The 72,089-nt window shown below is 34.7% G+C and overlaps 6 protein-coding genes across 7 annotated transcripts; 2 read left to right on the top strand and 4 right to left on the bottom strand.

Moving 5' to 3' along the window:
• Positions 1-12,940: 12,940 nt before the first annotated feature.
• Positions 12,941-15,396, top strand: LOC111390745 (protein FAR-RED IMPAIRED RESPONSE 1-like). Its single transcript, XM_023015844.1, has 2 exons — positions 12,941-13,173; positions 14,496-15,396. The coding sequence occupies exons 1-2, from the start codon at positions 13,167-13,169 to the stop codon at positions 15,080-15,082; spliced, it is 594 nt and encodes a 197-aa protein (XP_022871612.1). The 5' UTR covers positions 12,941-13,166; the 3' UTR covers positions 15,083-15,396.
• Positions 15,397-23,452: 8,056 nt separating this feature from the next.
• LOC111390743 lies at positions 23,453-29,678 on the top strand. 2 transcript variants are annotated; one of them, XM_023015841.1, is made up of 8 exons: positions 23,453-24,193; positions 25,445-25,612; positions 25,838-25,936; positions 26,039-26,140; positions 26,305-26,373; positions 28,214-28,354; positions 28,443-28,769; positions 29,384-29,678. In XM_023015841.1, the coding sequence occupies exons 1-8, from the start codon at positions 23,666-23,668 to the stop codon at positions 29,645-29,647; spliced, it is 1,698 nt and encodes a 565-aa protein (XP_022871609.1). In that variant the 5' UTR covers positions 23,453-23,665; the 3' UTR covers positions 29,648-29,678. The 2 variants fall into 2 exon arrangements, with proteins under 2 accessions (XP_022871609.1, XP_022871608.1); XM_023015840.1 differs by having other exon boundaries at positions 23,454-24,193; positions 26,257-26,373.
• Positions 29,679-37,373: 7,695 nt separating this feature from the next.
• Positions 37,374-38,906, bottom strand: LOC111390728 (polyubiquitin-like). The gene is made up of 4 exons (XM_023015819.1): positions 38,845-38,906; positions 38,207-38,288; positions 38,064-38,075; positions 37,374-37,751 (listed from the first exon to the last, which is right to left on the bottom strand). Exons 1-4 carry the CDS (start codon positions 38,904-38,906, stop codon positions 37,374-37,376), a joined length of 534 nt encoding a protein of 177 aa, XP_022871587.1.
• A 1,146-nt stretch (positions 38,907-40,052) lies between these two features.
• On the bottom strand, positions 40,053-40,427 carry LOC111390729. Its single transcript, XM_023015820.1, has one exon. It carries the CDS (start codon positions 40,425-40,427, stop codon positions 40,053-40,055), a length of 375 nt encoding a protein of 124 aa, XP_022871588.1.
• A 228-nt stretch (positions 40,428-40,655) lies between these two features.
• LOC111390730 lies at positions 40,656-41,502 on the bottom strand. Its single transcript, XM_023015821.1, has 2 exons — positions 41,223-41,502; positions 40,656-41,107 (listed from the first exon to the last, which is right to left on the bottom strand). Exons 1-2 carry the CDS (start codon positions 41,500-41,502, stop codon positions 40,656-40,658), a joined length of 732 nt encoding a protein of 243 aa, XP_022871589.1.
• Positions 41,503-59,180: 17,678 nt separating this feature from the next.
• Positions 59,181-60,293, bottom strand: LOC111390744. Its single transcript, XM_023015842.1, has one exon. The coding sequence runs from the start codon at positions 60,223-60,225 to the stop codon at positions 59,398-59,400; it is 828 nt and encodes a 275-aa protein (XP_022871610.1). The 5' UTR covers positions 60,226-60,293; the 3' UTR covers positions 59,181-59,397.
• Positions 60,294-72,089: the final 11,796 nt, after the last annotated feature.

The following is a 72,089-nucleotide window of genomic DNA, read 5'->3' on the forward strand; positions in this document are numbered from 1 at the left end:
ATAACAAGACTTTTTTAGAGTTATAAAAGATTTTAATCGAATACACTTGAACTTTTTAAAATTTATATCGATACACCCTCACATCCGGCCCTGAAATCAACCCAAAAAACATGGACTGGAAAAATGTGAATAAGACTGAATCACATTGCAAGCCAAGCCAATCCGGTTCAGTCAACCTGCCGTTGTTATTATTTCACATATTATTTTAAAATGACATTTTGTATCTATTTCATTTTAGTTTGAATATATTCATGGTAGTATTTTTATTACTTAATTAGTATTCAAAAGATTTTTAAAGTTAAATATTAAATTTATAAAAAGAAAGTTGTCACTTTTTCCATTAAATAATGTTTTTCATAGTGCGGACTACCGATAGCTGTTCTACGATGCATATATGTTGTAGGGTGATTATCGATTTATCGGTAGTTCTCACTATAAATAATATTACTCTTTTCATATAACGCTATCCATTGACCACATTTAATGTCTCACGTTTTTTAAATAATCAGGGTCGGTGATATGGGCAGCGCGAGGCTGGCCGAGTCTTTTTCTTTTCTTCTTCTTCTTCCTTCTCTCTCTCTCTCTCTCTCTCTATTAACCCGGCCAGTGGAAATAAAAAATATCCTCCATTGACTCTGCCTCTAAAAATAATGTTTCCTCGTATCTCATTTACATCCAACCATTACAGGAAAAATGATATTTACAACTAATATGTCAACGATCCAATTAATCTAATCGTTATAAACTGTTTTTAACAAGTAAATGATAAGTTTTGGTCATAGGTAATGGATGGAGAACAATCGAATTTTGAATGAGTTCGAAATATGTTATAACAATCAACAAATTAGTTGTTAACCATATATTTTCTACAACCAAATTGATATTGATCATTGTGAATGAGCACCAAATTGAGAAATCCCAACAACATAATTGGTTGTTCAAAAAATAAATATATAGTACATTTTCAAAGATCATAGTTTTTGGTCATTAATATCGTAAAATAACAACAAAATTGTATCTCATTGTTGGAAGTAGAGGAAAATTTGACGTTCAAAGATTAGTAATATTTAATCGTGGAAAGTTACGTTCAACGACCGGATATTTTTAGTTGTTGAAAGTTAGCAAGAACTGGTTATCGACTCAATTTGGAGCCAAAATAGTGTTCGACATTCAACGAGTATCCTATTAGTCATTGAGAACGACTATGCAATGAACAATATCGCATATTGTAGTAGAAGAAGGAAATATTTCAATAATACCTATAATGTGAATAGAAAAGTATTTATAGGAAAATATGAACCTTTGTCATTTAAGAATCAAAGAGACATAAAGTATAATCCTTCTGGCTTTATTTCTGGTCATCGAAGTCAAGCTCATGTGTACTAACAGGTAAGGAAGGGGATAGGGGCTGGGAGGTGCGAGGAATTAAAATACCATTCCCCATCGAGGATTTTTGTGAGTCGGAACAAGTATTAAAAAACTCCTCGTTTACCATCTTACTAATTGGTTATTTTTATTATCGTCGAGGATTTTGTGAATCGGGATGGAGAGGGGAATTTTTCTTGCTCCGGAGGCTAGCTAGTAAACTCGATCTCACTTTCACAAATAGACTTCTAAAAGTATTTACTAGTTGCAAAATAAACATAGGTAGCTAAAAAATATATACTCGAATATACATCTACAAGCGTTTGAGTTTTAGACTGAATTTTCTGATCTACAAACCTTTTATTTGGAAAAGAATGAAAATGCACTAACTGATCTTGTTCGTTTTTGCTTCCCCCTTCCTACTTTCTGCACGTCCATTTCTTTTGCCGAACGTGAAGAATGTCTCAACCGAATGGGAAAATTTAACAAGTAATTGGACTGTTTCCTGCAATGTCATGGGCAGTAACTTATCTAAGTTGCAAGAACAGAGCTTTGTTACTAATTTGCAGGCTTTAAATGTGTGTTTTTAGAGTGCATTTCCTAATCTTTTCCTCTCTTTTTTCCGATGCATATGATTTGTTGATTTGATTGAAATTGTGATACATATGTATTGCAGAAAAAGTCTGAAGTAAGCAAATTAAACTGTGCAAAAAATAAATTGTTAACTCTTGAAGAATCAAAATCTTATGTTGTACATGCACGTGAAATGATAAGTCAAAACTAATTATACATACTATATTTCATGAATTTTATACATCAATGCTATTTTTTTATTTTTTATTTTAAATAGAAGGGTCCACTTACAATAGAGCAATTGGGTCATGTCAAATTTTTCTATGAGATGCACTGTAGCAATGAACGTGAATAGGCAACTAAAAAAATGGTATAATATATATTTTAAAATTTTAATCTTTGCATCTGTGTAGAGAATGTTGCTTCACAAAATGAGGTTCAAAATCTTCGTTCTCAATTGAAATCTGCGCAGACATTCTTAAGTCCATTCATAAAGAGTATCTTCTTCAGCTATTCAGTCAAATGCGTCTCATCCAATTGTTTAAATGGTGATAATTACTATGTTTTCTATTTCAATTTAAGTGACATGGTAATAGTTATATATTTTTCTCAAATTGGGGCAATTTTCTCTAACTTTACGTTTGCTTGTCTTTATGTCGTAACACCAATGGTTGAACTGGGTGTAATCTTTTGTTTAAATCATAATATTTTTTATATAATTAACATGTAGTTAATGATGATATTATGATATTTTATTTGATTAAAGGTCCAATTTTTTTTTTTTTAGCTCTTGTTAATATTATTTATAATTGCTTATCTTCTCTTTCATTGTTTATGGTTGTTTGCTTGTAGTGTGGGATGTGAACGTGTGAAAGTTATGAAGTGATGAATATTACTATTGACAATCATATTTCTCGTTATTCTATTATTTCCGTTGTAAATATATTTCATTGTTGAAAAGAAAGGCAACTAAATTTTAGTTGTTTCAATATATTTTATCGAAAAAAATAATTAATACAGCTACAAATAAAGTAGTTGTTGAAATAAAATTAATTGGTTGTCAATATTAATTTTTAATGATCATTTCTTTTGTCATTGGCAACTAAAATTTGATTACTTTTATCGTATTTTAACGACAAAAATAGTCGATATAACAACTAAACAAATGGTTGTTGAAAAAAGAATTGGTTGTCAATACAAACCTTTTATGAAAAATTATTTAATAGCTAAAATAATACATTTAACGACCAAATGTATTTATTTCTTGAATATATTCGTCAACACCTCTTTGCCAACCAAGGGATGATCAATTGATTTTGGTTGTTGAATGTGATCAACAAACAAAAATGAATACTCTACAATTATTTATATGATTGTTGAAGTTTATATTTCCTGTAATGAACTAGGCCAAAAACATAAATCTTGGTCCAAAAGATATTTAATTCTCATATTTAGATGAAGGCATGTACTTGTACGTTCATGCATTTGGTAATTTTTTGATAATGTGTGAATTTTAAGATTTCAAGAATTTAAGATAGGTTCTATGCACCAAATTAATGGGGTCATGGATTGCAGATATAAAGGCAGGACACCCATGTGAGCCAACAGGATCTATCATGTGCATAATACACCATGCAGAGTGATAGATACATTGTACCCCCTGTATGTACATATTTGACATTTGGTTTGGAATTTAGGAAATTGTTACGTCTTCTTTGTACTTATGCAACATGATTTATTTTGTCTACATTGATGGATGATGTCTATATTCATGAGCTCAAGTCTTCCCATGCGAGGACCAAAGAAAACATATAAACTTTAGGGATGTTTTTCGAAATGCAATTGTAGACAAAATTAGACGTAACTATTCCGAATGAGATTCTAGCTTAATTTTTGCTAGCAGTATTGAGTTTTGAAGTAGTCCAAAACCCTTATACGTTGGTTATTATTGTAATATTTAAATGGCATTATATTATTCTCTCAGTCCACGTTTGGTGTAGTCATATCAGATTTTTAGTAGATTTTGATAAAAGTTAAAAAATGTGAAATTAAAAAGTTGTGGGTTTCATGAAATGTATGATGAAAATTAATTATTGAATGTGACTTAATTTTTTATCAAAATTTTAAGTAGGAGCTTAATATGTCATTGAAAGAAGGTTGCTTTGAAAATTCCAATTTTGAAATTCGATTTATGATTTGATTTGAACTTCAAAAACATTAAATTACTCGTGTGAACTTTTTAGAACTCCGACAACACATATTAAGTCTTAGGTTTCATCTAAAAGGATTAAATTTGTTAGAAGGAGAAGAGTGCTACGAAGGCCCTTAGCACGGCCTGCCTACACATGTGTGCAGGAACACCTCGGAAAGGTGAACGAGTGCTCGGCTTATCCTTGGAAGTGAGGTTGTATGAAGATCGAGCAGTTTGGTTTCGCCTCTAAAAATTCAATCAACTGCTCTAGTCGTGTGTTTTTGCAGTAATACAAGGGAAACAAACTTCTCAAATCAGATTCAAAGGCACAGATTGATAGAAACTAAACATATAATCACAAAGAATGAATTTTACATGGCAAAGAAGAACTATAAGAACAATTACATATATATAATTAAGCTACACATATAAAAACAAACTTATAATTTCAACCAACTGAATACAAATTTAACTCAAACAAACAAGATAATGGATTATATTAATTAATTTTCAGAATCCAGCTAGCTAGCTAGGTACTTGAAACTAAATTAAAATCAAATTGAAACATAGGAGGTAGAGTTTGCAATGCAAGCAAGGAAGAAAATAGCAGAAGAAGCACCATCTTCTTGAAGATTATAAATGCTTCTTTTGAACTTGCTGGTTTTCCCTTTGTTGCATTGAACTATCTGCTTTTGCAGATGTTGCTGATAAGTTTCTTTGGCCTTGTTCACTTCCTGCTGCTGCTGTTTCTTTTTCATGGCTTCATCAACTCGAGACACCATTTTACTTAGATTAGATATAGATAGAAAGGGTATTTTGAGAGAGAGAATATTGTTCATGAGAATATCGTACATTAATCAATGTGTATATATAGCCTCTGTGAGTGAGTAAAAATGAGTTCTTTCTTCAATTTTTATTTTATTTTATTTGTTTTATAGGATTGGGGGGTCACTATTGAGCCTAAATCCTTATTTCATCCACATGGATTCTCCTATTTTATCGTTACGGTAAGGTGGACTAAGTAGTTTATTACAATATAAGGACAAAGAAAAATAAGTCAAAAGTTTATTTTATTGTACTATTCTATCTTATTGAAAATTATGTTTTAAGACACTATTTGGTGGGATTAACTTTTCGATTTTAATATAAGAAAATTCAACAATTAATTTTAATCATATATTTTATGAGATTCATAATTTTTTAATCACACATTTCATCAACTTTTATCAAAATCTACTAAAAATTTAATTTTCAGTTACACTAAACAAGGTCTAAATATGCGATCTCCATCATGCATATATGTTTTTATAAATAAGTAAGAATTTTAAGGAGTTGAGATTCATTGATTCCAAACGATTGTCCCCGTTCACCGGATTTTAATACACCACCATATCTTCATCTTGAAACAATAAATAGAAACATGTCGCTACAAGTGATGTCATATTTAAAATGTCGAGTTGCAATAATTGGTAAGTTCCATCACTTGGGTGATTTTATTTTTTAAAAAATTGTTAAAACATTAAACATATATATTGGGGCAAAATATTACTTATCGTTGGAAAAGTTTATTTAAAGCTATAACTCAAATCTTCTCCCACCGAAAATATATAGCTAACATGCACAAATAGTACAAGTAGAAAATATCATTTTGTTGCTTTTAGAAATAGCCAAGCTTCTTTACTTTTTTCTTAATTAATGTTATATATAGTCCACCCTCCTCAACATGAATTCCATAATTATGGAGCGAATAATAAAAAATGGATAATTCATAAGCATCCATTTCAAGATAATATTAGAGTGCGTTTAATTGCAAGCATGAAAGAAAATAAATTCTAAATAATTTAATTGTCTAGAATTTATTTACATGGAAATTGTCAATTAAATGTGTTTAACCGATTTAATTTTCAACATAAAAAATATTATACTTATCCGTTTTATATTGGTGGGTAGATGAGAGAGAATGAATAAATAAGAGAGAGAAAGAATAAGTGAATTTCCTAAAAAATAAAATCCTACTCTCTAAAAAAATATTTTTCATGAAAAAATGGCAATCTGCAAATAGCGCAAAAGTAAAAATTTGGATAGAAAAAACACATTTTTCATAAAAAAAAATATTGACAATCAAACGCACTCTTAATTAAAAGTTATGTTTCAAAATTCACACATATTTGATAGATTATTTGCACAAAAAAATAGTGTTCTCATCTGACTCCTAATTTCTGGTAATCCGTCGCAAATATTAGGCCGAGACAGTTTTATAAAAAAATCGGTTGCTAATGATATGTTAATTAATTTCATAACCAATCACATGGTACTTGCTAATTGATTGCTCATTTTCAAGGTCGTTGACCTAAGAATAAACAACAATTGCTATCTCATGGATCAAGTCATAGTTTGAACATGGCTAGCACCTATAGGTTAAGATTTAGAAACACACATATTTAACCTCCGTTTGATATCCATTTTTACCATATTTTAAGAAGGCCTTTACCTATTGGAACGTTAAGTGGACCCATATACAGTCATTTTTTTTTTACTCACCAGCATGGAAATTCTCGGAAATGCCCCCTCCTTAACTTTAAAATAATTGTGAAAAAGGGTAAAAAGGTACTTCCAACCTGATGGACAATAAGCCCTGTTTGGCTCCCATTCTTGGTAATGAGAATGTCAGGAATAGTGTTTTGTTGAAAAAATGAGTGGTTGAAAATAAAGGAAAAATTTTCGATATACGTGTAATATTATTTAATAGAAAATTGTGTGCTTGAAAATAGAAGAGAGAAAAATAGAATGTAATGAAATGTAATTTAATGGGGATCAAACAGGGGCTAAATGCATTTGCATCTTTACTGTGTAACAGTTGGAATTATTCTAAAATTAAAAACCAAAATGGCAAACAAACACAAGCTTAGTAGAATTTAAAATCAATAATTAATTTTAATCACACATTTTATAATATTCACAATTTTTTAAACTACACATTTCATCAATTTTTATCAGAATCCCATAAAAATATAATTATAATACCCACCAAGGAGGCCCTATGTTTGAATGTTAGGCCTTGTTTGTGGCCCTTTAATTTAAAAAAAAATTGGAGTATGGAATAGTGATTGATGTTGAAATATGTGATTAAAAAAGAAAGAAATTTTTTTGATATATGTGTAATATTATTATAATGAAAAATGTGTGGTTGAAAATGAGTATTGTAGAAAAAATAATGTGGTAAAATGTGGGAGAATTGTTGACAAACAAGGACTTATTGTTATTGTAGATATCTTATTAATTTTATATTTGCCCTAGGCATGCATGATCACATCAATCATGCATGGTGTACAATCCATGCATTATCACATCAATCATAATTTGTGTACAATCTATTTTAAAACATTGTTGACTACGTACTGTTGCATGTTGTCATTGGGCAATTTAAAAAATAATTAATCTTTTCAATCAACACTTTTTTTACCCACACAACATTGTCAACAATGTTCAAAATACATTATTCAAATGACATTATCCTTTTTTTTTTTTTTTTTTTTTTTTTTTTTTAATCTATATGCACGTCATATTGCCGTATGTGTAGTCAAGAGGCTTGTATATATAGGAATATTCGCCTATTTTTTTTTATTTTTTTTTGATAACCCAAAGGTGTCCTAGCTTAGCCGGACTAAATCCTGGACCTCTAGCCCCCGGCCCCTCAGTGACTAGTGGAGGTAAATAGCAGGTTGTGCCCTTGTTGGTTCCCAGGTTCCCACATGACTTTTACTCCTCCCCCAAAGGGACCCTCCTCCATGATTATTACATCACCAAGCTGCTCCAACCCTTCCTCTGGTTATTACATCACTTGGCTGCTCCAATCAGGAATCGAAGAAGCATTTCATTGGTTTCATATGCGTTTTGTCTAATACGTATTATGCATGTTTTGTACGAATCATTAGACAACACTGAATTGTCACATCTATCTTCTTTAATCATATATTCAGACAACTTCTAGTTATTTTGTGTACAAAAATATTTACACAACTGCGCTCAAGTGTTCAAACACCTAAGAAAAAGTATATTTTACCCCATCATGAGTGCAAAATTTCTTGCCTATTTAAGGCCCTGTTTGAACCCCATTTTTACCTCATTAAAATGAAAAATATGATCGTTATCCATCACATCAAATCACTATTTTTGAATTTCTATCTCTTGTGTGGATCTCATAACTACTCTATTTTTCATTTTCATTCTACAAATAATGTGGCTCAAACGGGCTCTAAATCTCTATATACATTTTTTTTTAATTTGAATTATATATCTACAAATCCCTTTTGAAAACTTAATCTCGAAGGTATAATAAGTTTCATGAACCTTTCATATTGAAGGAAATTTACTCGTTGTCAAGGTGTTTCTACTTTTACGTATTTTGCCTCATGGTAGAAGATTAGTTGGGAAGCCTACGAGTATCTACTATAGCATTGTTTGAATACGATCTTATACTAAAATTTTAAATTCGTTACCATTGAAATAATAATCCTCATTTATGTAGCAATTATATGCAATAAGAAGTGAGACAATATGTATAAAAATTGAAGGTATTAAATTATACACTAACACATAATTCCCGGTTAATTTGATATAATTTCATTGTCCAAAGTGAAGAAATATGCATGTGCTGACTGCTTAGCCATGTGAAGATGTTCCATGGTTTTATGCATATACACATGCAGTTCCATGCAAATAAATGCCATATTACTATTTTTCTCTATATGAGGAACTCTTATTTTGTATTGTAGTTGAATCAGCAATTATTTCAATAGAGCGAGAAGAAAAATGATTTATATAGATAATACTCAAATTTCGTCAACAAATTCTAATCAATACTCATTTATCTATTTCTTATAACAATTGCCAAAATCATCAATGAAAAGATTTACTAACGAACTTTTTTCGCTACAAAATATTATTGTCAAACCTATAAAGAATATAGTTTTTCATATGAAGCATTAATCTAAGTAGTGGAGGATTATAAACGGATTGATTTTTTATTTTTATTTTTTTTAAGGTTTTTGATTTTCACACCCTTTTCAATATAATGTACTTGTACTACTAAAAAAAAACCCAAATACACACACACACACACACGAAATTGATCTTCTAAGTATCGGTGTTTAGCTTATAGTAAGCACTAAGTTATATGATACATTACAATAGGTAGCGTAATCAGTTTTTGAATGTGTGTGTGTTCGATATATGTAATACTAAATAAAAATATAAAATGAACAAAATTTTAACATATTTCTTTATTAGTCACCTTCACTATTGTCAGGTCGAACATGCAAATATGGTGATCATAGAGCAGGAAACATGGGGTGGCCCGTATTTATTGCAAATGTTAGTTCAATCGAAATAGACAAGGAATGGAGTTGTATATGAGCCCATTATTCTAAGCATTCTAAGCGCCGTGGAAAATAGTTGTTTTGTCATTCATTTATTGCTCTAGTTTGAGATTCAAATTAAAGTATTTTAAGTACTAATGTGACACCTAAATACAACTAAGTATCAATCTGGATCTTTGTCCATGTATACATGCTATTGACTTCCAATATTATAAGTTCAACATGCTTGACAAAATTTAAATTATAACTTAAGTTGATCAAACGTTTTTAAAATCCAAATATTTGATAGAATTTACAACTTATTATTCACATGTTCACAAAAATGACTTGTTGATATCCACTATTCAGTTGAATGAGTGAGGCTTAGTTGATGAATTCTCAGCATTCTTTAGAAATCAAGAGTTTATTTATTATTATTATTATTATTATTATTTTATATATATATATATATATATATATATCTCGTATTTGTCTTATATTTCTTGTAGGGATGGCAACTAGACGGGTATAGGATGGGTCAATCATTTCAATCTCCATTTCGTCGAATGTTTTTGTTATCTTGCAATGCTTTCATACCCAATTAAAGTGAAACAGGCCGAGTTCAAGGCGAGATTGAGGCAAGGCAGGGGGCATATTGCCCCATTTATTTATTTTATTTTTTGTTTTTATTTTTTATTTCTTTAATTAGTAAATATTATTACTTTTTTTTTTTCAAACTTGTTAAGAACAATTTATGTTTTCTTTAAAAATGATGATAAATATTTTATTTTTGTTTAATAAAAAAAATTTTAATTTGAAATTAACTTTAAACGGGGGGCAGCAACTATGTTTTCCGTACATGCCCCATACCTGCTTCGGGGCAATGACTTCCGTCCCATTGACTTGATTAGACTATTAATCCCCGTCCCTATTTGAGGTAGAGCTCTGCGGGTATTGGGTTAAATGAATTTTTTTGTCGCCTCTGACTTATTGCTTCTAGTTGCATCGGGTTTACAACGCTCAAATTGTTGCTAAACAGTATTATTAATAACTTTGTTCAGTTTAAAATTCGTCAGTGATATCTTCTTGGATTATATTTGTCCAGTTGAGGAGCAAATTTTAGTTTATTCCTTTGATTTAGAATTAAATATAAGCCAACTAGGTACAAATCTGACCAAAATACAACTAAGTGTCAAACTGGATCTTTGTCAATATATAGGTGCCACAAACCTAGGATACTATTTGGTCTAATTGAATTTCTGGCTCCGCTGGTGGCCTATCATTATCTATAATTCAGTTTACTAATTTATTCCCTACCAACCAAAATTCCTCCTTTTTTTGGGTTCATAAAATATCGGTTTTCTATTCAAACTCCTACTTTGAAATATTTGATTGCCATTTTTCATTGAAAATATTTTTTAACTTTTGAAAATATGCCTAATTTTTTTTTATTTTAAAGGAAAATAATTTCTTTGAGGGAATATGTTTTTATCTTCCTCAAAATAAAGAAAGTATTTTTCATGTCAATCAAACACACTCTTCATGTTGGTCCTATTTGTAGGTATGTGCATCAAATTACAAGAGCTCGAAAACCTGAACTGCACTATCAATTATGTAAAGAAAATTTAGTCCATTGATTAAGCAGCATTGGTCTCGACCCAAACAACATTCACCTAGTCTAATGAATCATGTTATAAGTACAAAAAAAATTGACATAAAATTTCGACAGATAACACATGGCAGGAATTGATTGAAAGGTGGAAAGAGAATAAAGAAATCAATCAAATTATTTGCGACCACGTCAACATAAGTAGAAATTCTGTTAAGAATTCTCTGTACTCGTGACTTTTTCCAAATCTAATTGACCAACCTTGGGTAGAAGAACATGCATTTCAAGTTTCCAACTGTAAGTATACTGATTGCATAAATGTCACATGTGTATGCATGTGACTTATGTTAGTCACTATATAAACTAATTCAATCGATATTATGCACTCTCTCGAATTTCGTACTAAAAAGATTATGGGATTTGACTATTCAACTCGAACATCCTCCACAGTGTTTTATGAAAACTCACCGTCTAAATGATGTGATGTTATTGGGCTTTGTAATCTCTGTCAAATAGTTCATCTGTTGATACACTGATGCTCACACTAGTGAGTATACACTAGAGTGTTGGATTTCGTTGGCTTGACTAGAAATGAATTGAACTGAGACCAATTTTTGAATTGACAACTTATAAAATACACCTAAAATTAAAAGTCTCTTGAAAAATCATATGAAAAGTATTTGGAATTAAAATTATTGGGTAACATTGTGTCACTTTCTAAAAAAAAAGTGATACAATATCACTTTTTAAAGTTAAATGTCACTTTTTTTTATTGACATACAATATCATTTTTAACGAGATAATAAATGACAATATAATAGGCAATGATGATACGAGACATTTTACAATTATTAACGAAGCTTTGTGCAAGATTTTTCATTTACATCATATGAGGCAAAAACTTGTGAAACTTGTGGCTGCCAATAATCTACCTTAAACGTTTAGCTATCAAAACTACTCATCATGGCATGTACGAGGGACTACTAAGATCTAGAAGGACCACCATATCAATCTCTACGTTAAAGGATTAAGGGAATTATCCAAACACCGCAAAATTTTATCGCAATTGGCAATGTTGCAGCTTCCACGACGTAACCAGCATTGTGGTCCATGTAGATAGCTTCTGTCGACAACTGTTGATCCACTGGTGTGGAAAGAAACAAAACTTGTAAGGAAGAGCAATTTAACACAAAAGGTTTTCCCAACAAAATGACAATAACTCAAAATAGCGACAAATAATATTGAACACCAACTATAATTAAGACATATTGATACCAATTTCAGGATAAAGAAAGAATTTTGATTAGAGAAATTTTTACGCCTAAAAAATTTATTGCACAACCCTAATCATCAATATGAGCATCCATTGCACAAAATAAGCATGTTTCAATTAATAACCCGACAAATAATCCGTCCTCAATATCTAAATATCATTGATTGTTAACCCATTATATTAAGGGTATGTCTGTGCATAGTATTAGACCGATCTACAAATAAAATAGACAAGATATAACTTTCTTTTTCTCCATTATACTTTTTAAGATTCATAGTTGTCTTGTAGTGCTTGTTGCCCCCAAAAACTCAATTCTTTAACAAGAGTTTCAATTTTGATTTTCTAAAAGTTCGTATGTGGTCTCTGAAGAACCACCCATTGCAAGTCCAAAGATTGGATCATTTGCTTTCGGAAAATTCTAAACGTACAGAGTATATTTACAGACCCATTACAGAACTTTGAAAGGAAAATGACGTGGCCACTAAAGGAAAATGAAAAGGGCGGGAAACCATAGTGTTAAAAAAAAAAAAAAAAAAAAAAAAGAGGAGGGAAGACGTTTCATTATTTCTTCCCAAAAACAGAGCCGTAGTTAGGTTTAGAGGAAATGAAGCTGCGTCCCATGAAATTCCTGTGAATCTTACCGGTCGGAGGTGAATGCGCCGGCTGGCAATCTTCGGCTAGACTGTGAAGGGAAGTGAAAGAGGTGTTCGACGTGTGCGATTTTTCGTTTCCTTTAACTCGTCGGGTTACTTCATCGGAAAGAGAAGAACAGAACCTCAGGTTCTCTCCAAATATCCAATGTCAGGTACTTCATTATTCTTGTACAGTTTACTGGTAAATAATAAGTGGATAAATGAAGTTATTTATTGGAGTTGCATTTGATTTTGTGTTAGACCGTAATTACGAACTAAACAGGGGAACAAGTATATCAAAGTGAGGAAAATAAATAGTGAACAACTGAAGTGCTATTGAAGATAAAATGACATTTGAGATGTTTGTCTTATTTATACCCTAAAATAATCTTGGTGGGAATGGTGGGTGAAATTATTTCTACATATAAAATTTTATTTCTCATAATATAGTCGAGAACTTTGGCTTATTATGTTTCTTTAACTGTTAATTAATTTTTTGTAGTTTTACTGACTGGAGTGAGGTGTTTATCAGTTTTGAAAACCCACAATTTATGAACTTCATGGACTTTGAATTACCAAATTTGAATGGGGGATTTGATAAAAAAGCCTAGTCAAACAATGATTTTGATAAAATAACCTTCCTTCAATGTTTCTTGGTCAAATGGCCTTCATTTATAAAATACAATAAACAAATAATATCAAATATCTAAAATACCCTCATCATGGAAAATACTCAAATACCCCTTTCAATCCAATTAAATCCCTCAATTCATCTACAAAATGCATTAACCTGTTTTCCCTGTGATTTCTTCCCTAAAATCTTGATATTCATTGTATTTTTCTTCTATCTTCTCCAACATTGTGAGCATTTGAACAAGAATTTTATTATCTATATTATCTACATTGAGATTTACAGATGGAGGCTTGCATAAATTTCAAAAATAAAATTTTATAAGGTTTTAGCGGCCTATGTTATAATGACCTTGGGAGAGTAATCGACTTTCAGAAACATAGAACGATCATAATGCAATTTGGCCTCAATTTAATAGCCTTCTAGTTTTTGTTGACGCTGTGGAAGATATTTAGATTCAAACTTCCACTATCATCTCAATGTAAACTGAAAATTCGCCTGCTGAAATACTTCCATGTGGTAATTAAAAATGATGCAGCTTCTGCTATAACTTATACATACAAATGAAAAGGGTAAGGAAAAAAGTTGTCATGAGATATTATCTAATATTTCATGTATATTATGATTAGGTGAATAATAAAAACCTGACTTTGAATTATGTTTCGTTTGACATGTATTTTTCAACAATTTTCAGGAACTTGAGGTGAAATGTTTGGACTGATTTATCTTTTATTTGAGACTAATTATTGATGCTTAAATTTCCATTTTCCTTGAACAAGTTAGTTGAAGTACTTCATCATATTGCTTCTCGTTTCTATCATTGCCTTTTATTTTGCTGAACATTATCTTTCTACTTGGACGCAGAGTGCGAAATTATGGAACCAGGAAACGAAAATGGTTTCATGCAATTCGATAATGAGATAGTTTCGAACAATATCAACGTTGTGGATAACAACGCCTTGAGAGGAGATGGAGAGATTGTGCTCGAGGTGGGTATGACATTTAAAGATGAAAATGAGTTGTTTGATTTCTACAAGCAATATGCCTATGCAGTTGGTTTTCTAGTCAGAAAAAGAAATTCTAAAAAGGGGGATGATGGAATTGTTAGATTTGTGACATTTACATGTAGTCGTGAAGGCCGAAGGTCTAGTAATACAAACAGTGCTTTGAAGTCGCAACCAACAAGTCAAACAGATTGTAAAGCACGAATATCTGTATCTGCAGACTGTAATGGCACATGGAGAATTAACACCGTCAACCTCCAGCATAACCATAAGACAAGTCCTTCGAAGTCTAGGATGTTTCGGTGCAGTCGGGAATTACGTGCATATGTAAAACGAAAGCTTGAATTGAATGACATAGCGGGTATTCCACTGTACAAAAGTTTCAACTCTGCAGTTGTAGAGGCAGGTGGATATGAGAATATGACTTGTGTTGAAAAATATTGCTGAAATTATATTGAACAAGTTAGACGGTTACGACTTGGAGAGGGAGATGCAGTAGGATTACAATCTTACTTTTCACAGATGCAAGCACGGTGCTCAGGGTTTTACTTCGCTATGGATTTGGATGACGAGTCTCGGCTTAAGAATGTATTTTGGATAGATAATAGATGTAGGCAAGCTGACAAGGAGTTCGACGATGTTGTAACCTTTGATACCACTTATTTGACGAATAAGTACGACATGCCTTTCGCACCTTTTGTTGGTGTGAATCATCACGGACAATCAACATTGCTTGGTTGTGGCTTGTTATCAAATGAGAATACAAGTACGTTTGTCTGGCTGTTTAGGACGTGGCTTGAGTGCATGCATGATCAACCTTCATGTGGAATAATTATGGATCAAGACAAAGCCATGCAGAATGCAATCGAGATTGTATTTCCGAATACTAGACATAGATGGTTTTTGTGGCACATTATGAAGAAATTGCCAGAGAAGTTTGGATGCCACATTGATAAAAGTTTGATATTCTCGACTATACATCATTTGGTATACGACTCGAATGCTGTTGATGAATTTGAAGAAGGTTGGAGAGCTATGATCGATGAGTTTGAGTTGCATGACAATGATTAGTTGTTTGGATTGTACGAAAATTGAGGTCGTTGGGTGCCTTATTTTTTGAAAACAACTTTCTAGGCCGGGATGTCTACAACACAATGAAGTGAAAGTATGAATACATTTTTCGATAGATACGTCCATTCGAAGACCTCTTTGAAGCAGTTCGTTGAACAGTACGAACAAGAACTAAGGAATAAGGTTGAAAAAGAGTTCCAAGTTGATTTCAAATCATACTCGTAGATGGTCTAGTGTGCAACAAGTTTTGAGATGGAAAAATAATTTCAATTAGTATACACAATTTCACAGTTCAAGGAATTTTAGGATGAGTTTGTATGAAAGATTTATTGTGATGTCGCTTCAGAAGTAGAGGGATTGGATGGGGTGAAGTACGAGGTTCGGGAGTCTATAGTATACCTCAAGGGTAGGAAGAAGAAAACATTTCTCGTCTTATTTCGGATGGACTCTAGTGAAGTGATGTGTAGTTGCCACTTGTTTGAATTTTGAGGAATTATTTGTAGGCATGCGATCACAGTATTCGACCGTAATGACTTCACACGAACGCCAGAGAAGTATATATTGCGGCGGTGGAGGAAAGATGTTAGTAGGGCACATACGAAGGTCGCAGTGAACTACGCCGGGTTGGTTAGTATGCTTGAACAATTAACCTATGATGATATGTGTCAAGCATTTTCGGAGGTGGCAGACCTCACTGCGAGTGACGAAGGCCGGGCTCGAGCAATAATGGATTAGATAAAATGCTAAGCAACAGAGTTGAGGACTTCCCGGTCGAGTGGTGGTAGTAATGTCCTTCCCCAGCAAAATTTTCAGGGTGCCACATAGTGCATTGGATCGTAGAATACCACTGGCATGAGTGTGTTGAATCCTAACTCGTCAAAATGAAAGGGCGTGTTGAGGAAGCTTAAGAAAAAAGGCCCGTTGGAGTGTATTTCGAAGAAGGTAACGGTATTTTTCCCTATTAATCTCTTCAAGTACATGCGACCTCCACCACAAAATTTGAATTTTGTCCATGTATGTGCAGGCAAGTTCAAAGTCAGACAAAGGAAAGAGACTGAGAGATAGGTGCATTGATATGGAAGAGGCTGCACCTAAAGTCCAGCAATCTCAACAACTTCAACATTCGCAGCCAGCACCATTCTCGTATTCATAGCTTCTGTTGGTCAGTAAGCGTAATTTATTTTCATAGTTTTTATATTTTTATTTTCTAATTATGTTGGTATTGGACATAGGGTGACTTCGAAAGTCAAGTGTGTACGCAACTTTCATTATCATCTTCTAATGTTGTATTCAATTCACAAGGTGAACACGTGTTTACATAATCATAATTCACAGTCGATTTTTCCCCTTTTTTCATGTGTTTGTTGACCCAAATTTTAATTTAGGTGCGTGTTTTACTAACCCGCATTTACCACATCCCGAAGTTGCAGTGACTGGGACGAGCCAAATAGCATATAATTTTCTTCAGGTTCATTTTTAGTGAATGTGGATGTTAGACCATAATGTTGTTAGACCGAATTTAGCGTCTCATGTGTTATGTTATTTTTCCTCTTCTTTCAGGTTCAAGGTTCAGATTCTTTTCCAAGAGCAACGCACTTGGCAAATTTGTCCAACGTTGTCCCAATTACTCATCCAACAACATCGTTTCACAACGATGTTGGAATCTCAGATGACAAGTGAAGTTGGAGATGCTAAATTGGGTCACACTTTGTTTCAACATTTGTAGCCCACACTGAACATTTTTGCATGATTTATCCATTGTAATTGTGAGGTTGTTTGTGTGTTTTATACATGTTTCATGTGTACCGGATTTTTTTATTTCTTTGGAATCTAAATATTTCATGTGAAATCTTGAGTTTTTGGCAACAAGAACTATTTCTACATACATATTGATATGATTATATTTTCAGTATGCTTTTAACCCTTTGGAACTTGGTTCAGTTTTTTAAGACATCTGTTAACCTCATTGTGTTGGTTGATGAATGAGTTGCTCACTTCTTTGAGGAACTTGATTATGTTAATGAGAGAGTAAATGGACAGTTTTTGCTGAAAACGTTAGTTTTTGCATTTTGCTTGTGCTCTTTATTTTTTCTGCCATTTTAATGTAAGGAGGACTGCAATATTTGGGGGGATTGGATGGAGAGAAAAGTTGAGTTCAATTTGATGTCAGCAAAAACTAGATTTTCTGCCTTGGTTTCAATCTGTTGGGAAAGCAATCTTCAAATCAAATGTGTATCTTCAGGCCGACAGCCATCCATTCCTCTGCCATCATAATCGAGGAACTTCGAAAACCACTAAGGGCCTTTCAAGTCACAACTTTCCCATAACTAAGATAATTTAAACATCAAATCCAGAAGACGATTGAAACAAACTAAAACCTCCAAAATAAGATGCAACCTATGATATATATACATAGTTTAACTCAAGCAATGAACAAACAGAAAATTAGTTCACAAATATAACACCACCACTTGCATTCCAAAACACGATTACCAATTTCATTACAGCACACACTGCCATTATCCATACAAGTTCTCCAAAACCACCATCTTAAACATCCATTACCTATTTAACACTTAATGAAGATAAAATTGAACACAGCCACCATTTACCACCACCAAACCTAAGCAATAGAATATACTCAATTTATTTATGGACAAAAATAGCAAAGTAATATTTCGAAACATCAAAATCAGTTTTGCCTACTACCTATGGGGCGTGGCCCTTCCCTTTTCCATTCCCATTCACATCGGCACTTTCCTTTCTCTTATGAAATGTCATATTCAATGAAATTTCAATATCTCTTTTTTCAACTATTCTAGCTAGACTGTCGAACATGGTCAGCAAATCTTCGGCTTCCTCGATGGCTTCAAGATTCACTGCTTCATTAGTCGTGTTAGATTCACCGCTTGATTCTTCGTTTACGATCCAATCAAAATACCCACAATTAACACTACATGTTTTGAATAATCGCCCTTTGTTCTTTGTCTCCCTTTCAACTTCAAAACATTTTTGCAGTTCGTGCGTACATCATGGGCATCGTCGTTTTATCGAGCAATTCAGGAAGGAGTGGTCTGTACTTCTATAGCCGTAATAGACGCCAACATTCCTCCCCCTTATGCTGGAAAGAAAAAACTGAATTATTAACAAATATCCGCACTCATTGTCCACAATATTATCGAGTGAATGAACAACACCAAACTGATGGCTAGAAAAAAATTGAATTTGTCCCAGTTTATAAGTATACTCGATTGCATAATTTCCAATGAACTCGAAATTCATCTACAACACATATATAATGAACAAATTCCAATGATCAGAGAATGATATAACATGCATTTAATTTGTATAACATGCAGTGAAGTATCAGATACAAGTTGGCATTATATTATTACTGTCGAAAAATCAAGTGAAATTCTTGAGAATTACATATTTTCTCAACAGATGTTTCGTCTAAACTTTAAATTAACTTCCTCATATGCTAAAATGAATCATATGTTTAAATCTACAAGTTGAACTACATTGTGATTAACAAATTCAACCTACATTTAAAGTTTACATTTGCTTAAAAAATCATAGTAAGCAAAAGATTAAAAAGATCCCAACGTACCAAATTCAATTACTGTACATACAAATCGAATACTAAAAACTTTGAGAAAATAAAATCACAAAAAGGCTCTGAAATTACAACCACTCAAACAAATGTCAATTTCTTCTAGGCTCTAGAATTTTAACCTGTACAAGTTATACTTTCATTTGGATCATAAATACACACATTGATAAGCAAATTCTATACAAACCTGAATTACACCCTGATTGTTCATAATGCAGACTCATGACAAAAACATAAATCAATTTAAAAATCACAAAAAATAGAAAGTAAATAAGAACCCAAAAACCCCGGCTCAAAGAATAGAAACACCAAAGAAAAAAGGGCAAAAACTAAAAGAAACATCTAGGTTTCCATAAACCAAAAAATCAAACTAACTAAAATTTTTTATCTGGTATAACAGAGAAAATGTGTGAAAAATTAACTTCAAAGGAACATGAAGATGGTAACACATAAAATTGAAAGCCTAGCTATCAATTTTTTCTTCATATTAAAATCATATCCAACCATAATACGAACGCAACTGAAATTATTCAAAATATTTAAAACTTAAAGAAATGAAAAGGATATTCATCTCTTTCGATTAATCCCGTGGAGGGAAAATCAACAGCTAGAGAGAGATGTAGAAATGAGTCCAAGTGGGTTTAAGTTACTGATTTTCGAAATAAGGAGTGATTACTGTGGGGTGGGGTGTCTACCGATCGAAGTAGAGTGACGTGATTTTGGGTTTTGAATTTCGTAAATCGAATTTTTGCCCAACGTTCATAATCATAATCTTTCATTTACACCACCATATTCCCAAAATTACCAAACAACACCAGCTTCTGAAAACAACTAAAAGAAGAAGTGAAATTCGGCTTACCTGAAGCTAAAAGATGGCAGATACTGGGTCGACACTACTCCACAGGCTCAACGTTGTGGATTTTGCTGCGGCAATTCGTCGATCGGGCTACCAAAGGTGGATTTCGGCTGGGCGAGGTGGAGGCGAATTTTAGGGTTCAAAATGGTGAGAGAATTTTGGTTTCCTTCCTTTATTGTTGTTTCCTTTCGTTATTGGGGCTTTGTTCTGGGGGAAAATTCGTTCGGTTGTGTGCTAGACACGTGATTCTGTGAAGGTTCTGTAAAAACCCATTCTGTACATCTAACACTATATATATATATATATATATATATAGTGTTAGATGTACACAACCCGATCCTATTCCTAGTCCGAATTCATATAAAAAAAATATGCATTGATTCAGAGGATTTATCACACATGATTGCAGATGTCATATATATTATTCCTAACAACTATTGTCCATGTGTTGATTTTACCGCGTTCTAGACTTATTGTGAGTATTCCTACACTATAACAAGCAACTTACTATCTAATTGGTGATCAAGCAATTAAATAATTCAATGAAAATGCAACGCCAATCAAGAAAAAAATAATGAAATACTGAATTAATTGTCTTGAATTAAAATAAACAAACGATAGGGTTTATCATTCATCTAATACAATGAAAAACTAGCCTAACATAGTAATATATAAATTACAAGAAGAATAATAGAAAAATATCACCCGAATCATGAACGAATACAAAAGATGTTGATCTTCACGTCCAAGGTTGAATTCTTCAAAACTTGATGTAATTGAACTTCAATTCCTTGCTATGGCTTGATCTTCTCTTTCAAAATATAGCAATTGGCTCCTTGTTCTTGATGGATTTGATGAAACTACTGTGTATGAAGAGGCAAGAGAGAGACTTTCATTGCTGCCCGTATCTTGTATTTCTTTCATGAAATTAGGTCAAAATTCACGTCCAAATTGTCTTCCAAAAGAGTTTGAATCAAATAAGGAAAGTTGCATTCGCGCGCACATAATTTTTTCTCTGCACATCCTTTGGTATTTTGATCATAACTTTCTCTATCGGTGTCCAATTCAGGTGATTCAAAGTGAATTGAAAAGATAATTAAAAGATCTACAATTTTTATAGAAATACAATTTTTCCAATTCAAACATTCGCCATCCGAAAAATGGATCTCAAGTTGACCAAAAATCTTGAAGATATCTTATATGATAGGAAGTTGATTTATGGTAATATTCTAATCATATCCCTTTCCTTTTTTACTCCAATTTGCATTCAATTTACTCCTATCAATCTTCAAGTTATCTTTTGTGGTCCAAATCAACCATTAAATATTTACAGTTTGGTCCCCATACTTTGAATTTGTTTCATTTAACCATTTTCCGTTCTTTTTTTCAATTCTTCTTTGAAACATGAAATTTTCCTAATAAAAGCAATAAATAACAAATCAGGTACTAATTCATCCAAAGAATAACAAAATATCATCATTTAAGATCCTTTAATCACACGTTCTTCAAAACATCACTATTCTTTAATATATTTTTATCCTAATATAGGGCTCAAACAAGGACTTAAAATGATATGTTAATCATTTATTAGGTAGACTGCAAATCTCATCTCATGACATGTAAAGAATTATGAATTACTATGTTTTAAACAATTAGTTAACTTGTAATTCATTTTGTAAATGTTAGAAAATCTCCAAAAAAAATCTCTTAAATACAAAGTACTCTCTTTTTCAAAGAATGTTAGTTCTTAAAAATAAAACTTCAAAAAATATTACATTATAATTTTATTTTATTTTTAAATAGAGAGTGGATCTGGCTCTTCAAATTTGGAGACCTATACCCACTCCCTATTTTTACTATATAATATTGTATTTTAATAAGTTATAGATTTTAATATTCTATTTGTTAAATTATTTAATTGATTGGTCATTGATATATATATATATATATATATATATATATATATATATATATAATGAATATTTTTAAGTAAAATAAAGATCCAATATGGAGAGTATTGTTTGAATGTATAAAAAATTTTACTCTCTATATTTAAAGATTATATCTATTATTTATTAGATGCTCTTTATAAATTGAGAGTCTCTTGAAGATATTAGTGTCTGAATTTAACAAATAAAGCACTCGTTTGTCCCCTTTTTTGGTCAAATTTTAATGTTCGGAATACTATTTTTTGAAGAATGTGTGGTTGAAAAAGAATGAAAAATTTTCAATTTACATGTAATGTAATTTATGAAAAATTGTATAGTTGAAAATAAGATAAGGAAAAAATGAAAGAGAATGGGGTCAAACGGGGGCAAAATCTCCCAAATTTACTATGTTTTGCACCAATTCATGAGAAATAATTAATCTTGAGCTCAAGACTCCCTTGTCCAATCTCACAATCGTTTTTGTTTGTCTATATGCTGAACACGAACATGCGCGTGTATTTCATGGTTGAAAAATTAGTGGTTGCAAAATGTGCCAAAATAAATAAGGGATTTGGAGTTTTCAAGGTAATGGGAAAAGAAGTGGCAACAAATATTTTGTTGCTGTAAGGACCCATATATAGTAGAAAAAATCTCCATTTGATTATGTTTTCCCTTTCTACAATTATTTCAAAGGTACTGAATTAGGAAAGTCAAAATAAAAGAACCCTTATGAATCGATCAACCTTCATCCAAACTCGTTACGACATGAATTAGCTTATTTAAAGACATTGTCTCTGCTAGGACATGCCCTACCCATAACTCTATCAATATTGCAAGTCCATCGTTCAAGACGTCATATTTAAGTTTTACTTTCTAAAAGCCATTTTTTTTAAATAAGCCAACCAGATAGTCGAAGCTCGGCTAAAGTTTATAATAAGTTGAATTCTTGAATCCCTAATTGATAAATTGGTTATTGTAATAATATAATTTGTTAATTAGATTCAAGAAAAGGTGGCAATGGTACGAAGCTCACTCTTCCTTTATCTTGACCATAGGAAATTTCGTTGGGTGAGACAGAAATTAAAATATTCCAAATTTTCATCAATTTTCTTTATGAATTTTGTTATTTTGCCCGAATTTTGTTGCTCGAATAGTTGAAATTCTCTCACATGCCGTGGGTCTCGTGTGAATAAAAAAGTCAAAAAAAAATGGGGTCCCCCTCTTTGTGAGAGTCAGTTACCTCCTATCAAAAAAATTCGAGTACTGTAGCGGGATTGTTTCTTTATTTACTTATTTATTTTTGACATGTAAAACATAAAAAATAAATAACTGGGTCAGGGGTTAATTTTCCACTCAACCCACCTCTCTCTCGGCCGCCCGGTCCTACTTTTCAATTTCAAATATTTCCGCAATTTTCGATCCCTCCGCCAAACCATTGACGTTACAATTAATAGCTTCCTTTAAACCCATTTCCCTCGAATATCACAATCAATACCCAAAGCCCTGATTCAATATATGCAGAAGTCACAGATTTTGAATAATTAAGCAATCATTTGATAAAAATGGCGACATCAGCTTTCAAATCGACGTCGAAGAGGACCACAATTGGCGGCTCCATCTCCGAAGATCCAAGCACCACTAGCCGGTCTCACCGCCGGTCCAGAAGTCACAGCCGGTTCTCCCGACCGGAGGTAGCTTCTGAGCCGAAGGGGAAGTTTGTCAATACGGGCAGAGGATCGGGGAATTGCACGGAAATCAGCCTTGATGATCTTGCGATTGAGTTCTTCTCGTTGAGAAAAGAGAATGAGAGCGATGAAGGGGCGGTGCAGGGGGAGAGGGAGGGCCGATCAGTTTCGCATCATAGGGGTGAGAGTGGGGGTGGTGGCTCTGAGATTGGGCGGTGGGCTAGTGATACGGCATCGTCTAGGAGAAGGGGGAGGTCAGTGTCAAGGAGTGGTGGAAGTGACAGTAAAAGATCCATTGTTTCTAGTGGCTCTGGTGGTGGGGGTAAAAGTGTTACTCCTGCTGAGGCCGGTTCACGGCGGAGGAGGTCCCTCTCTGTGGCTAGGTATCATATTAGTGACTCTGAGGTAACTTTGATTAATCCATTTAGTCCTTTCTTTGCAAAATCGGATTTTTTAGCAGATAATTACTTTTCCGTTGCTTGGATTTGAATAGACTCTGTATTGTTGAATGAAAAAAAAATGTTGATGTGAGAGATAATGCCGTGATTGTTAATCGGAGAGCTGTTACAAGTGTGAATTTGTGGAAATTGTTCAGAAATTTTGAGAGGTTGGAAATGCAAAATTTTTCCAATGAAAGTAATTGATGGCATTCCAAATGTAAGAATTATGCGCAAGTAGTTTTAATCTCTTTAGGTTTATTCTAATATCCAGTGAATGTCTTGATTGAATATGCACTATATTTGTTTTCTATCATGCATAATCTTGGCGTTAATTGAATATTAAGCAGTATTGTTCATGACCTACCAATTTCTTGGCGAAATTTGTGTTTATATATTCATCTCATGTGACTTTGACGAGGACACCATGTGTCATTCACCTGTATTTTTTTGTTATCTTCTTTGAAGTGGAAGATTGTTCATGATTAAATTCTGGAACTGTGGTCTTATTCTCGTTTTATTCTCTATTATGACAAGTTGAGTATGACATGCTACCTGATTTATGCACGCACAATTGCATACCAGTGATGTATTATTTTCATGAACTCAAGCTTGCAACCTACCTGCTTTGGAACATATACAACATGGCTAGTACTAGTTGACTGCTGGTTCTATTCACCAGCACCACCTCAATGGAAGTCCATACACGATGCAAGTCTCGATCAATTGTCACCGTGTTAATCAAGATCAACACAGTTGCACCAGCAATTCCTCACAATCTTGAGATGGAATGTATACTCATCATACTTGCTTAATACTTGGTCTAGGTGAATATTGAAATTGAACAGTGAAGGAAATGCTACCAAATTTTCATACCTAAACAGTTCATCTCCCTGTTTGGGCTATGTGGGAGGTTAAAAGTTCAAATATAATTTTTTTATCCTTTTAAATTTAAGACATAACTTTTGTGATTGAGCATTTTCACAATTATCAGGCATCCTTATATGCATATGGGTATAAAATTTTCTAGATTCCAATTTTTTTATGACTTTAGCTTGATAAAACTTCAGATTCTTAAATATTTGCTACAAGCTTAGAAAGCATGAAGTTATTAAACTATGCGTGTGAAAGATTCTTCAGGACTGTATTATGAAACTATTTATGCAGCTTCTTTACTCCAACAGGAGTACATAAATTGACATTTACATATGATTGGCAGAGTGAGGTAGATAATTCTCATAATCCAAGCAATCGTGCTATTGTGAAGGGTCCTATCAGGGGAAGGAGTCAAATTCCTTCATCACGGGCGCCAACAACTTTAAACAATCAGCAATTGGAAATATCGCTTAACAAAAAAGATCAGTTGCTGTTACACGATGGCTACTCTGTAAGACTGTTTTGTCTTTAATACGGTGGCCTTTGGCTTCTTTCTTTGCGTATATGCTCATATTGGTAACATTTACCTAAGGCGCACTTGGAACTGTAACCAAAAGCTGGCCATCAAGATCATGTCATTGCCAATTTATGTCCTCGTTATTTTTGTCAAATAGAGCTTTGATATAATTCTTTCTAGAAAGGAACTGAAGTGTAATATTTGTCTATTGATTCATAGAGCCACTCCTCTGCCCTAACTGATGATGAATTGAAGACTGTGTGTATTGGTAGAAATGGATTTGAGAAGACAATCCAGGCAGTTTATGCAGAGAAGAAGGTTGATTCTTTTGTACTTCTATTTATTAAGTAGGCTGTACATGAAACTCTAGCTCCATTTTCACTTTCACCTCTCTTTCTATACTTCTTTCTTGCACCTCAGGCTGAGCTCCATACAGAGGATGCTGTGAACAGTGGGTTGTATGAGGCAATGAAAAAAGAACTTAGATTTGCTGTCGAAGAAATTCGAAATGAACTGAATCAAGTATGTTAAAATCTCTCTTCGTTGAAACAATCTTTCTTCCATGCTTTGTTGGTACTATAAACTGTAAAATGTTGGTAAATCTCTGTTTGTTAAAATTTCGTGGTATTTATGTATAGGCCATGGTGAGAGATCTAGCAGCATTATCAAATGGCAATTTTTTGCAGGTGGACAAACCTGAAGTTCTTCGAGATTTTTCAGTAATCAGAAATAGTTATACTACAAAGTTAGAACAGGTATCAAATAATAGATCATTACATTTTCTTGCATGCATGGCTTAAAAAGGCGTGAGTTAGTCACCCCTTCAGTGCCTCAAGGCGAAATCTTAGTGCTGTTTTATTGAGGTAGGCACCTCATCATTGAGGTGCACGCCTTGTCAAACTCTAAACTTAACTTTCAGATGAAAGAGCCCTTTTAATTGGACCCATCTTGTCCTCCAAAAAAAAAAAAATGGTCTTATCAATTCTTTGACTAAATACTGAAAATTACCTAAACAACCCCACTAACACACCACTCCCCTAAGACACAAGAAGCTCCTTCACAAGATAGCAATGAGGCAATCGATGGTTTTGAAACTCCAGCCGACTCTGTTGCACGAACACTTCAACTAGTATAGCTCGAACACATGTTGGATGAGACATTCATCGAATATTCTACCATAATCATTTCTTTCTTTAATAGAAATATTATATATTTTAAACTCAAAGTTATTATTAAATAATAAATGATACACATATTTAAAATATTTCAACAAAAAATAATAATAATAACGAGTATAAAATTAAGCCCCATTCTTCCAAAAATTTATTTTTTTAAAAACTCATTTTTAGCCACACATTTTTTAATAAAATAATATTACATGCAAATCTAAAACTTTTTTTCTTTAATTTTTAATCACACATTTTCCATTGATCACTATTTAAAAAAGCGTTTTTTCACTTAAAATGGGCTCAAACAAGGACTAAATTTATACTATATAAATGAAATTTTTCATAGAATTTAATCAACACGATGTGTAGTGTCGGTACTTTGGAAAACATCGTGTGTCATTGTGTTCGACTTGTGTCTTGTTGGTAACGTGTCCGTATCAGTTGGTAGGTTTTTATTCATTTATTTATTTTTTGTTTTGTGCATTTCATTTCCTCTCTCTCTCTCTGATTTTAATTTTTTTTAAATTTATCAAACTCTTCCCACTTCTGAATTATTTTATAATTTTTTGGTTTATTGTGAGGCCTATGCGTCTCTTCACAGAGGAAAAACTCTTTAGTACCCATTTTTGCCTTTTTAAACATTGTTGTACGAGCTTACCTTCTTGCTTCTGGTCATCTTCGTATTTCGATGAATGGGTTTGCTTTGCCTACTGATGATCTTTGGGGTGTAGGCAACAAGAGTATATCAGTCAGTAATTCTATAAGATCCATTTGATTTTTGTATATACAACTATTGGAAATTGTTGATGAATGAAGAACTTGAGTGCGCCACTGTCCTTGTTTACTTGGTTTTTCTTGCATGTTCCACGGTCTATTTCTTAAGCTTGATTCTTTCCACTGCATGTACTAGGTCAACAGTTCAACCCAAGTTTGAAATATGGTCAATCTTGTTATTCTTTATTCTAGGATGTTTCTTTAGGATCATGAGCAATATTCTTCTATCTTGCATTATATGTTCATATAGTCTTCAAGTTCAGAGATGCATCTCTGCACAATATTTTAGTTAGCTCTTAAGAGAGAGAAAATAGAGAAATTTGCACTACTTGTCTAAATGAAAATTGGCAATGCTGGTTGAAAACCCTTCGTTTTAAATTCTCAAGGATTCCAAATTCCTCTCCTAATTAAGCTATATCTGGAATTCCTCTCCTAATTAAGCTATATCTGGAATGCAATTTTACCTTTTGAGCTCTTATGTAGCCTCAAATGATAGAGATTAATTATGTCCAACTTATTTTTTATAATTTGAACACCTCATTTGATATATTCTTTGGAACTTGGGATTCCTGTCAACTGTCCTGCAAGATGAATTGACTTTGTATAAAAATTCTTAATTTTTGACTTGGCTAAACTCTCTGCCAACTTATAGTCAGAGAAGCGCAAGCAAGATCTTCTCACTGGAATATTGCTAGAGGAGCAACGAGGACAGGATCTCTCCAAAATTGTCAAAGATTTACTTCCAGATTCAAAGACTTCATCTGTTTCTCAAAAGCCATCTCGAGCTAGAAAGGTGTGTGGTGATCCTCGTGATCATTGTTATATCGATGTGGTGGTGGTGTTAAAATATCATATTCACCTTTTGTCTTTTCATATTCCAGAGAAGTAGTGACAAAAGTAGGGCGTCAAAGCAATTGAGTGAGGAGGCAGAAAAATATTTCGTGGACTTCATTTCTAATGTTGAAGACACAGACATATCTTCATTTGATGGAGAAAGAAGTGATGGAAGTTCAACCATTGGGGGCACTCGAAAGGCAAGAGATTCTTCAATAAGAGCAGAAATGGAAAGCTATCAAAGTCCCGTTGAAATGGAGGGTGTTCTTTTACCTTGGTTGAAGTGGGAGACTAGTCCCCATGGTTCTCTTTCAGGAAAAAGTAGAGCACAGACTCCTGTCACTCCAAAAGCACTACAGTGGGACTCAGAAAAGGTGACGTTTAACTTGCATGAAATTGCAGATATGATCGCATAGAGCATCCTTTAAAGCATGTTTGGCAAAACTTAAAAATTTGACTAACAAGTAAAAAAGGTTTAATTTAAATAATTGATTTTAGAGGTGAAAGTTGGAAATAAGTTGGTGATGTGATACCAACCTCAGGGTTATGTTCAAAATAAGTGACTATTTTAACTAGGCTCCTGATAGACTCAAGAAACTAGAAGAAAAAAGGAAGCTATCTAAAATGCTTGTGAACAAAAGTAAATTTGACTTTTAAGCTTTACTGCTTAGCCAAACAAGCTATAGTTCATCAAAAACTCTCATCTCTTTCTAAAGGAACCATTCATTTTGGATATCAGTTGTGCTAAATGTTTGCTTTAATTGCACAATCGTCTATGAGTTCTTTAATGTGGGGAAACTAGAATTGCACAACTTTGTTTATCATCTGGAATCAGCCTGCTCATTTTGGGAAGTTGTGTTGTGCAATGCTTGACAGTATTAAAACAAGAGAAATATGCTATCATGTTGCCCATTTTAATGTACTATTAATGTCTGTCGATATCTTTGTCATTGTTGTAAAATTTTCATGAATTTTCGAATTTATTCAGGATGGAATCTCATTAAATGACTTGAGTAATCATTCGAACAGCAGTCATGGGAGCTGGAGTCCTAGATCGTTGAATAGTACTCCTTTAAATACAAGAGAATACAATGGAGGCAAAACCAGACAATTTGGTGATGAACTAGTATCCCATTTTAACACGGACGAATACCTTAAACTCGAGAATAGCGAGGAAGTCTTATTTGAAATGTATAAAGAACGAAACAGAATTAAATCTGGTGGTCTTTTGCTTTGTAACAGTGTATTTTAGTTATTTTCTTAGTAAATTTTTATGCTTGTGGTGAATGGATTCAAATATATAAGGCTTCATTTTTAGATAACGAGATTTATCTTTTGATACAGAGTACTAAACACAAACAATTTAGAAAGAGTGGGGTCATTTCTCTTCTTAGCCCATGTTTGACTTTCATTAAAATGAGTTTTTTTTGGGAAATGAGTTTTCAAATAGTGATTTTTTGAAGAATGTATGGTTAAAAAGTGAAAAATTTTGGGATACGTTCAAAATATTTTATTGTGTGAATGTGATTGAAAATAAGTTTAAAAAAAATAAGAGGAAATTATCAAAATAGTCAACTTTTGGTGTTGTATTTACAAAAATGTCACTTTTTTTTACATTACAAGGATGTCAAATTTAGACAATTTTAAACATATTTACTCTTAAAACTAAATTTAAATATCCTATAGGTCCTAATTAAATGAGATTAGACCAATCAAAAAAATTGTACAAAATTTTGAAAGAGTGTCTGACAAAATTGAATTATTGAAGAAAAAAAGTAGAGCAAAAACCAAAATGCAGGCACCAATCCCCCAGTCGAAGAACCCTAAATCGCTCGCTCACTCTCTCATTGCTCTCAATGAAGTGAACGAATCTGATGAAGAATTCCACTGAATATCAAAAAACTGCCAGCAATAGTTTAGCCATTGTATCTAAATTGCTCGGAATGAGGAAGTTAAAATCGGCAGAGCAAAATCGACCTAAGGTCCCAAACTCCATTTGAAACCGGCTGAAAAGTGCAAACAGTAAACCCTTAAATTTCCATATTTCCATTCCGAGCAGAAGCAGCAGTTCAACTGGAGGACTGGAGGCGGTGGACTCTGTGGACTATGCGTCGCTCTCAGTATTCTATCTCACACAGTTCAGGTATTCTTGTTTATTAATTCAAAACAATTTTGTGAGCCCTTTTTTGAATATATTCTGTATTGGTTGTGGGTTATTGTTTTTAAATTAGAAAGAAATGATTGATGATGTGAAATTGTCTGTGAAAATATATTAAAAGATTATGTTTGTTAACTCTTTTGAATATATTATCTCCCATTCGTCAGTTGTTGAAAAGATTATCTTTCCTTTTTTTTTTTAGAAAAATTATATTATTTTAGTTAATTCAACCATAAGGCATTCAAGATCGGCTCGGGATTCACCAGACCTCGCAGAAACTATCTAAACTTGCAAAAACTTGCGAGATGTAAGACAGGAACTGACATCTTGGTTGATTTTTACCATGTGTTTTTGTGATTGGTTTTCTTCTTGTTCTTCTATGCTGAAAATTAATGCAGTTTGATCAGATGCTTTGTCTTCCCCTTGAATGACCTGAGATAATGGTAAAATGGATTTAAGTTATCTTTGCATCAGATGCCTTTGATGTTTTCCAAGGAGGTCCCATATTACTTGATCCTTGCTATAAATCTGTAATTGCTATAAGATGAATCTTATTCTATTTTCAATGGCCTCTTGGTCCTTGATACCTTCTTCCTCTTATTTTTTTTTTTTATTTTTTTAAATTTTTTTGGTGAAGTCCATTCTAGATAAGGTAATGTTTTTTAGGCCTCTTACCTTAAGAAAATGGGGAGTTGGCTTTGCCCCATCGCCTAGTATATTGATTGGCTAAAATTTTACAGGAGTTGGACTTCACTGAACCTTGCCTTCTTGGAAATATAACAAAATTTAAGGAAAGAAACCTAGTCTATACATGAGTTATGTTTGCAGGTAAGAGAATAAAGGAACAAGAAACTAAGCCCACTTACATCCTTATGCTTGACAAACCACATTTATCTATTCTAAACAATCCATTAATCTCAGCAGTTAATTCTTGTTATTTAAAGCTTGAACTTTTTATATTTGTATCCCCGTATTAGCTAAATGGTAGGCAAATGTATTGTCTTCTCTCCAAATATGGAAAAACTGAATGTTGAGCCTACTCTACGAGTGGTGAATTTCTTCTAAATAGTATTGGACTTTCTGAGGTTCATCTATGCCTTCCTTTTTTATTTTTATTTATTTATTTTACATTGAAAAAGTGAATCAATCTCAGCCCATATTTGGGACGTATCCAAATTGATCGCATAGCATAAGAAGAACATGAGTCATAGAAGTCATAACATGCAAGGAGAACCTTACCTACATGATTCTTATCACACCCCCACCTGCAGCTAGATTTGAGTACACTTTGAGGCATTCATCAGAGTTTAGTTTGACAACATCAACAGAAGGTTAATGGACTAAAATTAATTGAATTTGATGAGTCTCATGGCTGTCTGAGAGGAGTCCACTTGGTGCAGAGGGCATCTCGTGCTTTCTTTTGAGGACATGTTCAATTGTTTCTTGATATTTACTTTTAAATATAACTAGTGCAAATTCTGCCTCTTGCTTTGGTTTTATGCTATAAGTGGTAATGCAATTGTGCACAAATATACATGTTGTATGGGGCTGATTGCATAAGTTGCATGGTAGCATGGGTCAAAATCCCAATACAAAAGATATCTCTACTTTGATGCCAATGCAGGAAACAACTTCTATATAATTCATGTCTTGTCAAGATTTAAAAATTATGAATTGTAAGGATTTAAATATTTGAGTGTTTATCTGAAGAAGGAGCTTCCTAGTACACTGCATCATGCGGCTAGTGATCAAATTCTACCAGTTTAGACTTATAAGTCCAAGAAGGGTTGAAGGTGGAACTGAAAAGATACATTGTTCTCAATGAGAACCATTTTTCTTGTTTGCTGAAAGAAGGTCATGTCTTTTGAGATTGTTCAGATTTAGAACTTAGTTATGAAAATCCTAAACATGCAAGGAGCTGGTAATGATGGAATATCATCATTTCCACTTGCTGTTCTTTTGCCCGTCATTAAACTCATTTAGGTAATTAAATGCATCAGTATTGCATGAGAATACCAGATTGAATTGGATATACGCAAAACCGTAAGCATTTAGTGTATTTTCTCTTTATAACTGCTTAAGCATCAATTAGTTGGGTTATGATGTCAATTTCTAGTTTCTTGATTTCAGTATTCTTCATGTGTGAATATGAACTTTCTCTTCATACATATGTCGTGAACTTGATATCCTTGCTTCACATTTCAGCATTCAACACTGTGGTCTCTATCAAAACCATGAATTCTTTAGGTGTAACTTATAGGAATCAATATTTTGTAGGCTGATTTGGAAAAGGGATTTGACCATTACAAATTAGCTTTAATATTACTTTTGCTTATACTTGATATACACTTTCAGTTTTTAATGCGCAATAATTAAAATATTTGGAGATTGGTATTCAAGAAATGTGACATTTTCAATGTATGCTCCTCTTCAATACGTTTTTTATGCGCAACGTTTCTTTCTGTTGTTGCAGAACTAAACTTTGTGGAGTGTGGACGAAGAAAAGAGACATATCTGTCCATAACTCTTTGCAACTGCTACAACTAGACGAGGTGAAAGCACTTTCTTCTCTCTTGTTATTGTAATGTACGAATATGTATTGAATTTATCTCATACAAGATATTCACAAACCAAGTTGCTACTTTTACATATCTCTTAGATTGCTCGGTGCGTAGTTGCATTATTTGGTATTTTCGATGTAGTTATAAAGGGAAAACTGGCCTTATTTGCTTGCCTTCTACTGTAACGGTAGTTTTTTACTTGGTTGCTTCGTTGTGTTTACATTCGTACTTTGCATGGCAAGCTATGAAACGACTTTCTAGAACTAATATCCACGTTTTCACCTTCATTGTGATTTTTGGGATAACCGGATTTGGGCATGTTCTACATTTTGATATAGGGCACCATGCATGTGTAACATCTAAGTTTTAAAGCGTGTTGTGAATTTTCGGGAGCCTGATTTTTCGCTGTTATGTAGCAGGTTTGTGGGTTGGGGCACCATGAATACATATGCCATATTTATGTTGAAAACTGTCGTTCTCGACATTTGCCTCCTATTATTCTCGACAGTCAGCTGAACCTCGACAGATGAACTGTCGTTCCCGACAGTTAGCTGCGGGCATTCTCGACAGATGACGTCTGCCACTGTAAGGCAGAGTGCAGTCATCTATCGACACATGTTTCGGTGACAGTGTCTCGACACATGACGGTGGGCACAGATGATACTGCACGTGCGTCGAGAAATAACATGTCTGTCAAACATTCAGATGTCATTACCGCATGTATTTTCGCACATTACAAAATTTTTTTGCTAACATTTTATTTTGTTGAATATTGCAAGCAAAATTCACCATAATAAATGTTTACTGCAACTTTGGGTAGATGATATGTTCGTATACGTTTCTCGTATTACTTGTTCCAATTGATGTGGTTGTATGCTCTGCAGAAGTACGCTTGTAATTTGTAATATTCAGCTGTTGTTAAATTATGCTCTAACCATTATCGTTTCATCTGCAGTTATTATGGAATTTCAATTTTTGGTGCCCGAGAATGTACGGTTGCCGGCTCGTATCTCGCAATGGAGCAACTTGAAGTACATAAAAATAGTGATGGATAACTTTGACGATCAACTTCGGGCTGACTTTCGCGACTCCTACCTTGGGTTTCTCGTTGACGTTCCGGAGATCCAATTCTCCTCTAAGCTAATCTAGGCATTGGTGTACCGAGGGATCCATTGCGATAAGTCCCATGAGTTGTGGTTCAACGTGTAAGGCCACCTTACCCGGTTTGAACTGTAGGAGTATGATATCGTCACTAGACTGCATGCTGGGTCATTTTTGGAGGGCGATCGATATACAAAGGCATTGGAGAAGAGGAGGCTGAAGGAAAAATATTTCAAATTGCTGGAGAAAATTTCATTTGCCCAGTTGGAGAAGGCCTTTCTCCGCGCATCGACACCCCGGGCAGATAGATACAAGCTTGGGCTTGCTCTAATTGTGGAAGGAGTTATCACAGCTCCAAACAATAATGTCGGTGTTGATGAGGACACGCTTGCCATCGTGGACGACCTGGAGCTGTTTTTTTCGTACCCCTAGACCAAAGTGGGGTATAGGCGTTTGTTGAAGGGATTCCGGGATACTTGGACACCTAAAATGAGCGATGCGAAGACGAAGAACGAGAAGGACGTCAGTTACACAATTCATGGATTTTCGATCGTCATGCAAGTACGAACAACATTATGTTTATGTGTTTTGTTTGTCAGTATTAGACCATGCCTCCATAGTGTTTGGACGGATATTAATGCGACATTTTTTTTGTTATCGTCCGGACAGATTTGGGCATATGAGGCTATGCCCGAACTCGGAGAACGCTTCGGTGAGCGTGTGGGTGAACGCTCGCCTCGGCTTCCGTGCTGGACCTCCACCAAACAACCGCAGCAGCGTACATACGATGCATTATTCAGGAACGTACAGGTCATGGACATTTTTCATTTGCCTTTCCATTCTTTTATTTAATTGGGAATAGTATGCATTATATTTTAACTATATGTTCTCCCCTGTTGCTACAGCTATACGTGCACACCACACTGTGTCCCACGGAAGCTGAGCGCAATCGGCCATACATCGCCAGTTTGGTGTCGTTCCCTGACTGTCCAGTGCAATTTTTGGACGACCTCACTAGGAGGGTTGTCGATCCACAGTTCCATGAGTCGGCACCAGCTAGTGAGAGAGATGACGGTAGCGATGAGGGTGACGGGCATGACAACGAGTCTGGTGCAGGGGTCGAGGACGTTGACACATCCGCGAGCGATGGCCATCAAATACCGAAGGGCAACAGGGACGATGGGTCTAAGCCTGATGATAGTGGAGAAAGCGGTCGCGACCCCTCCAGCGAGATTAGTGGTAGTGACAGCGAGGACGAAGTGGATGCCTCGGGACGGCAGTCGAGCGCATTACCCACATCTTGGGTTCAGGGTACGCGTGGTGGAGCGACTTTGACGAGGGAGGACGTGGAGGGCATGTTGTATGACCAGCGCATCCTCTTCGAGATGAGGTTGCGGACCGTGAAACTTGAAATCATACAGCACGTCACCGAGGAGTTCGCCAAACCGAGGGACTTCATATCTACCTTGGTGCCCCCATCTAGTGGCACCTCCATTTTCGCTGCAGCTCCAGTCATGAATGAGCCAAACCTTTGGGACGACCCCCACGAAGGTATGATTTTATGTTACTGTTACTTCCATTTACAACATGTGTACAATTTTTCCTATGCGTTTGCTTACAAATGTATTTTTGAAATTGCCAAATTACTTAGATGTACATGGAGGTGACATGGACCTGTGCCCGGATGACGGTGGCCGTCCTTCCCCTATCGGGAACTTGGAGGTGAATGATATGTCCGTTAGTTCTATGTAACACATTTTTTGTCTTCGATGTCATGTCATCTCGTGATATGCTACTCTATTGAATTTGACTGTAATACTAATTTTTTTTTGTTTCCAAGTAGACGGGCAAGGCAGCGACGTACAGAGCCCGCATGACGACGACCGTGCTGACAAGGCTGAAATGCAGGAGGGGAATGGTACGTGCATAAATTTTGTATTTTATGTAATCTCCTCTCGTGATATCTTTCTTGTCCTATTATATCGCCTTTACTTACTGTCTTCAATTTAAGTCGTTCAATAATTTATTATTTGTTTTCGAGTAGCCGGGGAAGGCAGCAACAAACGGAGCACACACGACGACGACCATGCAGACGAGGGTGAAATGCATGTGGTGAACGGTATGTTCGTTATTTTTTTCAACTTCTGTCGTCTCATTTCGTCGTACGCATATGTATTCAATTTCACTCGTTCATTCATTTGTTCTCTGTCTTCCAGAGGACGATGATCGTACGGAGGAGGGTGACATGCAGGACGTGAACGGTACATGCGTAATTTTTTCCAACTTCTGTGATTTAGGTTCTATTACCAAACACTTCCCCCCTACACAAATGATAATTCATATTTTGTGTTTGTCCATTTCACCTAATTTCCTTTGAACTAGTTTTAGGAGAGACTATCTCCACCCTCCCCAGCGATGACAACGAGGAAGGCCCATCGACCCATGACGTCACGGAGGTGGACGGTATGTGCTTTTTTTCCTTCAATAATCTTATTCCACGACTATGTGGCGTCGTTCACACAGAAACGTTTCACTAAAATGCTGAAATATTTTATATGTGTGCTGACACAGAGTTACCGGCAGAAGTGACCGTACCGGAGAAGGGAGGCAATGTGGGCAGCACAAACAGGCAGCGATCGACTCGTGTTCGACGTCCTGCACCACCTAACCGGACGCCATACACGAGGGGAAGGGCAAAGAGAGTAAAGAAATGAGTGAGTTCAAGTGGTTTGGTAAGGTCTGATGTAGTAGTAGATACGTTGTTGGTAACAAAGACATGCTTTGAATTTGGTTTGATTTATGAACGGATACGTTTGCTCACCCATATGCTACACGTTAAATTGTCTTATGTACAGTATATAAATATTTAGTGCAAGCATGGGATGGTATTGTCAGTACATTTTGTGTGTATGCGTTGACGACATAATGTATTTACTGTTTCTGAAATATGGTACACGTTAAAATGTTTTATGTAGAGTACATATCGTTTTGCTATAATACATGTTTAGTGCAAGCATGGGATGGTAGTGTCGGTAAATTTTGTGTGTATGCGTTGACGACATAATGCATGTATTGTTCATGAAATGTGAAAGGGTACATCAACATCATAACTAAAATGAATATATCATCACTCTTAGACATCCCAGTCATATGACTTGTCAACACGAACTGACGATTTTTCCTGTTAGAGTCCTCACAAAAATCTGCATGCCTACCCGCAACGTCAGCACGATGTGCAAAGTTGACTCCTGGTCTGGTAGGATTCTTTCCTTGTCCTGAACTGTAGCTTTAACATTATCGCTGGTGTCCGAGCTTTCACCTTCACGGGTTATTGTCTTCCAAGTAAGGGTTTTAACAATAATCTGCCTGCCACCACCAAGCCTCAACGCGAAGTGGAGTGTGGACTCCTTATGAATTTTATAGTCGCCCGAACTACGGCCATCCGAAGCTGTTAACCAGCGAACATGAGCCTTTGTGTTGGTCTGGTGCGATGCCTTCCTCGTCTTGTATGTTGGCTTCACCATAATATTTATGGCCTGTAATGTTTATGATATGTGAAAGGGTTCATTTTTTGGTCATTAGATTGCCTGCACGTTTTCTACTCCATGGGTGAGTACATTTTCTGGTTCTTACGTTGATTGGATGGATAGTTACGAACTTGCTCTGCTTAGTCATTTCACTTTAATAGACACCTGATGCATGTAGGCAGCTGATTAATTCGGAGGACTGATTTTTCAGTTGAGCATGTGCTTTCATCGAGGTGTGATGACGAATTTTTGTACAATGATGAAGAGGTGTAGTTAATAGCACCAAATAATAGTCAAAGGGATTTAAACCTGGGTTCATACCTGAAGGTGCAACTGTGGAGACAATTACATCGTATCACATATGATGTGGTTAATGATATCAAAGGGGTTTATGAGATTACTTCAATTCCAAATGGGGATATGGTTAAGTGGAACGCACATTGAGATATGACATTTGTTTGTACTCTAATTAATTTGATGTTCATGGTACTTGATGAAGTAGTAGTATTCTGTAATTTCATTTCATTGGAATTGAAGGTGTTATACCTGCACAAATGAGTCATGGAATGAAATTATCTTGTGTGTAATGAAGTGTGGTCGACCGATCGAGGACAATGATTATTGTAAAATTTGCATTACCGTAGAATGAAAAATTCGATGTTATCTTTGCTATGTTGGCCCCAACATTACAACCGATTTATGTTTATTTCGACATGCGTTTTAGTATAAATTCACTTGTTCGTAGAAAGTAAAGTTTATTTTAAAAATGGCTTGTAAAGTCATCCAATGTTCATCTTCATTGGCAGGGACATTAATTTTATCAATTTTTCATGCAATTCATATGATTTATAATTTAAAAACGGTATTCAATTGTGACTAAGGACTACAAAAATTCTGTTAAGTAATGTAAGTACAAAGTCATTGCAGGAATGTTGCCATTGAAGGTATTGCACATGTGTACAATTTACTCATAATTCTCACCATTTATGGACTACATTAAAGTACACTTACACCCTTAACCATCACACCAATGGTCAATCAAGTGTTAAGTAGAAATGAAATGGTGGTTGGTTGGTAAATTGCTTTGAATGTCCTCATATACCTCCAATATAAAGCAAGGCTTGCACTCTTCAAGTGGGATCTATGAAACTCTTTCTGAGGCATCTTGTAGCAGGAATGTATCAAAGTATTTGAAGTTTGTTTCTTCGTACAAAAATAATGGCATCGTCCATGGGAAGCAATTCACCGCTGGCACTTCAGGAGCCGATGCCGACACCCGGTTCAACCGCGCTATGTCCCATCGTAATTTCTTCGAACGATGAGGAAGTGAGTTCGAATGGTGGTAGGAGAGCCATCACCGTCGTTCCCTTTCCGAACCTGGACAAAGTTGCAAGTGATGAAGGTGAGTCTCCGAGAAATGTGCTTGAATAGGTCGTCCCATTTATGGATGCAGACGAAGTTCAACGTTACGAGGATGAGGAGCAAGGTCGCGTTCCATCGCCCGAGGTAATTGTCATCAACTCGGATGATGACGGTGGGGAAGAAAGTTCAAGTGTTAGCTCCGAGTGAAGAGTCCGGCTTTGTTGCGTGTGTGGGTTTCTATGTATGTATGTATAGTGGTTTTTTGTAACAGATGGATTTTGTAACGCTTAACCAATTCTGTAGCAAGTAGGAAACTCCCATTGGCAAGTTATGTGTTTTTTGTGTTTTGTTAGGTGGAGCGTCGCACAACTGTCGAGAATGGCAGGTACCATCTGTCGGGGTTTACTGGCAAATTTTCTGTGTATGTAGTATGCATATTCATATAACATGTAGTTTGGGTTAAAAAACACAACCTAATGTGTACATTGATTGTAGTTTGCAAACTTTGCGGACAGTGTTATGCGCTATAAATGATGTGTTCGTAATATGCATTTCAAAGGAAACTTATATAATGGTTGAATTTTTCATATTCCATACATTCTATTTACATGTGTCAACAATGGCAACAATGTTATGCACAACAAAATTGTATTTTGGTTCGAGACAGCTATACAGTATGTTGTGCCTATTTGCGTTCTGTAATTAACATAACAAAGAATAATGTTTACGCGTAAGAGAATGAAAACAGCAATCCAATATTTACATTGTCATATACAAACAACATCGAGGGAACACTTCACTTACAACTTCAACCACTCACGTACAAAATGCTGCTTACATCGGACGTGCTACAGTGTAGTTCGAACATGTGGTCCGGTTATGACCAAGTCCACCGCAGCGAGTGCATTTCTTGAGCCGTGTGGTGTGCTTGTGTCTAGATTGCTTACGTCATGTGGGTGGTCTTCCTGGAGGACGACGCACACTAGGGGGCATAATAGGAGTACCTGTAATTTCGGGTGGAACATTCCAGTCTTCTTCACGCTGAATAGGATATATAGCTTCTCCATAGGCACCCTTCCAATACTCGGATGTGTAATATAGTGAGCAGAGATCGTACAATGATTTACCTCTCAAACAAGTAGCACGGGTTGCATGAACGCACGTCATACGATTCAGCTGGAACTCACGACAAGTGCACGTCTTTTCGGAGAAGTCTACAATGTCCGTGTCATTGGATATTCCAACTTGTATTAAGTTTTTTGTCAAGCCATGCGCTCGCAGCCTAGTACCTGCTTCGAACGTCGTCCGTAACTCATTCTCCATCGTTGGTGACAGAATAGTACTGCATGCGGTTGCACTTGCTCGACGTTCATAAAATCACTTCTGCATAGTATGCCGAATGTGTTCCACTAAGCACGTGATCGGCAACGAACGGGCATGTCTCAACATTGAGTTCAAAGATTCTGCGTTGTTGTTGGTCAAAATGTTGTACCGTTGGCCAACAAATAGTGCACGTGTCCAAAATGGGAAACTTGCTTGCTCCAAGTACTCTTATGCTCTTGCACTAACCCTACAAAGCTGTCCCATAAGTCTTTCAAACTCTTCGGTCCGGTAAGTTCTTGCGGCTCTTTTGAATAGAAATATTGAACTTGCATTGTTGTACTGCTGGATTAAATTCTTTTCCATATGCCAAACACAACACTCGTGGTGAGCCCGAGGAAATAGGTGAGCAATGGCATTTTCAATACTATTTTTCATGTCGGAAACAAACACCAATTCGTCCGAGTCACCTACAAGATCTTTCAAATTTGATAAAAACCACATCCACGATTTATTCATTTCGGCATCAACAATCCCCCACGCTAACGGATAAATCTGTTTGTTGGCGTCTTGAGCAGTTGCCAATAGAAGAGTACCTTTATACGGACTTTTCAAGTGACTGCTGTCAACACAAATAACGGGCCTCATGTACTGCAAGTAACCCCGAATGCTTGCACCGAAAGCTAGGAAAAGGCAGTGAAACCTATTACAAGAATCTACTTCGATGTGCATTATTGCCCCCCGGGTTACTCTCTCCTAGGATGTAACAGTACGAAGAAAGTTTTTGAAAACTATCACCCGGTGTACCATGTAGCAAATGTAAAGCAGCGATCTTTCCCTGACGTGCTTGATGATAACTAATTTTCACACCAAACTCACGTTCTATGTCACGAGCAATAGCAGTAGGATCATACGATCCGTACGTATTATTCAATTTCCCCATAATCTGCTCAGCAATTACGGAACTGGTGGCATATCGATGTGCATTATGGCGATAATCTATGGAACATGTGTGCACATTGTTGAATTTGCGGATCATGAAGATGGCAGACTGCTTCACACTCGAAGCACGTAACATTCACTTACAATTATCGTCGGCACATACAACGGTTAACATTTTTTGGCTTAACCTGCTAACCTGAAATTGAAACTTCTCTCGCAACGTAAGTAGACGAATTCTCGAGTACAACTCTTTCTTAGTAAGAAAATATTTCCCTTTCGGTAAGATCCGGCGTATTCACAGTGGAAATCCAGTCACATGTATCCAAACTTTTGGAATGTGATAATAGTTCTTCATCAACATCAGCAATATTAGCAGTATTTGTACCATGTAAGGGATCGTCAAACATCTCATGTAATGGTGCAGTCCGAACATCGAAAATTGGAGTATCTGCTGCATTATTATTTGGGACACTTTGCTGATGATTGAGTTCGTAGTCCTGTACGGTATGGCGATCTTCCGCTGTGGCGAACAATTGTTGGTTGTAATTTGTATCCCCCTCAATTTCAACACTTGGCAGGCCGATTTCCAAAGTCGTAATGCAGATGTCAGTTTTCTTATGAACTGATATGTACCAATTTACGTCTTCATCTTCGAGTATTTCGGCCGGCAGTATATTCATGTTCTGAACTTTGAACTTCAATTCCAATTTTGTGCGCGGATCGAAAACACCAAGTTTCTTGTTCAACCGTAACAATAGCTCCTGTAGTGTGATATTGCTCGGCACAAAAAATGGAAGTGGTTTTGTCCCCAGTCCACTTCCATTCGTCATTCACGTAAACAAACTTTCCCCCGTGCGACACGATGAATCCCAAATTATTGTTCATACCTGAAATGTTGGGAATGCAACGATAAATATTATGCGCAATCTAAATGTCGACTATATAATATCATGGAAGTGACACGTTCCAATATTTAAACCTATGCAATACTATAAGGTCAAATTAAAGGTGTCAAGAATTTTCAGCTGTCCAATTCGATAGTTTACTTATCTATCTCGACAATTTATAAATGTCGGGTATGACAGTTCAAATATCGATCCCCGACAGTTTCGAAATATCGAGTTCGACGGTTCAAGTGTCGGAACTGTCGAGAAATTTCAAATGTGTTTGGTAGCATTAATGCTTATAATCATTTCTCAACTACAACAACTATAACATCACAACCTATTTCTAGAAATAAATGACTGAATACTTCATTAAATATGGAATAGTTCACATTTTCCAAAAAAAAAAAATTGGTATGTTTTTCCTTTAAGAATATTAAAAAAACAAGATCATCATATTCTTTTTAACATTCTAAAAAAAAGTAAGCTATTACATAGAAATATAAACAATTCGTAACAACTGATCTTTCAAGATAGATGAAGAAGATGGATGAAGCACTGTCTTTTTCAGGAAGAAGAAAATGGATGAAGAAGATGAATGAAATAATGGTTTCTTTCACAATAAATTTGTTTTTTAATGCTAACTAGGGTTTTGAAGGATTTTATATTCATTTTTTATTAACTAAATTCGTATTTTACAATGTAATATTCATATTTTCAATGATTATAATATACAAATTAAACAATCAAATCACAACATTAATTGTTTTAAAAAGCAATCATGAAGGAGCATTAAATGCTCCAAAAAAGTCAAATTAAGGGTAATTTAGATATTTGACAACAAGAAAGTGACATTTTTGTATAATTTGTGTGCACATCAAAGTTTTTTGTGCATTTTCAAAAAAATTGATATTTTCGGAAATTTCCCAAAAAAAAAAAAATTAATGGATGTCAAATAGGACTTTGTGTCCTGTAACATTAAAACCTTGCTACCAAACATGTTACTAGACTTGATGGTGTCAATTACTCAGTTGAATTTTGATAGTTCTGATATTTCATATTTTTCACAGCAAATCCATTTTGTCTACAACAATAACTGTTCTATAAAACGTTTGAGATATGTTGCATGTACGAGTACATTTTATTAGAATGGTGCCAGATTCATATTTGACAGAATTACATTGGCAGTTGTGTCAAAAACATTTTTCGACCATCCAATAACAAATTACCAAGTATTAATCTGGCACTAATTTGGCAAAATGAATTTGTAGAAGCAGCATAAACCAAAACATTTAGATGACGTTAAGACTATCTCTAAGACTTTTAAAGTTATTGACATCAAATAAAACTCGTACATCCACAAAAAAATGTGTGCACAATTTTACCCTCAAATTCACACGGCCATAGTCTTACTTGATTTTTCTGCTACTTTGCTACACGGTCATCCAAAAGTTTTCGTAACTTGAACAGTGTATCATCATTGAGAGTATTAATATCAATGGTAATCTCACTCTCATTCACTTGGCTTCAATTCAAAGTGATCTCTTTTCAAGAAATTAATAATATCTTCAGGTAATTCTTCCTTTAACAACCACCAACTCTGCTTCCAATTTTCGTATCTCTCAACATTACTCATTACAGGCTTTACTGGTTCTTTCTTGAACTTGTTTTCAGTAGAAGTGATTTTTCTACTTCTTAGCAGGAGGCATGAAAGGAGTTTTAGCTTCATTTTATGGCACTTGGTTTTGAAAGAATGGATTCATTGATTGTTACAAGAATCTTCTTCTCAATTTGTTTCCATCTGGTCTCAAAAATTTATTCATCTTTTCGGCCATAAGATGGACACGTCATGGCTGGTTGTATGTCATTGCATTTTTGAAAGTTAGCCTCATATTTGCAGTTAAGCCCTCTGGACTAGAATACCGCTCTAAAAGTAACGTAGCCTTTATCATCCCAAAATCCATTAGATGCTTCATAACATTGATATTATCGATCGGACTATTGAAGATACATGCATTCTTCTGCGCCATTAACCGTTATAAATGTGTATCACATTGTTTCATCAATTTAATAGAATTGGTATTCTTAGGTAAGCGATGCCTCTTCACCAACTAAGTCAGTCACCTTTCATGCTAGGAACATTTCTACCCCAAGAAAATTTTTCCTCCGGGGCACTGCAGTCACTTTATTCACAGAAATCTTACAAGTTTCCTCCTTGGCCGGTCTCTTTGAGCCATTCCTATAACTATGCATCTCATTAGTGTCATTTGAGCTCAACAAAGCCATCTTCTTCTGAAGCATCATAACTCTTTCAAGTTCATTTTTCAACTTTATCTCCAAATCCCTCCTCTGCAAATGTCACATAGTAGACAATGAAAAGATCCGTCTAAGCACAACAGGGCTATCAAAACCGTCCAAATTCAAGCTGATTGATTTCACTTTAGGTGCATTTAAATCCTTTGAAGAAGTTGACAGGATATCGACCGGACCTGACCCACACAACCCCTGATTAGGAACCTTTAGAAAGTTTCCATGTTTTCCCCATGAAAAAACCTCGACCCCTTTTTTGATCACTTTCTTGATAACTTCTAACCAATGAATTCTATAGAATAACAGTCAACACTGTAAATTCAACCACTAATCTCTTTACATAGCAACTCTTTCTCATTCTAAATCGTATACTCTGCTCATAAAAAAACCCACGTTTCTAATTCCCCAATATATAAATATCTTTCAATGCCAAAATTCAGCGCATATTATCAATTTCCACCAGATCAACATTTTTGGATGGGAAATTGCAGCAGTAGTCCCTAACCTTTTCCTTTTTTTTTTGCAAAATTTACGTTAACATTTATTTTGTACCAGCGAAGGTCCCTAACCTTTCATAAATTTACACCTGAGGTCCATTTGGATGGAAACCATCCAAAACAAGGTCAATTGACCAGGAAAATTTCTTGAAATATCTGCTACCGCAACGATGTTATTGAATGTTGATACCCTTTTGGACGGTGTTTTGGACGATTTTATTAGATGTTGATTCCATAATTTTCTCGATCAACTGATAATGTTTTGGATGGTTTCCGTTCAAATGAACTTTGAGTGCATATTTATGAAAAGTTAAGAACCTCCGCTGGCACAAAATGAAGATTAGGGTAAAGTCTGCAAAAAATGAAAATGTTAAGGATCGCTGCTACAATTTTCCCTTTTTATTGTTCAAAATGTGGTATCTATAAATTAATTATTTTTTATCTTATCTTTTCCTCCTCTTAATTACTTAAGCTTTGACCAAATAAAGAAAATATTAAAAGAACTCCAATTCAATAAAACCTAACTTCGACATTCATTTAAAAGTGGCAGCAAAATCACAACCCTAGAAATGAAAATAGTGAAAGTAACATTAAAAAATACCTCACAAGAATGCAATTGAGAACTTTTGGGTTGCGTCTTGCATGAATGCACAGTTCGCAAATAATTACAAAACCAATAGATAAGTAAATATATTGAGAGAGAGAGAGAGAGAGAGAGTTTGTTATGGAAGGAGGCAAGGCCTCACAGCAAGCAAATTGGGAAGGGAAGGAATTAGAAGCAAACAGTAGTAAACCACATTTCAAAATTGAGGAAATCTAAATGGCATCGTATTTTTTCTTAATTTTAATTGTAGAAGTGCTTACACAATAGATACAAAACATGTTTTTTTCCTATTTACTTACAGTCTGAGGGAAGGGACAGAAGTTAGTCAAAATATTTGTTAGAATTCATTCCCTTTCTTCTTTTTCTCTTCTTCCTTTGAATTTCGACATTTCTCCTTTCCCTTTTTGTTTTCATTTCTTCATTTCTATCTAAATTTCAGTTAAATTAATAGAATTCCAACTGGGATGATTGATTCCTAGCTAATTATCTTCAATTGTGTATCGAATTGGGTGAGAATAAACTAGTTTTGAGTTGAGATTTAGCTCAACCATTACAGTTGGTATTGACCTCTAAAAATGTTCCAATAGAATCCCGACCACCTCCCATCCATGAAGACGTCATTTGTACAATGGAAAACTTCGTTAGGGAGCAAAGGTTGTCGGCTGAGAAAAAGTCTAGGAACCATTTACACTTTGACGATCAAGTCAATGACCAAACGAGAAAAGAATGAGTGCAAGAGATGGGAGATGAGATTTGACTATAGTTAGAAAAATATACTTTGATTGTGAAATGGATTGCATATATATAGTAAAATGAAAATTAGCCAAGTAATGCTAATGGGCTGAGTTCCAAGATCAAGACGATGTTTCTGATTTAATAGGACCAATCCAATTAAATAGTTGGTGTTTAGTTGGTATATGTGGGACCCCATTCATTATTCACGTGCCACGTAATTTATAAGTATAACAATTTTATCAGAGTAGTATGTGACTTGGGAAAGATGGAAACTCGTAGCAAAAGCATGGAAAAATAAGTTAAAAGGATTGAAAAAGAACTTGGGGATCTGAATGTTGTTTACTAGAGTACAGTCCAAGCAGTGAAACACCTATATGGAAGGCAAGATAAGCTATAAGGATTGATGATTGAGATGAATAATAAGTATGATAATATTGTTGGGAAAATGGCCAAGATGAGTGGGGGAATACTTAATTCTGGACTTGAGAATTCCTTGACGCAGGGAAATGGCCCTCATACAAGAAAACATCATTACAGCTTTAAACAGAGGAACTAAACCATTCAAATCATACCAACCAACCAAATGGACTTCTCCCAATACTAAACCAAGCGACATCACCCGTAAACCCGCTTCCATACAAAACTAAACTAAAGGAACCACATCAATCCCCTAAATTTTAAAGTCATCACTCCTTTATACTTTCAAAGCAAAAGAGAATTGGGACTATGCTATAGGTGTGATGAGAAGTACACTCGAGATCATGTATGTAAAAATAGGATGCTAAACTTTATATTAATGGATGAGAAAGGAGACATAGAACTAGATGAGTCATATGGGATAAAGGTTAATAGAAAGAAGAAGAGTTAGATGAAGTGATGGAAATATCCATCAATGCCTTGACATGACGCCTCATATCCAAAACTATTAGCACTCTAGGACCGATAAAAAGAAGAAAGGTGTCTATTCTTATTAATAGTGGAAGTGATATTGATTGTGATGACAAGAACAATATAGAAGAAGAAGAGATTAAGAATCTAAGAATGAAGGGAGATAGTAGATTTATTCAATAATCAAGTGTATTTATTACAATCCAAGAACCTCAATTTATAGGTTCTAAATATCAATAAAAAAGGAAAATTGTAATAAAAAGAAAAACTAGAGTTTCCTTTTGTTTAGAAGGAAACAAATTTATTATTCTACCAAAACAAGAACGTGCAATAATAAAAATTCGATATTTAATTGATTTGATTTCGATTACACCTAGAATACACTTTCCAATGTGCATCATTCCTCCCCGGTTGAAAGAACTTGACTCTGGCCAGGTATAATCTAGATAAGCATCTAAAAGTATAGCATCCAATAGACGGAACTTAACTTCATCAATCCAAGTAGCATCACTAGGCGGGCGACATTTCCAATGCACTAGAAACCAACGAAAACCACCATTCTGCGAAGCAACAAACTGATCATCAAGTACCTCATCAATAACATCCTGCAGAGAAAATGTGGTAACAGGAGCTCGAGGAGGCGATCGAGAAGACTGTTGTAGAAATGTTAGGCAACAATGTCGAAGGCTCAAATGTGCCTCAATAAGGATATATATATATATATATGCTACATTGAAAACATGACTAATATTTAAGTGCGTTGGAAGCTTAAGTAGATAAGCATTAGTTCCAATCCATTTAATGAAGAGGAAAGGCCCTAGTGATCTAGCACAAAGTTTCCTGGCTGTATGTTTAGGGAATTGTTCAGGTGCAAGTTGGACCATGACATAATCGCCCATGTTAAATTCTTTATGCATACGGTGGGGATCAACGGATAATTTATACTGATCATTGCTTAAAGAAATTTTACGTTTAGTCTCATCATGCAAGTCACGAATATGATCAGCAAAAGCTCGAACAGAGGTAGCGGGACGAAAATTAGGGGGCAAAGGGATTGGATCAAACGGCTGGCAAGGAGAGGAACCCCGAACAACCTCAAAGGGACTATGACCGGTAGATCTATTAACGGAATTATTATAAGCAAATTCAACGGTGGGCAACAAAGATCCCAATTCCCTAGTTTATCCCCAACTGAGCAACGAAGTAGATTGCCCAAACTGTGGTTTACAACTTCAATTTGACCATCGGTTTGGGGGTGAAATGCAGAAGAGAACTTAATCTTGTTTTAAACAGTTTTCACAGTGTCTTCCAGAAGTAGCTAACAAACTTAACATCACGATCAGACACGATAGAGACCGGAAGCCTATGGAGACGAACAACTTCTTTGAAGAACAACTTAGCAACGTGGGACGCATTTGAAAACTTGGAGCATGGAATGAAGTATGCCATTTTACAGAACCTATCGACCACCACAAAAATGGAATCATGACCTCGAGCTATTTTAGGTAACCCGAGAACGAAGTCCATACTAAGCTCACGCCAAGGAGTATGAAGAACAGGAAGAGGAGTATACATCCCAGTATTTTGACGTCATGCCTTACCCAATTGACATGTACGACACTGAGATACAATGCGAGCAACGTCTTTCTTAAGGGACAGCTAATAAAATCGATCCTCAGTTAAGGTGACTGTTTTATCCTGACCAAAATGACCAGCAAGACCCCCTACATGTAGTTTCCAGACTAGGAAGTGAAATACGAGGGACACATAACTTGGCACCTTTCAAAAGATAACCATCTTTGAGAAAGAAAGAAACTTGGTCGCGAGAAGGATTGTTTAAGAAGTCCTGAAAGATGGTGCCAAAGTTAGGATAATTAGAATAATTGTCCTTCAAGCGCTCAAATACGACTACAGTAGTGCTCATCGACTGAAGCACTATAGTGAGACGACTAAGAGCGTCAGTCACTTTGTTTTTGACCTCGGCCCGATGATGGAGAACAAAAGTGTACTCCTGAAGAAATTCAACCAACTTGGGATGTCGTTCCCTTAAATGACGTTGGGAGTTAAGAAAGCAAAAAGCCTAATGGTCAGAGTACAGAACAAACTCGTGAGGCAATAAGTAATATCGCCAATGATGAAGAGATTAGACAATAGCATAAAACTTCTTATCATAGGTAGAATACTTTTGTCGAGCATGGTTTAATTTTTCGCTAAAGTAAGTGACGGGATGACCTTCCTGACTTAAGACACCTCCTAGACCTACACTGAAAATATTGTACGCAACCTCAAAAACCTTAGAAAGATCCGGGTGTCATAAAAGGGGAGCCTCAATCAATTTTTGCTTAATAGCTAAGAAAGCTCTTTAGGCCGAAGGGGTCCAACGAAAACCCTCTTTTTTCATACACTCAGTGATGGATGCAGTAATAGTGCTAAAACCTTTAATAAATCTCCGATAGAACAATGCTAGCCCATGAAAGCTACGAATTTCGGTTAAGATGGAAGGTTCTAGCCAATCGTGAATAACTGAGATTCTTGCTGGATCAGCATAAATACCATAGGCGAAAATGATGAACCCTAAGAAGAGGACCTTAGGACGGAGGAATGAACATTTTTTGGGGTTAGCATATAGCTGTGTAGAACGAAGAGTAAGAAAGACCTGTCGGAGGTGAGCTAGATAAGCCTCTTTTGATCGACTTTAAATCAAAATGTCATCAAAATAGGCGACAAGAAACTTTCCAATAAAAGGTTGCAATACATGACCAACATGAAAGTGCTAAGTGCATTAGACAGTCCAAAGGCATAACCAACCATTCATACAAACCATCTGGGCCTTGAATGTCGTTTTCCATTCATCCTTTGGTCTAATCCTTATTTGATGATACCCACTCCGTAAATCAATATTTGAAAACCACAAAGACCCTGCTAACTCATCCAACATATCCTCAAATCATGGATAGGAAATCGGTACTTAATGGTAATTTTGTTGATGATGCGAATGTCAACACACATGCGCGACGAGCTGTCCTTCTTAGGAGTGAGTAAGATTGGAACTGCACTAAGGCTAAGGCTAGGACGTATAAAACCTTTATCGAGTAAAGTTTCAATTTGTCTATTGAGTTCAGCTCGCTTAGCAGGGTTCATTCTATAATGGGGTCTATTCGACAGCTGAGAACCAGGGACAAGGTCGATAGCATGTTGAATATCCCGCATAGGAGGAAGTTCATCAGGTAGGTCGGTAGGCATAACATCAATAAATTCATTGAGTAGAGAACTGACCTCGGGTGGAAAGTCACCGTGAGAATCATTTGAGAGCTTGGTCCAGCAACCAAGGCAAACATAAGCCCGGTGTCCTAACCTTCATGCTCGAAATCTTTAATAGAAAATAATTGAAGACGAGCGTCGATGACACCCTTAGGTGTAGGAATGGGTGTTGCTTTCTTCAGAGGGTTCGAGGGTTTGGTCGGTAAGTGACGAATAGTTTTACCATTGTGAAGAAACTCATAAATGTTATCACGCCCAACAGGACGTGAGTAATATCTATAGGTACAACATCACAGTAAATTTTCTCTGAGAAAAGGGAACCGAACGTAAAGGATACCAGACAACGGTGAGTGACAGGCAATGAGGTTTCATCCACCCACGCTACCTTAAATGGGTGAGGATGTGGTTCAGTCTTGAAGCAAAACTTGGCCACTGCAGACTTAGAAACTACATTCATAGTGCTACCACCGTCAATAACTAATTTGAATGAACGAGAGTTGAATGGAATGAATGTATGGAAAATAGAAGTACGCTTCCATGAGTCAGAATTAACAGTGGTGGAAATGATACATCGCATAACAGAGATAACAGCCGTATCCTCCTCATAACACTCAAATCGATCAAGATCCTCATAAAAATGGTCAATAGGGTCGACCATGAAACATTCATTCTCTGAGGTTGGAAGCAGGGGTTCCTGTGCAAGGATGAGGGTACAATTGGAAAATTGAGAGATAATATGACCACGAGCATGACAGCTATGGCATACAATTTGAAGGTTAGGACCTCGAGTGGTGGCCGGAGAAGCAGGTTGACCCCTAGAAGGGTCGCGAGGAATAGGAGCGGATGAAGATCTCACAGTCAAGCAGGTCTGGATCAAAGTAGGGCTACTAGTAGGAGCACCAGGCAGAGGGGGTCAAGAGAGACGCGGGTTAGGTAAGGTTGAAAGGCCATGCCCGAATATAAAGAACGGGAGTATCGCTCGTTTTCGAGTGCCTTGTTAAAAGCATTCTCTAACGAGTTGGGATTGAGGATATGGACTTGATGTTTGAGGTTTGGGCATAGGCCCTTAAGGAACCTAGTAATTGTGACATCCTCGGGTTTAGTAAGGTCGGCACGGTACCATAACTTGTCAGAATGAGTCCTGTAGTCCAACACAGTAGAAGAGTTTTGCCCATGGTTAAGAAGACGTTCCAAGAGCTGAGATTGATGGTAAAATGAAACGTACTTCTCAATGAGTTTCAGTTCATCTCTTTTTGTACTTTTTTTAAATGATTACGTCGATTTGTGTGTGAGACAAAAAGTCACCTAGATTATATGTAGTTAAGACGACAAGGAACTAAGACAAACTACTGAGAATCCAACACTCGAATAAAAGTAAAGTTTTCAAAAACAAACTTAAACCTTACCAATAACAACGACGAACCAGTGGAGTTGGCGTCTGACAATCTGGCAGTAGACTTCAGCAACCGAGAGTAGGAGCTATGAGGGAAGTAATATTAGGAAATTCCAAGGGCAGCAGTGTGGTTGACAGCAAGAAGTAATAGCAAGCGGCGGTGATTGGATCAAAATATGCCTATAGGTGGCTGCACTTGTATAGAGTGGCAGAGATGTAGGTTGGCGGTGATGGCGACGGGGTACGACGAAATTGCAGCGAGAGGAGAAATGGTGAACTCGACAATGGCAGTTAGTGAAGGGACGAGCAATTACGGTGATGGTGTAGTGACGGCAAAACAGCGAAGACCCTTGTCCCTGAGCTGAGTAGTGGCAACAACGAGAAGTGTTAAAGCAGCAGTGCGTATACCAAAGGTGTTAACGGGAAGTGGGTCAGTGTTGTCAAGGGCGAAACTGATTGATAGGGGAGATATGGTTTATTGGGCAGAATTTTTGTACTGAATAATAGGCTGACTATAGTTTTGTAAGAGGGCCGAAGGTAATAGATTGGGCTTCTTTGTGTAGTGGGCTGCCGGTATATAATGGGCTGCCTGGTGTAAATGTAATTAGGGCACGGCAGTTGTAGTGAAGGGATACAATAGGTTGGTTTGGGTTGATATTTTGGGATAAGGCTGGTGATGTTGGGGTAGCAACGAATACAGGTTGACGATTGAAACTTAATTCTTGAACAATGGTTTTTCCGGTAAACAGTTCCTTTTTCTTTTTTTTGGGGAAACTATCAATAACTAGGTAGAATAAATTAAATTATTGCTATTGCTAAACTGTATCCGTACGTTGCTACCCCTCTCTCTCTTTTTTGTTTTATTTTGGTGGTAATGGTTTGGGTGGTGGGTCATTGTGGATACCGGCTTTTTGGTGGTGGTTTAGGATACGTGACTGCTGCAGCACTTTCTCGTGGTGGAACAAGCCCTGATGAAAGGAAACAACTTGCTCTGATATCAAATTGATGCCGATTGTGATGACAAGAAGAAGAGACTAAGAATCTAAGAATGAAGGGAGATAGTAGATTTATTCAATAATCAAGTGTGTTTATTACAATTCAAGAACCTCAATTTATAGATTCTAAATAACAATAAAAAAGGAAAATTGTAATAAAAAAGAAAAACTGAAGTTTCCTTTTGTTTAGAAGGAAACAAATTTATTATTTTACCAAAACAAGAAAATGCAGTAATAAAAATTTGATTTTTAATTGATTCTATTTCGATTACGCCTAGAATACACTTTCCAATGTGCATCAGGAAGTACACACAACTTTATTGATGGGAGGTTAGTACAGGAGCTAAAATGTGAAGTCTAGCCAACCAAAGCAGTGGTAGTCACAGTGGCCAATAGAAAGAAACTGGAGAGCAAAGCTATTTGCAACCCACTGATCTAAAGTATGTAGGACTTAGAATTTCAGTACCAAATGAGATTACTCAAGCTGGGGGCAATGACATGGTGTTGGGGGTAGACTGGTTGAGTTAATTCTATCCACTGGTATTTGACTGCAATCAAGGATGGATTAAATTTCAAATGGAAAGGGTAGAAATGGAGGTGAGAATTTAGACAACTAAGGGAGGATTAAAGATGATAGAATGTACTAAAGTATAACAACGGTTTAAGAAACAATCCTATGGGGTCATAGCCCAACTATGCTCAGTCACGGAAGAAGGAAGAGAACCTATGCCTGTTGAAATACAAGTTACAGTCGATCAATTTTCAGATGTCTTTGTAGAACCCAAAAGGCTACAACACCAGTATATTCCTTTGAAAAAAGGAAGCCAACCATTTAAAATCAGGCCCTACATATGCCTATTTATACAGAAAATTGACGTGGAAAAAAAGGGTCAGATGAATGTTGAAGGATGGGATAATTCAGCAAAGTAATAACCCATTTGCCTATCCTGTTTTGCTAGTTAAGGAAAAAGATGGGACTCGGAAATTTTTGTAGATTACAGACATTTTGAGCAACCTCATCATCAAAGATAAACATCGTATGCCTTTGATTGATGAGTTGTATGGATCCATGTGTTTTCCAAATATTGACATCAAAGCTGGATATCATCAAACCAGGGTGGTTAACCAAGACATTCACAAAACTGCTTTCGAGACACATCAAGGGTTATACCGCCCTGACCTTCATTCATACTGCCATCACCTCACAACAAAACATCAGTTATATGCCAAGTGAGTAAATTTTCTTTTGGCCGGTAAAGGATGGAGTATTTAGGTCACATAATCACTGAAAATGGTGTATCAACATATCCTTTGAAGATAAGTGCTATGCAAAAGTGGCTTAGACCTGCAAATATAAAATAGTTGAGGGGTTATTATCGAAAAATTGTTCAAGGATATGGAACTCTAGCCAAGCCTTTGTTGGATTTGTTAAAAAATGACAGTTTCTTATGGACAGAATCGACAGAGTTAGATTTTTGGAGGCTGAAAATAGCCATAAGCAGTACCCCTGTACTAGCCCTACCGATTTTAAGCAGCCTTTCATTATAGAAACTGATGCTTTCTATAATGATATTGGAGCAGTTCTAATGCCAAAAAGGAGGCCTCTGGCCTTTTTGAGTAAATCTATTAGTAGCAGAGAGCTTGAGATGTCCATATATGAGAAAGAATTAGTAGCTTTAGTAATAGCCATGGGAAAATGGAGATATTACTTGGAAGGACACCACTTTAACATTAAGACTGATCACCGGTCTTTTAAATATCTGCTGGAACAAAGGATTACCACACCACTCCAACAAAAGTGGCTAACAAAATTGTTGGGACTTGGTAATGAAATACAGTATAAAAAGGGATTAAAAAAATGTGGTAGTGGATGCATTGTCTAGAAGAGGAAACAATGATGGAATGTTCAGGCATGGCCGTTGTAACTCCCATATGGGTACAAGAAGTTATTGATAGCTACCAAGGAAATGATGTAGCTAGATAAAAGATTAAATCCTTGCTTATTAAACTTGAATGGGAGCTTGACTATAGTTACCAGAATGGCCTATTGAAGTATAATTATAAGATCTATTTGGGTTCAGGGAATGACATCAGATGGAAGCTAATAAGAGCCATCTATGCTTTACAAGAGGGAGGACGTTCTGGGATGCAAGCCAGCATCTTTAGGCTAAACAAAATTTCTATTGGTCTAGGATGGTAAAAATCATAAAACAGAAAGTTTTAAGGTGTGATACTTGCCAACGGCATAAGGGATAACAAATGCCTTATCCTGGTGTTACAGCCTTTTCACGAGCCTCAATATTCATGGTGTCATATCACTATGGATTACATTGAAAGATTACCAACATCAAAGGGTAAGAATACTAATAAGTAGTGGCGAATAGGTTTACTAAGTATGGGCATTTTTTTGGCTCTATGACATCACTTTTCTGCTATTATTATGGCTAACGTGTTTCTTGACAATAATTACAAATTACATGGCTTGCCACAGAGCATAGTGTCTAATAGGGATAAAGTGTTCACTAGTGGATTTTGCCACATAGCATAGTTTCTTGACAATATTTAGCCCCCGTTTGATTTTCACTATTTGTTTATTGAAATAAAAAATATGATCGTTATCCATCACATTAAATCATCATATTTGACTTTCTGTCTTTTATTTCATTCTCATTTTTATATTAATGTGTACCAAACGGGATCTTAGGAAAAGTTCTCGCAATTTGAGCCTTCCAGACAAGGTTCATTTGAGGGCCGGGGGGGCGGGGGTGGGGATGTCAAGGAAACAGGCAAGCCATCATAGCAAAGTGGGAAATGGAGGAAATTAGAAGCAAACGACAGTAAAAGCAATTCAAAATTGAGACAATCCAAACGGCGTCATATCATTTCTTAATTTTAATTGTAAAAGTACAAACACACTTTATAGATACAAAATATGTTATTTCCTGTTTGTTTACAGTTGGAGGAATGAAAGAGAAGTCAGTTAGAAAATTTGTTTGAATCTATTCCCTCTTCTTCTTTGAATTTCTACATTTCTCTCTCTCCTTTCCGTTTTCATTTCTTCATTTCTATCTAAATTCTGTTAAGGGAATATAATCCCACATCGGTAAAATATCGAAATAATGACCAATATATAAAGAATTGGGACACTCCTCTTAACAAGGTTGACCTTATTGAGATGGACCCCAAGTCTTAACATGGTATCAGAGCCCAGTAAGTTCCAACGAGCTATTCGATCCGATTAAGTCTCTAAAAATGAGCACACAGATTTCAAGATTGGTCTGCTCAAACGAGCCACCATCTTGTGGGGGCATGTTAAGGGACTATAATCCCACATCGGTAAAATACCGAAATAATGACCAATATATAAAGGATTGGGACACTCCTCTTAACAAGGTTGACCTTATTGAGATGGACCCCAAGTCTTAACATGGTATCAGAGCCCAGTAAGCTCCAACGAGCTATTCGATCCGATTAAGTCTCTAAAAATGAGCACACGAATTTCAAGATTGGTCTGCTCAAACGAGCCACCATCTTGCGGGGGCATGTTAAGGGAATATAATCCCACATCGGTAAAATACCGAAATAATGACCAATATATAAAGGTTTGAGACACTCCTCTTAATAAGGTTGACCTTATTGAGATGGACCCCAAGTCTTAACAAATTCTACTTCAATTACTAGAATTTCAGCTTGGGTTATTGATTACCAGCTGATTATCTTCATCAGGGTGTCGAATTGGGTGAGAATTAACTGGTTTTGCGTTGAGATATAGCTCGACCATTACAAACTTTAGAATTGGGATAACCAGAAAATTGGGGTTTCGACTAATCGCCGAGCAATTAAATGCGAGATAGCTTGAATTTGGTTGCCCACCAATCCTAGCCATTGATGGTGCATATTGTTTGCGATTTATAATGATCAAGAATGATCTACTGAACAATTTTACTCATTTTATGTTAAGCACAGATGACGTGTTATATAAATTTATGAATTTTAAACTTAATTGAAATGTTGAGGCCCACTATAAGCTTATTCACCAATAGATTTATATGACATGTTATCGGTGCTTAACATAAGATAAGCATAGATGCTTATTAAATTATTTATGCTATAGCAACTAGATGCAATGTGGAAAACGATATTTCTTTCTAATTGGGTTTTTTAATGATATTTTTAGAAGTAAAATTTACTATATTCTTATTAAGGCCATGTTTGAGCCACAATTTTTTTTTTTTTTTAGAAATATACATTCTTGAACAGTGATTTGACATCATTTTAGCCACACATTCTTCAATAAAATAATATTACATGCAAATCCAAAATTTTTCTTTATTTTTCAACCACACATTTCTTATCAATACACTATTCAAAAATGCATCTTTCGGAATATAATGTGGCTCAAACAAGGGCTAAGGAAAAAATCTTGTTTTGGAGTACTAGAGAATTTACATTTAACTAATCGAGATTCTGAATATCACTTAAGACTTCGAGAGCTACTCAAAAGATATCAAGTAAAGTGAGGAAGAATTGTGAGACCAAATGGAGAAACTTTGAGAACCCTTCATAATGTATTTGAAAAATAAATGCTTAAATTGAATATGATAGTGCTTGGCATTTTTATTATTGACCATGTCAAGTGCAATATATCAAATACTCAGTTAAATATTTTAAACAACTATGATTTATTCATATGTTTATCCTAAAATATTCTGCACAAATGGAAGATGGATTTCTAAACATATGCAAAAGATTCAAACAAAGGTTTAAGCCCCAATTAGTAGTGATCACGAAAGATTTTGTACTCATGAATTCTCAAGTCGCTTGTAATACAAATCCAATGTAGTGAAGATACTGTCAAACTCGACAGAATGTACACTTTTCTAGTTAAAAAAAAATAAAAATAGATGAATTCGTCATCGGTTGAGAGAGCCCATGATGATTATGTTTGTGTAAAAATATAATACTCTGTCTATTGTAGTCAGCCTCACACAGTGCCTTATTGACGATTGCCGTGTCCGCGGCTTTCCCCTTTTAGGGCTACTCTTCATTCTTTCGAGCAATGATCTACGTTTTGGACCGGCTCGATGGCCCTACCCTAGCTTTTCATTGGGTTTTATTTTTTAAAATAGTATCCTAGAGCCCTTCTAATTTAAATTTATTAAAAGTTCAAGTAAATGGCTAAACCAATCTTCATAAATAAGGTTGGGAGGCAGTTATTGAACAACCAAATTAGGTTAGCTAAATTCAATTATAGGTCGGAAACATATGGCAAATAATTTTCACATTGCTAAATGCGTGTTTGATAAAATTTAAATGAGTTAAACATAATTTTTATTTAAACAATTTTTAGGATCCATAATTTATTCATTCTCTCTATTTTATTGAACCTATATAGCTCATATACACTTTTAAGAGCATCTTCAAAAAAATCTCAATTTTTAAGGAATATATTCTATCATTTGAAAGATAGCTATAAATTTAGAGAGTTCAAATTTTGAAATACTTCAACAAACTCTTTATATTTAGTACTTAATTTTACTACTCTCAAAAAATATTTATTATTTTTCTCTATTTTTTATTATAAATAACTTTTCTCTAAGCCCCCATTTGATCCCCATTATATTACATTATATTTTTCTCTCATATTTTCAACCACACAATCTTTCATAAAATAATATTACACGTAAATCGAAAATTTTTCCTTCTTTTTCAACCACTCATTCTTTTCAAAAAACACTATTTCACCCAATTTCATTATCGAAAATAGGAGTCAAACAGAGATTAAATTATTTTATTATTTTCCTATATTAAAAAATAACACACTATAAATACATTTAATTATGAAGAGTAAATTTGAGGAACCAAACCCACTCTTCAAATCGAAGCGTTAATTTAATATCTCTAAAGCATGATTTTAAAGAATGACTCTTTAAAATAGGGAGAATCTTTTCTTCTCTTCACGTTTGAAAATACTCTTTAAGATACTCTAAAAAGTATAATATGGTACAGCACTAATGTCATGGCCCAGTAAAGCTCATCTGATAGTATCTCGAGATGGCGTGACAGGGCCTGCATTTTCTTGAAAAAGGGAAGGCTGGATAAGGGCAATTCCGAAGCTTCATGTGAAAGAACAATCAAAGGATAATAGATCGCATGTTCGAGAACAATATGGAAAAATGAACCATAGTACAAAACTTACAATGATGCAAAAACCAAAAACAATATTTGCGTTTGCATGCACCAGATGTTGATAAAGAAATTCAAATTCCTTGCTCAAACTGTAAGTTCAATACATCAAACATGTTTTCCTCGTGCTTATAAGTTATAAGCTGTTTTTCTCAACAAGCAAGACAAACATTTGCAACAACAGAAAATAAAAACGATAATAAGAAAAATATTCACAATTATTATTAGGAATTTACATGGGTCAGTAAAAGTGCTTATCCATAAGTTAATCCAGTTGCTTATCGGCCCAACGATAGCGCCACCGTAGTGTCGAGCCGCCATGCAAACCCTCCAGTGTCCATTCTCCAAACGTCACATGGCAGTGTGACAGAAATCTTGTCTTTACCGCACGTGACCACCCTAACCCGGCACGTAAACGAAGGAACCCCGGCAGGTACCACCACTCCCGCCTTAATTACAAGACACGCCACCACCTCCTCCGTGCCCGCAGCCACCATCTGCCGATATGTCCCATTGGTCCACATCACCCGATTCAGACTGTCGGATATGAAACCCGGACACGTGTCACGCTGTAGGCCCATCACCCTCTCCTCGTCAGTTCGGCCAAGACGATAACAGTCCACCGAACTGTTAGTTACACATTCAACTTTAACCCATGAAACCACAGCCGCGGCCGATTTCTCTCTCTCTTCACCCCCAAAGCTCAACCATAAAGGAGCACTGGGTGCCGCTCTTTTCTTACTTTCCTTCACGTCAGATGTCTCTGGAAACAAAGGCAGCGTCACCACCGTTTCTCCGCCTAAAACAGACCCACCGGAGGCGGAGTTCTCCGGCGAAGCCTTTCTTTTTCTGTTACAGACCTTTTTATTTGTATTTTTGGCACTGGCAGAGTCTTTAGTATATTTTCTCTTCCCACGGCCAGTTTTGACAGATGGGTCGGTGTTTTCCGGCACGGAGTTGCTTCCGCCGCCTGAAACTGACCCATTTTGGGATGGTGGCTTTGGAGCTATTGGCCGGAATCGCATCATTATCCGGCCAAAGTTAGACATGTCGGACACGCCGCCACCAGTGTACCTCGCTATACAGCACCCTCCTCTTCCATCCATATTACTCGTCTTTTTTTTTTTATGTAAAATTTCAGTACTAATAATATGACTTAAACAAAATAAGTAGCCTGAAGTTGGCTGAATAAAGATTGAACAAGAGGCAGTTTGATATATACTGAAAGTTGAGGAAGTAAATTTGCAATTGAGGTCATCAAACTTTTTAGGGACTCTTCATAAGTTCGTCACTCAAGTTTGATTTACTTTAATTTTATCATCTAAATTAATTTTTCTTTTCAATTTCACCATGACCAAAAGTTAAAACCTGTCTCATGTGGCCAATAGAATGCTTAAACTAATACTTTTTAAAATGTCTAGAAAATATGAACTTATGGTCAAAATTCACCTCTCTCAAGGTTTAGGTTGGCAAAAATTGTCATTTAATCCATATCGAGTCAAACATTTCAGTATACGAGTATTCAAATTTGTTTTTTGATTTTTTCATTTGTAACTTTTTATCAGTTAATAGAATTGTAATTTTTTTTTTTTTATCAATTTATCATTTGATGATGCATGTAAGAGTAATTGAATAGCAAGGAGGAGTTACGTGCTAGTCAATCACTTCACTTTTTATATTGATTTTGTCCTTCGGAGGAAACATATATGTGAAGCAACCCTCATACAGTCTACAAGTAGAATTCAGATAAACTAAGGATGTCTGGGAAGAGCCAATCTTTGTGAGTAGCTTATCTAATCAATCAAGATAAAAGCATGTATCTTGCTCATAAACACAATAGAGAAGCTTTTCGAAATAACCTAAAGGGTTCAACTGGCTTCCCATTTCCAGATCATTCATATTGAGTGAATTATTTCATTTCGTTATTGCAAAAAAATATATTTGAATCCGTAATTTTGGTCATGGTTACATGTAAAATCATCAAATCAAAACAAAAATGTAAAGTCAGTGATTGAAAGTGAACAAACTAAAGCTGAATAACCAACACGAAAGAAACCCATATTCCAAATTACTTCCAAAAAATAAAATAAAAAAAAAATCCCCAAGTTTAGGGTTTTTTCCTTATTAAGTTAGGACACGTACGATGATAATTTCGACACGCAGAAAGCCGATTGGTACAAATAGTGGGCCACGTGATAGTAGCCCTAGCTATCCAATAGAAAAGGAGTATAGGTGGACCCAAAATTTGAACCAATAAGATTTCGAAGAGTGGCTAGTAATTAGTCAGAAGCGGGGCACATAGGTCGTCGTGCTTTGGGCCTTGTCTACGACGGTGGATGTACTCTTTGAATGACACGTGTATTTAATTCTTGATTTTTCGGATAGTAATGAGCTCCTTTTGTGGGCGATTACAAGTTTTTTATTGCGCCGCGTGGACGGTTGATTGGAGAGACAAAAATAAAGGGGTTCGGTTTTTACTTAAATCTGCTTATAAGTTGAAGATGTTTGGCTGATTTTTTTGGTTGGTACGCAAGTGTTTATAAAAGTCAAATTACTTCTACTCAATTATTTTTAGGATTTATAAGAATTACTCATGTATTGATCACATTTTTTTTTTTTTAGAATAATGCTATTTCCACTGAAAACTACCGACAGTCGATTTTTCATTTGATGTATAATTCAAAAAATAATTACCATATCTATATATTAAATACCAAATCGTCAAGTGTATGCCACCTAGGACGATTACTGGCAGTCTTCACTACGAATTGCATTACTCTTTTTTTTAATAAACAAAAATGTTTATAAATACTTGCCAAAAATGGGCTAAAATTAAAATTGTCAGAACCATAATTTGATTGGAATGGTGAAAATATCTAAACTTATGCATAACTCATGTTTATAAATTGTTTTATAAATATTCATGTCACTTTATATCCACAATTACCTCTTATATATCACTCATTTTTACCTATTTAAAATTTAAACTGTTTATTCAATTTCTGAACATGCTTTAAATCTATGGCTGATTTTTAACAAGCTAATTAGAAGTTTATCTCCAGAATTGGGAGAAATGAGAGAATACATTTTAGTTGATGAATCAAAATGGAAATGCCACCGTCGATTTGAGGTGACAATAGGAGGATAACAAATTTCATATTAGGGATATTAACTTTTGAATTTTGATTTGAGCTCTAATTAGAAACTAAACGTTTAACTAGTAAATACTCAACCACTAATATTACTTAATTCTTTAAAAATAAGATGAAATGTTCACCCAAAAAAAATATATAAAAAAAAAAGGTGAAAGATTCTGAGGAATGTTATGATCTAGTAGCAAGATCATAGTTATCCGTCAATTTTAAGATCCTATATGCCATTCAAATCGTTCGATCATTTTGGAATTGTATGATCGCAATGTGGATCGAGAGTTTAACAACCACGATACACACTACATACTATGCTTACAAGATAAGTATTTCAAAAATGTTGTAGTTAAGTTAATAAAATAACTTAAATGTTCTTACTAATTAACAATATAAGAAAGTACCGTTAATATTACTGTCATCTACATAATAGATGCTACTGATATGTAAGAATAGTTTAATATTAAGAGTTTAATTAATTACAAATAGTTAGTGAAAAAATATACATGAATGCAAACATAATAAAGAAATCTTTGCAAGTAACTCTCAACCTTCAAAACTTGCAAAATGAACTTTCAAAATTCTAAGTACATTTGGGAAGTATGAAGATGTTATTGGTCATGTTTAATATGTTGCACGTTAGATAGAATTAGATATCAAGAAATTTAAAAGGTTGTGTGTTTATTTTACACAATATTATCCTGTACAGCTTAGGAACGTGTCTTTTACTTTAATGTATAAATTGTAAAATCATTGTTTAATTGTTTATGAATGTGAAAAATAAACTAGTCAAAGTGGAAGAGCATACAACTATAGAAGTTAAATTCTTAAATTAGTCTATATGTACAGACTAATTGTTCACAGAACAATTTCAGAATATCAGGGGGTGGGTGGGGTGGTTTTTTTGCAATTTTTTACTCATATGGAGTGGATCCTATGTGAGTGTTCGGTATAGGTTCACTTCAATAGGGATTGTGAACCCTTGTCTATACACCAAGAATTATTCTAAATTCTTTAGTTTAGGAAAAATAAATAAACTCAAAGGTTAAATTTCTCAGAGGTAAAAAAATTTATTGGTATTTATTTTCTATAATTGAGTTTTAATTTTTTTACAAATAGTCACTGTACTTTTAACTTCATTTCCACTTCTCACTTATCATTTTGAATTATTAAAAATTCTTGTTTGCCACTTCATCGAAATAGTTATTCAAAAAGGAAATGGAGTGATAAATAAAATATTAAATAAAAAATATTTGAGAGGGAAAAAAAAAACTTTAATTACAATAAAGAAACAATATTATAAGTACTGCGAGAATTTTAGCTTGTTCTCTAGTGCCTAAACACTATCCAACGTAGCTTACTTCAGTCTAATCTAATTCAAATGAAAGATTGCCAAGTGTAAAGTTTTGAGATTCGTGACAGATTATTATAAACAAATGTGTCATACCACTTAATAATATAGAGTTCAATGATTATAATTACTATTTAAGACTAAGTTACATTTACCTGCAATGCATATATTTGCTTTGTTTAAAGCGGGAACTTCCAAATCAAGCATAGAATATGGTTTTAAATTTCAAAAGTGCAATGAACCCCGCTTTTTGTTTATTGTTTTGCCTTTATAGAAAGAATAAATAGATTACTCAAAGCTCAAAATTATATCATAGTTCAGAAAGTTTAAACAAACAATTTTATGTCCAAAATTTCATCTATCAGTCAAATTTCAAGATCGATATTTTCAATCAATCCACCGTCTTGTCAAGACACGTAAAAATAAAATTTCATATCTTGCAATAGTATGTTAAAGATAAATTTTTACACAGTTTAAACTTGTAAATAATAATCAACGTTGTTCACGACCCTCGACAGGTGTGCAAGGATGCTAACTACATTACTTGGTTTGAGAATCTATTTAGTGCAAAAAAAGCTATCAAAGACTTCAAGATTAGAGGGTGGGGATAAAATCAGTTAATTCGCTACTCTTTTGGAGAAAGGGGTATCAAATTCCCATTTAGACTGTTAAAAGTAACATCATTCTTGATACTAAAATCTAACCAGGAACACACGTGGTCCAATGAGCTACAAAAGAGTCTATTATAATCTTGTTACTTATTGCCACTTTAAGAAATCTCCACCTCGAGTTGTTCGTTTCCACTTCAAAATGAAAGTCAACATCGATTAACTCTATCATCACAGAGTCTTGAAAAAATGGTAGTTATTCTAAAGGTTGAACCTCAATCTTAAGGGTTCCCCATCGCTTCTGTTCTGGAGTATCGTAAGGGAGGTAAATCGCAGATTATGCCTCCAACGATACAGGGTGGAAGGCTGCTTGTACACTTGCACTTACCCAAGAGTCAAATCCCTATTTTAGGATTCGAACCCTTGACGCGACAGTCTCAAACAAAGCTAGATTTCTCCACTCTCCCATTTTACCACTTGGAGATGTGCCCTAGGGCAAAATGATAGTTATTCTAAATTCGACTAAAACATACACTACACGTTGGGTACTTATTAATGACATAGTTATGTTAAATCTTCGAGTAGATTTAGACAAAATTGACATTTTTACTTTTTTTTGGTGTACAAAAGCAGCAAAGGAAACATGCTCCGTTGAACTATATAACAAAATTGAAACCATGTATCTGATTTTATTATTTTTTTCTACTTTGTTATTGGTGCATTTAAAAGTATTGTTATGACTTGAATACAAGATTTGGTCGATGTTAGTTAGCCCCTGTTTGAGCCCTATTTTTGGATGGGATATGTATCTTTGAATAGTTATTTTTTGGAGAACGTGTTGTTAAAAAAATTAAAAATTTTGAGTTTACTTTTAAAATTATTTTAGGAAAGAACGTGTGATTGAAAATGAATTTTAAAAAAAAATGAAGACCAAATAGAAGCTTAGCCTCGTTTGGTACATATTTTTGTAAGAATGAAAATGAAAAATATAGTCGTTATGGTACAAGAAATAGGAATTTAAATATAGTGATTTTATATGATGAATGACGATTATAATTTTCATTTTTGTGACCAAAGAATGAAAATCAAACGGACGCTAATATTTCAAACATCACAACGTTATCAAGTAGACAAAGATATTAAACAAAAATATTGCCACGTAATATCATTCCTTCAAAAGAGTTTGAAATCGTGATGCATTGTGTACCTAAAAGGATTGATTTAGTTGTACGAGTGCATAAGCCAATAGTTTGAGACCAAGTAGCTTTCAAGTTTCAATTATTGCTTCTCATTTCTCGATGTCATCAACGTAAAAAAATTCAAAAAAAAATAAAATAAAAATTGAAACGTGTCCGAAGGCACATTGGTTTTGTAGAGAAGCATTGATGGCCTCTATTGTCCATAGATATCCTTAAATTGGTGGCCTCTATTGTCCATAGATAAACTTCCGAAGTTTGAAGAGGCGGCCATATATACAAAGCGACTTGCTTCTCCTTCTGCGAGGTGTAAAGTAGACGCAATTTGTAAGATGACGACTTGTTCAAACTTATTAATGGTTGAAATTATTTGCTCGTTTGAATTTTATTCGGATCGAATTGTTCATTCAAAGTTGATATCACATAAAATCTTGTGGTTCTATCATTAAAAGCTTGTTTGACTCCCATTTTGGTAGAAAATATAGAGTTTTGAATAATAATTTTTCAAGAATGTGTGGTTGAAATTTAAAAAAAAAATATTGGTTTGTGTGTATAATATTTTATTATGTGAATGTGTGGTGGAGAATATTACTGTAACGAATAATTTATTTGTTAAAGGATGACAAATAGGGGCTAAATGTCAACCTTATTACAAAGGATAAAACAAATATATGTCGATTAGATCTAGTTTTGATTCTTAATAGATGTAAAATTAATCTCTAATAAGATTTTACACAATCTATATATTTCTCATTGTGCAAGACTCAATATACGGGGCTCGACAAGATCTTCACTAAGTTGGATAGGCCATTCGGTCTAATAATTTATCTCTTAATGGTCTTTCTTACCATATTAAGATTTGAAATCTATCATTAAACGGCAATCTTACCAGAAGAAGTATCACAAACCTATATTCATTGATTATAATTTCGTATTTAATCAATGTGAAAATTTTCTTTTTCCAAGATACTGCACAATCTATATGTTTTTGGTTGTGTAAGACTCAAACATACGACGATTGGCAAGATCTTTACTAAATTGGATAGGCCATTGGGTCCAATAATGTTTTATTTTTCAAATTACTTTTTCCTTCAAAAAAATAAATAAATAAATCTAGATCTACAAGCCTGAATTTTACTTTGTTTGTCGCAGTGAGCATTTTGAGGGGACAAATGGGCCCCAAATTTTTTTTTACATATGCAGTGCATATATTCTATTATATTTTACGTTGGTTTAGTTCATATTATAGAGCTGTTGCCAAAATTTTGGTTAATAATGGTGTGGTTTAGTTCATATTGTAGAGTTGTTGCCAAAATTTTGGTTAATAATGGTGTGATAGCTATCTTCCTCGGCTAGATGTAAAACCTTGTCTCTTTCAGAAAATTCAGGCTCATTTGCATATCTTTTTGACAATTTATAAGTCCTTACTCATTTGGAATCGTCTCGTATTTCAGAGACAGATCATAACTCCTCCTTGTTTGGAGTGTCTCATATTTTAGATTTTATTAATAATCTCTATTCATATCTCTAGACTATTTGCAAGTATTCATCCATTCACAGACACATTCACAGCCAACTTATTTTTTGAAGGTGATTCGAAATTCTTCGCCTAACTTTGCCAGATATGGTGGTTCAGTTGGCGGGCCGTAAACGGAAACCCAATTGCATTTGTCAAAAACATTGGAATACTCGTGTCAGTTTTGATTGTGTTAGGTTTAGGATGATCTTTTGATAGCTCCATTTTTGTTACGTTGGAAACTTTAATTTTATTGTTAATTAATTAGTAAATTAAGTAGGTCTCTTTCCACTTACCAATATCTTTAGATATAATTCAAGTTTTGAGAAGATTAATTAGAAAAGTGTACGAAGCAAAATTATTGCATAAAAGGTGATGCATATGTTCGTAGAAATGTCGCATGGGTACGGATTCGTTGTACAAATAATAATCATAATGAGAAAATTATCGTTTCATAAGGAATAAAGTTCAATTCTAGTGTATTTGGTATATTTAAATTCATGATTGTAACAAAAGATGATTGATTCTTGTATCTAACTACGTTTTATGACTATGAAAGCAATAAAAATTGGTTTTAAATCAGATGTGGTTGAACGTATTGAATTTTCGACTCCACTAATCAATTCTTAATTCCAATCTTTAACTTATAATAATTAATTCAATTCATACAATTGTCACGATCACTATTCTTTTCAAGACATAATAAACTTATTTTACCACGAGATGATTTTATCCTTAGTCTGTACTCATATGATAAATATGGATTGACGTTTAGAATTATCACACACGATAGCACACACAATAAATATTATTCTTATTGCCTACGTGTTCCATAAACAATGTTCTGCCTACTGTGAGTTTTCAACACTACGAATAAACAATTTATTGTTCTAATGATGCACAAGCATTAAAACACGGTAATTATATATTTATGGAATCACAACGTAAGAATTACACTAAAAACACAAAATCTTGAATTAAAACTAGGAATCAAAGAGTTTTGTTATCCATCTAACACAAAGAAGTTTAGCCTAATGTATTAACGTAAGAAATACATTGAAGATAAAAGAAAGCCATCACCCGAATAAAGAAACTCTGAAAATCTTCAATTAAAGTCTCCAAATAAAATATGAGACACTCCAAACAAGGAGGAGTTATGATCTGTCTCTGAAATACGAGACGATTCTAAATGAGTAAGGACTTATAAATTGTCAAAAAGATATGCGAATGAGCCTGAATTTTCTGAAAGAGACAAGGTTTTACATCTCGCCGAGGAAGATAGCTATCACACCATTATTAACCAAAATTTTGGCAACAACTCTACAATATGAACTAAACCACGCCATTATTAACCAAAATTTTGGCAACAACTCTATAATATGAACTAAACCAACGTAAAATATAATAGAATATATGCACTGCGTATGTAAAAAAAAATTTGGGGCCCATTTGTCCCCTCAAATGTAAAAAAAAATTTGGGGCCCATTTGTCCCCTCAAAATGCTCACTGCGACAAACAAAGTAAAATTCAGGCTTGTAGATCTAGATTTATTTATTTATTTATTTTTTGAAGGAAAAAGTAATTTGAAAAATAAAACATTATTGGACCCAATGGCCTATCCAATTTAGTAAAGATCTTGCCAAGCGTAGTATATTTGAGTCTTACACAACAAAAAAAACATATAGATTGTGCAGTATCTTGGAAAAAGAAAATTTTCACATTGATTAAATACGAAATTATAATCAATGTATATAGGTTTGTGATACTTCTTCTAGTAAGATTGCCGTTTAATGATAGATTTCAAATCTTAATATGGTAAGAAAGACCATTAAGAGATAAATTATTAGACCGAATGGCCTATCCAACTTAGTGAAGATCTTGTCGAGCCCCGTATATTGAGTCTTGCACAATGAGAAATATATAGATTGTGTAAAATCTTATTAGAGATTAATTTTACATCTATTAAGAATCAAAACTAGATCTAATCGACATATATTTGTTTTATCCTTTGTAATAAGGTTGACATTTAGCCCCTATTTGTCATCCTTTAACAAATAAATTATTCGTTACAGTAATATTCTCCACCACACATTCACACAATAAAATATTATACACACAAACCAATATTTTTTTTTTAAATTTCAACCTCACATTCTTGAAAAATTACTATTCAAAACTCTATATTTTCTACCAAAATGGGAGTCAAACAAGCTTTTAATGATAGAACCACAAGATTTTATGTGATATCAACTTTGAATGAACAATTCGATCCGAATAAAATTCAAACGAGCAAATAATTTCAACCATTAATAATTTCGAACAAGTTGTCTCTGCATAGCTTTCAATATTTTAGTAATAACTTTTTCCCAATATCCGATTAAAGTGATTCAAAGTACATTACAAAGCTAGCTCAAAGTGCTATAATTCTTCTAAGCAAAATATTTCCAATTCAAACATTTACTATTTCAAAAATGTGTCTCAAACTATGGTTGAAAATATGGAATATGCCATTCACTATTGAAAATTGATTTGTAAAGATCATTTGACAAATTTCATTCATTTTTGACTTCTTATTGTATCCAATTGATCTTAGCAATTTTTAGTTATTGATTTGAAGACCGTCACAGGTTTTGAGTATTTGTATTTTAGATCCCGAACTTTGAATTTCTCTATTTTCCTTTCCTTCTTTCAATTTTTCGTCCAAACATGAGTTTTTCCTAATAAAAGTAATAGATAATAAATTAGGCACTAATCCATTTAAAGAATAACAAAATATCATCATTACGACCCCGAATAAGTGTAAAAACCATACTTACCAAACCTCAAAACTTGAACATTTTCTTGTTTTCAAATAAAACTAAAACCTAATCATATAACAAACACACAAACATGCGAAAATATTTAGCTAGCTAACCCACCATTTTATCTCATAATTGAAATCATGGCACTAAATCTAAGCACAGCTTCAAAGTCATGATCTAGAAATCAAAATCTACTTTTCAATGCGAAGTCAACATGTATGTGAATAATTAAGAATAGCATCATGAATTCAAAAGTTGCTCCATTCTTCGATCCTTAATGGTCAAATATGTTCTTATCTTCACCAGTGAGATTCATACACCCCAAACTTATTCTTTTCGTTCTTTTCAAGTATGTGATCTATGCTAGAATTTTACATGATCTTCACCCCTCTAGTTTAGGTAATCTCACTAATTGCAGTTTAACATGTCAATAAACAAGTGTTCTTAATTAATTGTGATTAATTCAATGCTTAGAAATTAACTAGGCTAATAATCCCTTATCGAAAGTTAACTTTTCCCTAAATAAGTGTTTGTGACATAACCAAGGCATTTCACCGTCTTTTGTTTCATGCACTTGCTTTTTCTAATTTTTTATATTTTTCCTCAATTTCATTATTTGCAACACTTTTTTCCTTATTTGTAGCATTTTCTCTCTTAAGCTTTCTAAATGACTTATGTAACAAGATTTAGGTCGATGATTCCTAAATCAATTGACTTTAAGTTAACATGTGTTAGCACCCTTACAAATTTAATAACTCAAGTCATAAAGGTCACAAAATAAAATTTTCAAATAAAATATTTTTTATACATTGATTAGTGCAATGTACCTCATTAAACATCTAACCAACTAAACTGACATCTAACTTAAGATTTTTACCCAGTTTCATCTTACTGACCTTAGATAATTCACACAAGATTTTTAATTTTACACATGGAATCTCTATTTATCTCAACATCTTTCTACAACAGTGAGGTTTGTCCAAACTATTCTAAATTTGGTCTAAAGATGTAAAATATAGTGGTTTTGGATTTAGCATCTATGGTCAAAATTTTCAACCTATCCAAATATGAAACCAACTCATTTCTATACATGCTTAACTTAATTAATGTACTCAAATATATCAAATTTCACATGAAAAGAAAAGAAAGAAAATATTTCCCTTATATTGTTGTCTTTCGCCAAAATATCTTTACAAATGCCTTGAGGCAACTATAGTGAAACTATAGTAGCTTTTTCTTTTCCCAAAATCTAGTTTCCTGAAAAGAGATAAAAACATTAAATTAATTCTAGCTCCTAAATCACATAATGCTTAAGTTATCATTGTTACAAACAAATAGTAAAACTCCCAGGATCTTTCAATATCAATGGTAACATGTGTTGGAGAATTGTGTTGCACTCTTTAGTAAGCATAACCATCTCACTGTCCTTCAGATTCCTCTTTTTTGATAGAATATATTTCATGAACTTGACGTAGTTGGGCATTTAAGCTACAGTTTCAGCGAACGATATGCTAATGTGCAGCTTCTTAAATACATTCAAAAATTTCTGGAACGGTTTATCAAGCTTATGTTTCTGTAGTCTCTGTAGGAATGAGATTGGAGGCACACATGCTTTGACAGGAGCAATTGCCTTAACCTGTGGACTGTCTGATGTCTCGACCAGATTTTTCGTTGAGGTTATGTCAAACTTATCCACGTGATCTTTGCCTGTGGTTGGTGCATTTTCTGTGATAGTTGTTGGCCGCTTCACATGTATTTTTGGCAACTAAACTCTACTACAATAAGTGATGGCTTGGACCTGCTTCCTCGAATTTACCTCTGTATTACTAGGCAAAGTCCCATGAGTTCTGCCTAATAGTAATGTTGTTATCTGTCCCACCCGCTATTCCTAATTCTTAAGAGATGCCTGCTGAGTTTGAAAATGGTCTCAATCTTAATGATGTACTAAGATAGCAAATATTCAAATAATGGCTTTCTTTCTTGCTGATTTTGCTGCTGTTGGAACCCTAGTGATCTGTTTTGATTGTTCTCTGATTATTAGATCATGAAAAGTTTGAATGGTTCCTTCACCTTAGATCATAAGTGTTGGAGTAGGGATTATAATTGATGTCTCTAGAAGTTCTGCGTGTAGCTTGCCTCCTCAAGCTGATTAACATGTGTAGACTTTAATGGACAGCTTGCTGTGTTGTGATCTGTCCCACAACTTATGCAAACAAGTGGCGCTTGATGTATCATGTTAATGGACAAAGATAGATATCTATCTTCAGTCTAAGAACTTCCATTTGTGCAACTAATGATGTCATTACATCCACATTGTACACCCTTGTTGTTTTTCTTAGAGTTTTCCTTTCC

Source organism: Olea europaea, unplaced genomic scaffold (genome assembly GCF_002742605.1).
Source record: "Olea europaea var. sylvestris unplaced genomic scaffold, O_europaea_v1 scaffold709, whole genome shotgun sequence".
Lineage (NCBI taxonomy): Eukaryota > Viridiplantae > Streptophyta > Magnoliopsida > Lamiales > Oleaceae > Olea > Olea europaea.

Bases quoted from the DNA above. Each gene is read 5' to 3' on its own strand.
- LOC111390730 (XM_023015821.1), bottom strand. From the start codon at position 41,502: ATGTTACGTGCTTCGAGTGTGAAGCAGTCTGCCATCTTCATGATCCGC. The intron at 41,108-41,222 runs GTGATAGTTTTC...GCCTTTTCCTAG, and splicing joins TTTGCTACATGGTACACCGG to CTTTCGGTGCAAGCATTCGG.
- LOC111390729 (XM_023015820.1), bottom strand. From the start codon at position 40,427: ATGGAGAATGAGTTACGGACGACGTTCGAAGCAGGTACTAGGCTGCGA.
- LOC111390728 (XM_023015819.1), bottom strand. From the start codon at position 38,906: ATGCCTCAGAAAGAGTTTCATAGATCCCACTTGAAGAGTGCAAGCCTT. The intron at 38,289-38,844 runs GTATATGAGGAC...TCATTTGTGCAG, and splicing joins AGCCTTGCTTTATATTGGAG to GTATAACACCTTCAATTCCA.
- LOC111390744 (XM_023015842.1), bottom strand. From the start codon at position 60,225: ATGGATGGAAGAGGAGGGTGCTGTATAGCGAGGTACACTGGTGGCGGC.
- LOC111390743 (XM_023015840.1), top strand. From the start codon at position 23,666: ATGGCGACATCAGCTTTCAAATCGACGTCGAAGAGGACCACAATTGGC. The intron at 25,613-25,837 runs GTAAGACTGTTT...ATTGATTCATAG, and splicing joins TGTTACACGATGGCTACTCT to AGCCACTCCTCTGCCCTAAC. The intron at 25,937-26,038 runs GTTGATTCTTTT...CTTGCACCTCAG, and splicing joins CAGTTTATGCAGAGAAGAAG to GCTGAGCTCCATACAGAGGA.